General features: G+C 40.5%; 1 protein-coding gene across 6 annotated transcripts; it reads left to right on the top strand.

Annotated features, from left to right (window-relative positions):
- The first annotated feature begins 35,177 nt into the window (after positions 1-35,177).
- Positions 35,178-58,839, top strand: C1QTNF3 (C1q and TNF related 3). Of its 6 annotated transcripts, none has more exons than XM_063700813.1 (7): positions 35,320-35,668; positions 42,795-42,906; positions 45,094-45,248; positions 49,668-49,797; positions 54,532-54,631; positions 57,793-57,948; positions 58,091-58,839. In XM_063700813.1, the coding sequence occupies exons 1-7, from the start codon at positions 35,405-35,407 to the stop codon at positions 58,143-58,145; spliced, it is 972 nt and encodes a 323-aa protein (XP_063556883.1). In that variant the 5' UTR covers positions 35,320-35,404; the 3' UTR covers positions 58,146-58,839. The 6 variants fall into 6 exon arrangements, with proteins under 6 accessions (XP_004059030.5, XP_004059031.5, XP_063556885.1 ...); XM_019013254.4 differs by having other exon boundaries at positions 35,320-35,707; XM_004058982.5 differs by having other exon boundaries at positions 35,178-35,707; positions 57,793-58,839.
- The last annotated feature ends 326 nt before the right edge of the window (positions 58,840-59,165 follow it).

The following is a 59,165-nucleotide window of genomic DNA, read 5'->3' as shown; positions in this document are numbered from 1 at the left end:
AATTTTTGTATTTTTAGTAGAGATGGGGTTTCACCATGTTGGCCAGGCTGGTCTCTAAGTCCTGACCTCAAGTGATCTGCCCACCTTGGCCTCCCAAAGTGCTGGGATTACAGGTGTGACCCAGACAAGACTTTTTTAAAGCTGAGCCCAGCCATGGATGTGTGCCATTAAATAACTATGAGTTATGTGAGTTTCTTCTTCTCTTGCAGTTGCAAGATAAACCTGGCTTCTGGGCCTGTCAGAAAATGATATTCTTTACTTACCACAGGTCAGGAACCCTGTACAGGGATTGTGTACACGAAACATAAGGCCAGCTTTTCCAAGGGCTTTATTGGCTTCATAAGTCAAGTTTGATTCCTTAAAGGAAAGCACATCATTCCAGTCAAAGCCTTGGTAAAATAACTAGTTTCTCTGATTGTTTCCAGTTACAAATGAAAACAGATACTTTTTTTTTTTTTTTTTTTTTTTTTTTGACATGGAGTCTCGATCTGTCGCCCAGGCTGGAGTGCAGTGGCACGATTTCGGCTCACTGCAAGCTCCACACCCTGGGTTCACACCATTCTCCTTCCTCAACCTCCCAAGTAGCTGGGACTACAGGTGCCCACCACCATGCCCGGCTAATTTTGTTTTTGTATTTTTAGTAGAGACAGGGTTTCACCATGTTAGCCAGGATGGTTTCGATCTTCTGACCTCGGCCTCCTGCCTCGGCCTCCCAAAGTGCTGGGATTACAGGCATGAGCCACTGCGCCCCACCTAGATTCTTACTGAACTTATGCAAATAACTATATTGCCATAGTTAAGAATAATCACCAATAGTTTCCAAACTCTGGGGAAATCAGGTAGACAGAAACAAATATGCTCCAAATTTTGCTCATAGGATTACACTGAATTGTTAAAAGGTGTCAATAGCTCAAAACGAAAGTTTCAAGACTAAAAACAACCCACAAAGGATTAGCAACGATTAAAGCAAAAGTAAAAAAGATTGCTTTAGTTTTCTATCAGTTCAGTTTACTCCGTTAACTCTTGTTCTGCTTGATGTTCATGAGCATTTCAGCTCTTCATGAGAGTCCTGAAAGTTTTTTTCCCTCTATTATAATGTCACAGTCTCCAAAGTTATCAGAAACCTGCATTTAAGAACACCTGTTAGAGTTCCATAGCTGATTATAGAACCACCTTCTAAAGAGGACCAAAACAAGGCTTGTCTGTGGAAGACAAAAAGCTTTAGGGCAGTCATAGTCAAAGACACAATTGACAAGGAAATCTGTTATCTCTGTGGCACACAATAATTTAACATAACAATTATAATTATTACTGATAATGCACACTGTTATATCAGAATTGTAGGAGTTTCCCATAATTTTGGAACACATACCAATAACATATTTATACAAATACAGCCCAAAGAAAACCAAACACCATTTCATATTTGACAATACTTCCTGGATAGTTTTTTTGTAGCAAATAAGCCAAATTATGTCATTTTTGGACTTTAGAGAACCTAATATCTTAAAGAATTAATTAGGTCAGAAGAAAACATAATTTATAACTTGATTTTGGAAAGTTTGTCAAATATCAAAGGTTTAAAACACTTGATATCACAAAATAGGATCACAGGTCATTGCAAAATAAGTCATTCACTTAACTAAAGTGATAACGCAAGGATTTTTTTTAAAAAGGCAAAATCTTTATTCTTTGAGAGAGGAGACTTAATTTTCCAAGCAATAGCCCTAATAAAAACAACATGAAGCCAATTAAATTTGTTTTCCAAAATTTTATAAACAATCTAAAAATTGTAATCTTGACCATCAGCTATAGCTTCCATAAGCCTTTTATAACCCTTACAACATTTATTAAGGAGTTGGCTAATGCTTAAAGAAAACCTTGTTAATCTGACACGGGGGCCCATATGCTGATCTTGCATCAGTGCACCTTTGACATTAATGATTACTTTATAGAGAAACTGAACTTAATTTTATCTTTCAAAACTCACCCTTACAATCTCATGTGCCTGCATCTTGCATTTTAGTCCCTGGGCCTTGAGGAGTTGGCTAGCTTTAATTTCTGGCCCTGTGTCTCAGAAATGCAGTTTATTTTGATTGGCATCTTCTATGGGGCATAATAATGAGGCTTTAATTGCTGTGAGTGTTTAAGATTTAGCAAGACTTGGTGTCCTTTTAAGACCCAGGATTCAAAGCCCTAAATGTCACAAGACTTTAAAAACACATACAGAAAGATAACATGTTTGTAATAACCTTAATCCAAAAATTTTTTTAATCTCAGTTTTTATTCATAAGCAAACCAGAACTTAATAATAATATGGCAACCTGATCAAATGAAAGTTTTTTTTTCAGATAAATTCTCTTATTATTACTTAAACCAACTGTTCATGACATGCCTGGACTTTCTGGTTTGTCCTGAATATCCCTCTTTCTTTAACAACCAGTCATTTTATTTTAGGGCTAAATTTACCATACAAGATTCTTTCTCATATACAATTATTTCTCTTTCAGCTTTCTTACCACAAAAAAAAACCTCTTTATTTTTATAACTTTATTTACATCTGTCTTATTTCCCAGTGCCTTTTACCTTGTTTTATACATAACTTTTAAATAAGCTTTGAATAAGATAAAACTTATTCACCTTTTTTTAAAAAGAACACCTTCTTTTTTTTTTTCAGTAAGAATGTTTTCTGGCCAGGCGTGGTGGCTCACGCCTGTAATCTCAGCACTTTGGGAGGCCAAGGTGGGTGGATCGTGGGGTCAGGAGTTCAAGACCAGCCTGACCAACATGGTGAAACCCCGTCTCTACTAAAAATACAAAAATTAGCCAGGCATGGTGGCACGCACCTGTAATCCCAGCTACTCAGGAGGCTGAGGCAGGAGAATCACTTGAACCTGGGAGGCAGAGGTTGCAGTGAGCTGAGATCATGTCACTGCACTGCAGCCTGGGCAACTGAATGAGACTCCGTCTCAAAAAAAAATTTTCCTGCAATATATATTTATTAGAAAATACCCAAATAATGAAATATCTATTATTTAATTTAATATAACCTTGGAGTCTAAATTATGCTGAGTTTGTCTACAAGTATTTATCCCATTACATTTCCCTAATTATTTTAATTGTTTCCCTAGATTATTTATGAAAACTACAATAGTCATGATTTAAAGTTATGAAACTGCCATTGCAAAATTATGGCTGAGACAGTGAAAAAGACATAACCTAACTGACTCCATCTTGCTTCTAACCTCTAAGCTGTCCTTGTTAATTACTAGACTTTGGGAGGAACTTAGCTTATACTTTAGCTTTGAAACAAAGACGATAACAGTCCTGTCCCATAACAAACCTCCTTACTGCCCATGGACTAGGCTGTGTAAAGACAGAAGATTAGAAGTTATGGTAATTTTACTAAACAATTCAAGATGTAGCTATTTTCATGAAACCAGTATCAGTGTCTTATTCATTAAAAATTACACAAGCAAAGATCATTCTGTCTTGGGCTAGGTTTATAGTTTTGTAAACTCTGTGCCAAATTTTGACACCTTATAGTATTTGGCAGGGATAAGTATGAACTTGCTTGATTAATAAATGCAAACAATGTATGCTGGCAATTCTTAAGACATTTTTAATATTACTTTGCCAATAATTTTAAAGCTAGCTTATTTACTAAAGATTTTACTTAAGTTACATAAACTTGAAAAAGCGTTTGACTAGTCTTTTCCTTTTTCATATCTAATTTAAGCACTTTGATTTTACTTTTAAGCCAATTAATTAGAGATCTTTTATATATTTTTAGTAGTAAAATATTGTGTACACAACACATAAATACATAGATGCATTAGGCATGCTGATAGAAGTACATTTTATAGATTCACAAAAACCTTTTTTTCCCTATCTTAGACTTTGAGATTCTTGATAACCTGTTTTACAACCCTGAGCAGTTGTCAGCTAAATAGCCTTAAATTTGCATATTAAAGAAAGCAACTCAGGTAAAAGTCAAAGAGCAAAATTTACATTATAATGTGCAGAGAGAAAAATTATGGTGTGTTGGAGGGAAATTAAAATGGTTTTAATTGCCAATTAAACATAAAATTATAGAAATTATAAAGGCCTTTTAAATATGTACACACACACACACAAAGATCCTAAAGTTTTGCTTCAGAACTTTTAACCATGAGATAAACATGAAATCATTGGCTTGCAAAAAGGACTTGTTGGATCTAAACAGTGGTTTTTGTCTTAATAGAAAAATAACAGCATATTTAGAGCAGGCAGAAAAGAAAAAAATAGAGAAAAAGAGGACTTAGGAACTCTATAGATTGCAGGTTGACCTTCGGGCTCCTTTTCCTTAAGGTAATTGTTTACAAAGACCATATTATTTTCATTTTACATAAACTTTGGCAAGTAGATGTGCCATGAAACCCATGGAGTCCTTGAAAGGGGGTCATTTTCCTTGTTTTCTCATTCTTAGATTATTTGTTTCCCGCTTTTTTTTTTTTTTTTTCTTAAAAGGAAGAACCGAGCTCTTGCCTAAGGTTTTTATGTGGTGGATTTATCAATCCACCTGCTTTTGGTCAGGACTCTACAATGTGTCACCACTGAGTACATCCACCCTCTTACATTTCTGTCTCTAGAGTTTCTTTCAGTTTCTTTCTCCAGAGGTCTATGACCTCAGAGAGGGCTAAAAATGCTGGGTGATCAGCCCTTATATGTATTTCCTCGATGAGCCATTTTAAAAATTAATTTTTGTTGGGGGTTTCCCAGAAGGACCACTACATGTCATGGCATGGGGGATCAATGCCCTAGACACTGTGATGGGGCCCCCAGTCACCCAGGGACAACTTTTGGCTGGGAGGAACAAATGCCCTTCCTCTTTGGAGCTGAGAAATCTCAGTCTCTCATTAACATGTGAAAACAACATTTCAGCTCCTCATGAAAATGCACTGACAAACCAAATTAAGATTAAATTTGGGAGAAAAGGCAATGGAGAAGACTATTTAGAATGTATCTTCAAAGTAGAATTAGGATCCTTAAACAACAACCTCAGACCAGAACAAATAACAAAGAAACTCCAACAGTAAGATCACTGAGTGCTCTAATGGTAAGAAGAAATTAAGACCAGCTGCCTGTTAATCTAACTTTAGCCAAGACAAATCCCAATTCAATTACTTACCTAGGGATGGGTCTCAGGCTGAAGACTGCTCTCTACCATCCTAGAAGCAGGAAAAGAAACCCCTCATCTTCCCTGTTGGAAGTGAACTCAAACTCCATAAAGGAGTTACCTACCTTCCATCATCATGGAAGCAGGAAAAACTTGCCTTCCTTGTGTTGGAATGTTGGACTCAAGTAAAACTAAAAAAAAAAAAAAAAAGGAGTTTTTACAGCAAAATAATCTTTAGATCTTGACTAAATTTTGGGAAATTAGACCTCAGCAAATTGTCCTATTGGTTTTTGCCATGAAGTTAGCGCCTGTTGGCATCAAGCACCAACACAAAATTTGTCAAAGGTCAGGGGCATCTCCACTCAGAACCCCTTAGTGGTTACCAAAATGTGAAGCCCCAAAATTTGAGACAGGTCTCAGGTAATTTAGAAAGTTTTTTTGCCAAGGTTGAGGACGTGCTCATGACGCAGCCTCAGTAAGTCCTGATGACATGTGCCCAAGTGGTCAGGGCACCGCTTGGTTTTATACATTTTAGGGAGATATGAGACATCAGTTAATATGTGTAAGAAGTATATTGGTTCCATCCAGACAACTTGAAGCAGGGAGGGGGGCTTCCAGGTCACAGATAGGTGAGAGACAAATGGTTACATTCTTATGAGTTTCTGGTAAGTCTTTCCAAAGAAGGCAATCAGAATGTACATCTGTCTCAGTGAGAAGAGGGATGACTTTGAATAGAATGGAAGGCAGATTTGCCCTGAGCAGTTCCCAGCTTGAATTTTCCCTTTAGCTTAGTGATGTTGGGCCTCAAGATATTTTCCTTTTACAAGCATTTATTTCATTATATTTACCTAATTAATTAATTTAAAAAATAGTTTACCTAAATTACCTACGAAATAACCAAATGAGTGTTTTTGTTCAATAACTCAGGATTTAGCTATTTTCATTAAACCAACAATATTAAATGTCTTATTTGTTAAAAAATTACACAAACATAATTCTCTTTTGGTCTGCAAGCTTTATAACTCTCATGCCAAATTTTGAAGCTTATGGTATCTAGCAGAGATAAATATCAAACTGCTTGACCAATAAATCTAAATGATAATGCATGTTAACAATTCTGAAAACATTTCTAGTTTTATTTTACATATATATACATATATTTTTTTCTTTTTTTTCTTTTTGATGTGGAGTTTCACCCTTGTTGCCCAGGCTGGAGTGCAATGGCATGATCTCGGCTCACTGCAACCTCTGCCTCCCAGGTTCAAGCAATTCTCCTGTATCAGCCTCCCAAGTAGCTGGGATTACAGGCATGTGCCACCATGCCGAGCTAATTTTGTATTTTTAGTAGAGACAGATTTTCACCATGTTGGTCAGGCTGGTCTCAAATTCCTCACCTCAGGTGATCCACCCACGTCGGTCTCCCAAAGTGCTGGGATTACAGGTGTGAGCCACCACACCCAGCCTTTACCAATAATTTTTAAACCAACTTATTTATTAAGGATTTTCTTAAGTCATATGAACTTGAGAAAGCATTTGGGTTTAAACTTTCTATTTTTCTGGTACAGTATTTCATTTAAGTGCTTTTTTTCTTTAAGCCAGTTAATCAGAGCTCTTTTATATATTTTTGGTAGTGAAACATTACATGCATGACACGTAAATACATAGATATATTAGACATGTAGATATGGTGTAGATCTTATAGATTCATAAGGCCACTTTTTTTTTTTACCTCCTATTATAGGCTTCCAATTTCTTGATAATCTTTTTCATTACCCTATGCAATTGTCAGCTAGATAGCACTAAATTTGCCTACTAAAAGAACAACTCTGAGGTGAAAATCAGATTGTGAAATTTACTTCTCAAAGTACAAAGAGAGAGTCTGGTGTGCTAGACAGAGATTAAAAATAGATGCCAAGTCAAACGTAAAATTATAGAAATCTACCATATTCTACCAAATATGGTAATCTACCAAATAACTTTAAATGATTACTATTACAGTTTTCTTTTCTTTTTTTACAGTTTTCATAATATGTATAAGGAGACCAATTGTATTTAGACAGGCAGTTTTAAATTTAAGACTGTTCTCTACCATGTTAGAAGCAAACAAAAACTCAAACTTGCCTTCCCTATTGGAAGTGTGAAAGGAAAATAAATCTAGGGACCCCAGAATCACCAAGCCAAAGGGAAAAGCCAAGCTGAGAATGGCATCAGGCAAACCTGCCTCCCATTTCATTTCTAAAAAAGATAGCTACAAAGATTTTTTTAAAAAAGTTACAATCCCCATAATTTGCCCCCTAGGAAATGCCTTGTGGGCCCCAAGATTTTTACCCTAAAACAACTCTTGAATTTCACCCTGACAATGTAAATTGAAAGCTTATCACAAGTATGGGACAAAGGACAGGACTCAAAGTCCTCCCTCTGCTAATCTGAGATAAATGCATATCTGATTGCTTCCTCTGCCTTATGTTTATTTTATCTTATATAAAAATGCAGATTCACTGAGCTAGATGAATGCATAAGTGATGATTCTTCTAACCCTGTCAAATGTGAAAGGCTGATCAAAGACTCAAAAGAATGCAACTGCTTGCCTCTTATCTACCCACATCTTTTCAAAATTTCTTTTTCTGTCCCCAGTATCTGCCTTCCCCCTTTAAATACTGAAGCCCTCAAAATCATCTTTGGAGAAAGGCACAGATCTGTCTTCCAGGTGTGTGTCCATAATCTTGGCAAAAGAACCTTCTAAATCAATTGAGACCTATCCTCAAATACTTTGCGGTTTACAGAAGTGAACTGAAACTGCAGGAAAGAATTGCCTACTCTCCATCATAAAGGAAGCAGGAAATCTGGCCTTCCTTGTTGGAAGTAAAACTCCAGGAAAGGAATTGTACAGCAAGGTAAACCTTAGATCTCAACCACATTTTGGGAGATGAGAGATTTTTCTGGAGGGGGAGTCCCTGGACCTTGGCAAATTATCCTGTTGGTTTGAGCAATGAAAAGAGCTCAAGCTGGTACCAAGCACCAATAGGAGGTTTGTCAAAGGTCAGGACCACCTCCACTCAGAATCCGTTCCATTGGTTGCCTATTTGTAAACCAAGATGTATCTGAGACAGGTCTCAATCAATTTAGAAATTTATTTTGCCAAGATTAAGGAAGTGCACTTGGGAGACATGTCTGTGCCTTTCTCCAAATATGATTTTGAGCGCTTCAATATTTAAAGGGGAAAAGCAGGCTGGAAGGGAAGGTGTGGTCACATTACTGAATCCACATGTTGCAAGAGAAAAGGAGCAGGTAGGGGAATAGTCAATTACATATTTGTCTGGAGCTCAGTAAACTGGCAATTTACATGAGATAAGGTGAATATACAGTACCTACCTGTGGAGATAGTTAACCTTTTATCTGTAACTGTCTGCTTAGGAACAAAAGGAAAGGTAGCTTCTTGCATGACTCAGCTTTCAGCTTAATTTTTTTCTTTTGGCAGAGTGAATTAGGGTCCCAAGTTTTTATTTTCCTTTCATACTTGGTATTAACTACCTATTACAGAGTTGTGCAATGCTTTCAGCCCAGAACTTCTTCATAATCCATCTCTCTCCCACCTTCTCATGTTTAGAAGTTTTGAACAGACGACAACTGCTCAGCATGCTTGCCCTTACATTCTCCCATCTGCCAAGATGACACTTGCCCCAGACAGCCCTGTCTCCATCCTGGGCCTCTTAGGCTGCAGGAGATCCAGCTGCAGAATGACTTTATTTACATTGCTATTCAGAAGCAAATGGCTCAGCTCAATGGAAAGTCTTTTATTTCTAACAAGCAAGTCAGTATGTGGCATTTTTCTTTTCCTTACTCTGCAGGACAAAATGAATCTTGCAGATGTTCCTGTAATACCAGGGGAATAAGATTCACTGATGAGCTGCTGAGAGTGGCTTGGCTGCACTACGGGGCTAGCCAGTTGCCATGTGGCCTGTGGTCAAGTCAGAGGGAGCAGCTGTGAATCCTATTTGGGAACTGACTTTATGGCTGTAATTAGGGTGCCAGAAGGCCCATTTGTATAGAGCCTTCCTTCACAAACTGCAATGACTGCCTCCCCTCATTACAAGGCTTGGGACAAAGGGGGCTTAGATAAGAGCATCTCTTTGACATAAAGTTGTGGGGAGCTCAGGTTTTTGGTTTTCTCTGATCGTCATGGGTGGTGGTGAACAATGGGCCAATAATCTGTTTAGTCACTGAGCTAGGTAGTGAGAGATGAAGAAGGCAGACCTCTACCCATGAAACTCCAGGAAAAGGAACAAGACAAATAAAAAAACTATTATTCAAATATTAGTCCTGACCACTGGATGTGCTTAGGGAAAATAAAAAAAAATATTGGTTCATAGTGACTTGGGGAATGTTCATTACCTTAATAAGTAGAAACAGACAGATACTGAGTTTGTGCAATTCATGACAGACCCATTTTGCCAAAACACTGTCAGAGAAGTTCAAGCCAACCAATCAGCTACCACTTTTTTCACAGTGGTGTGGTCAGACCAACCCCAGGCTTCCAGTCTGTAAACCAAAAAAAATTCTAAGGCTCCTGCAACCATCTGAATGGGCCCTCCTCTCAGCCAAGGGCATTCCAAAGTTAACCTGAAAAACTTGTTCGGGCCATCATGGGAATAGGGGGTTGGAATGCCGCATTCCAAGAGGGTTGGAATGGCCTCTTCCTTTTCAGAAATCAGGAAAAGCTGACCAGCTTTAACCTGAACACAAATCTTAAGTCTGATAAGAAACATTTACAATCTATTCTTTCTGAAGCTTGGTGCTTGGAGGCTTTATCTGCATGACAAAACCTTCATCTCCACAACTCTTTTTGTAATCCAGACATTCCTTTCTATTGATAATAACTCTTTCAACTAATTGCCAATCAGAAATATTTTAATCTACCTGGAATGACTTGGAAGCCTCTCATTCCACTTAAGTTGTCCCACCCTTCCAGATCAAGCCAATATAAATCTTATATGTATTTGATTGATGTCTCATGTCTCCCTAAGATGTATAAAACTAGGCTGTGCCTAACCACTTTGGGCTCATGTTCTTAAGATTTCCTGAGGACTGTGTCACAGGCCATTGGTCACTCATGTTTGGCTCGGAATAAATCTTTTCAAATATTTTTTCAGAGTTTGACTCTTTTCTTCAACAAGCCTCTTGTAAGACAAAGGTTCAACCAACACCAAGACTACATTTTAGGGTGATGATTCTGACATTCAAATGTCGAAAGGAGTCTCTTTAAGACAGGCACTTTGCAAATAATCATTAGATCTCTGCATAGCAAAACTCCCTCGTCTCACAGATGATGTGGGTGCAGATGGACACTCCCTTTCATAGATGTAGCCTACCCTTTGCCCTTCCTTATTGGATGCTGATTTTCACCTTTATTGAGCTATCATGGGACTCAGCCTTTTACCAGAACCTTACAGGTGGGCATCACAAGAAAGCCAATACCTGGACTCTGCATTAGATGCATTTTAAATAATTTCCACAGCTACAGGAACATTTGTTGTCATTGTTTCCAAGCCTCTTAGTTACGTTACAGGAATCCACTATATTAAACAATTCAATATGAGAACGTATAGAAAGTGACTAATACACTGCCTCAATTATCTTAAAAATGTATATGCATATGTATATGCATGTATGTACATATATAAATATATTTGTAATTATACATTTGCTAATAATGAATATCTGTCTCCCCATTAAAGTGTAAACTTCTTGAGTGTAGGGATAAAGTCAGCTGGAGCCTGGAAAATGGGAATGACTGACCAAATGAACCAATGAAGAATTTCCAGCAACCAAGTGTACTCTATTTCCATCTAGTTACCATGCCTTAGCTATAAATGGCTTTCCCAAAAAATCCTGACCTCTCAATCTGGATGATGCAATGCTTTGAAAATATTTTGGATCTTGTTATTTATCTCATAAGTGACCAACAGCCCCTGCTGCTGTGCTTAGAAATTCATCATTGGGTTCCTGCAGAGAGTACCCTGTCCACAGGCTGCTCCTCAACTATGCCTGAGTGTGGAAGGGACACCAGGCAGGCCCATTTCTGAGATGAGTGACTTTGATGAGAGGACTCCCCATCAGCCTTGCCAAACATCCCTAGAACTGTACTGCTGTCTCAAACTTCCACATTCAACCTTGTTTCCCTTGCTCCTTCTGAAAGCAGAGAAAACATCTGTTTCACTCCTAGGGTGAAGCAAAGGAAGCAGCAAATTAAAAGAGAAGCACCTGCAGCAGAAAATAAACATGGCTTCCAGGTGTGCAGGCAGCTAAGGCCCAACAGAGTCCCTGAGCCCCTCCTAAGCCCAGAGAGGCATAGAAGGACACCTGAGTTTTCTACACCCCGTCTAAGGGCATACCTTAGCTATAACCTTCAGGTATAAATGTTCTCCCAAGAACTTAGTTGTCACACTGGGAAAAAGAATGGGAAAAGGTAGCCTCCTGAAATTGAAAAATTTCATTTTTGAAATGATTGAATTATTACTCAATTGCCAAAAATGTCATCTATTGGCACTATTGTTCCCAGTTCCAAGGGTAATAACAGCTCAAAATACAAATTTAGTTTAGGACTGGAATGAATTAACAAAGTGAGATTTTGCAGATTAGTTTTGTGACCTTCAAAAATTATACACTGTAGATATACATGCATGCTTGTCTGTGCAGTGGAGGATACAGACAGACACATAGGATTTGCCTGGTGATAGAAACACGTAGATGCAGCCATTTCTGTGGATGTGGTGAGTGCAGCAGTACTGATAGATGTAAGTGCTCTGAGAAAAGGAGTGTGTGACTTTGTCAACTTTGTTGTCTCCAGTGCCTAGCCTAGAGAGTGCCTGGTACCTTGGAGGAGCTCAGCAAGTATTTGTTCATTACACTGATTGAATAAATGAATGCTATAAAAAGGAAAGTTGCTGGTGGGTCAGCCTTACTGGAGTGGAAGATGAGGTGGAAGCACTTCATGCTGAGGCTGAAATGCAAGCAATCAACAGGTCATGGAACATGTGCTTAGACGGGGGAAGCTTCTGGAGGCATGTAAGCAGGTGTGATGGTCAATTTTGTGTGTCAGCTTGGCTAGGCTATGGTGCCCAGATGTTTAGACAAACACTAGTCTGATGTTGCTGTGAAGGTATTTTTTAGATGTGATTAACATTTATTTAATTATTATTTTTTAAAAATTTCAACTTCTATTTCAGATACAGGAGGTATATATGCAAGTTTGTTATATGAGTATATTGCACCCAGGTAGTGAGCATAGTACCCAACAGGTAGTTTTTCAAGCCATGGGCCCCTCCCTCCCCATCTAGTAGTCTGTAGTGTTTATTGTTCCTATGTTTATGTCCATGTGTGCTCAATGTTTAGCTCTTACTTTTGAATGAGAACATGTAGTATTTGGTATTCTGTTCTTGCATTAATTTGCTTAGAATTATGGCCTCCAGTTCCATTCACACTGCTGCAAAGGATATGATTTCATTCTTTTTTTATGGCTGCATAGTATTCCATGGTGTATATGTATCACATTTTCTTTATTCAGTCCATCACTGATGGGCACCTAGGTTGATTCCATGTCTTTGCCATTGTGAACAGCACAACAATGAACATATGAGTCCATGTGTCTTTTTGGTATAATGATCTGTTTTCCATACTCAGTAATGGGATTCCTAGGTCAAGTGGTAGCTCTGTTTTAAGTTATCTGAGAAATCTCCAAACTGCTTTCCACAGTGTTTGAACTATTCGCATTCCCACCGACAGTGTATAAGTGTTCCTTATTCTCTGCAACCTCTCCAGCATCTGTTGTTTTTTCACTTTTTTTTTTTTTGAGATGGAGTTTCCCTCTTGTTGCCCAGGCTGGGGTGCAATGGTTTGATTTCGGGTAACTGCAACCTCTGCCTCCTGGTTTCAAGTGATTCTCCTGCCTCAGTCTCCCTAGTAGCTGGGATTACAGGCAGATGCCATGATGCCCAGCTAATTTTTGTATTTTTAGTGGAGATGGGGTTTCACCTTGTTGGTCAAAGCTGGTTTCAAACTCTTGACCTCAGGTCATCTGCCTGCCTCAGCCTACAAAAGTGCTGGGATTACAGATGTGAGCCACCATGCATGGCCTGTTTTTTGACTTTTTAATAGCCATTCTGACTGGTGTGGGATGGTGTGTTATTGTGGTTTTGATTTGCATTTTTCTTACGATTTGTAATGAGCATTTTTTCATGTTTGTTGGCTGCTTGTATGTCTTCTTTTGAGATCTGTCTGTTCATGTCCTTTGTCCATTTTTAAATGGGGTTATCTGTTTTTTGCTGCTTGATTTGCTTAAATTCCTTACAGATTCTAGATATTAGTCCTTCGCTGGGTGCAGTCTGTGAATATTTTTTCCCAGTCCATATGTTGTCTGTTTACTCTGTTGATAGTTTCTTTTGCTGTGCAGAAGTTCTTTAGTTTAATTAGGTCCTACTTGTCAGTTTTTATTTTTGTTGCAATTGCTTTTGGAGACTTAGCCAAAAATTCTTTGCCAAGACCAATTCAAGAAGGGTATATCCTAAGTTTTTCACAATTTGGAGTCTTACATTTAAATCCTCAATGTGATTAACATTTAAATCAGTAGACTTGGAATAAATGATTTTACACACTGCAATGTAGATGGCCTCACCTAATCAGTTGAAGGCCTTAAGAGAAAAGACTAGGCAACTTCCTTTGGGTCCCCTCCAGTTGTATGGGAGCTCTGTTTTTATTCTACTAAATCTTGCAACTGCACACTCTTCTGGTCTGTGTTTGTTACAGTTTGAGCTGAGTTTTGCTTGCCATCCACCACTGCTGTTTGCTGCCGTCCCAGACCTGCCATTGACTTCCACCCCTCCAGATCCGGCAGTGTGTCCACTGCATTCCTGATCCAGCAAGGTGCCCGTTGCTGCTCCTGATCAGGCTAAAGGCTCGCCATTGTTCCTGAACAGCTAAGTGTCCGGGGTCATCCTAATTGAGCTGAACACTGGTCGCTGGGTTCCATGGTTCTCTTCCATGACCTATGGCTTCTAATAGAGCTATAACACTCACTGCATGGCCCAAGGTTCCATTCCTTGGAATCTGTGAGGCCAAGAACCCCAGGTCAGAGAACAAAATGCTTGCTGCCATCTTGGGAGCAGCCCACCCCTATCTTGGGAGTGGCCCGCCACATCTTGGGAGCTCTAAGAACAAAGACCATCCTATAACATCTGGTGGCCCGTACGGGGATTCTTCAAAGTGGTGAGTAATATTGGACCTCTTTCATTTGCTATTCTGTCCTATCCTTCCTTAGAATTGGAGGAAAATACTGGGCACCTGTTGGCTGGTTAAAAAGATTAGTGTGGCTGCCGGACTTAAGACTCAGGTGTAAGGCTGTCTGGGGAAGGGCTTTCTAACAACCCCCAACCCTTCTGGGTTGGGAGCATTGGTCTGCCCAGAACCAGCTTCCACTTTCAATTTTCCTGGGGAAGCTGAGGGCCAACTAGAGGCAGAAAGCTGTCATCCTGAACTCCTGGCATTTGCTGGTTGAGATCATGGCACAGCCAGAAGTCTCTACTTAACAGTCGCCCATGCATGCTCTCCTACCTTTCCTTCTGACCCATACCTCCTGGGTCCTGACCATGACTTTCTTGAAAGTGTAGCCCCAAAAATTCTCCTTACCTCTGAATCTACTTCCTCCAATCCCTGTCTCCTAGGTACTAATGGTTCAGATTTTCATTTCCTCTAGCAAGTTGTATCTCCAAAGGGATCTAAGGAAGCTTTATGCTGCATCCTTAGGCATCTAGACTATGAACCCAGGGGGTCTTGTCCCTGGTATCCCTCCCAATTTAGGTATACAGCTCTCAACATGGGCAGTTATGTGTGGCCTGTTCCCCACCACCCTTGCCAGGGCCTCAAGTTTGTAAATGGCTAGGAAGATTGCTCTCCCATTGTGTAAGATGCTCTCCTCCCCCAGTTTCTACCCAGCTTCCCCCCAGCACCCCCCAGTACAATCTCCAAGCCTTGGCTCCTCGGCCAGGGCCTTAGACTGATGACCCAGTACTTTAACAACTAGAACTGGGTCTACAACAACATAATAGATCAGGATGAAAGCAAATTGAGTAAGTCAAGGAGAGAGAAAGAGACATAGAGGAAAGAGACAGACACAGAGGACAGAGAAAGAGAGACAGAGAGAGAGAAAAGGGAGAGAGAGAGAAGTGAGAGAGAGAGAGGAGAGAGAGGGAAGAGAGAGAGAAAGGCAGAAAGTCAAAGAAAGAGACAGAAAGTCAAAGAGAGAAAGAGAGAGAGATACAAGTAGTTAAGAAAAAAACAGTGTACCCCATTCCTTTAAAATCCAGGATCAATTTAAAACCTTTAATTGGTAATTGGAGGTCTTCTCCATGACCCTATAACACTCCAATACTACCTGGTTGTCAGTGTAAACAAGGGCATAGCCTGAAAACACCGAGACCACCGACAACCCGTAGCCTTCCTATCAAAAATCCTTAACCCAGTAACCCATGGATGGCCCAGATGCATTCAATCTGTAGCAGCAACTGCTTTGCTGACAGAAGAAAGTAGAAAAATAACTTTAGAGGAAAACTTATTGGGAGCACATCTCACCAGTTCAGAACTATTCTAAGTCAAAAAAGCAGAAAGGTAGCTTACTAACTCAAAAATCTTAAAGTATGGGGCCATTCTGTTAGAAAAAGGTGATTTAACATTAGCCACTGAAAATTCCCTTAACCCAGCAGATTTCCTAACAGGGGATTTAAATCTTAATTACCTTACAAAGATCTGACCTGATCTGGGAGGAACTCCCTTCAGGACAGGACAATAAATGGCTCCTCCTGGGTGATTGAGAAGAAAACCACAATGGGTATTCAGTAATGATAGGTAGAATCTTGTGGAAGCAGAGTTAGGAGAATTGCCTAAAAATTGGTTTGCTCAAACGTGTGAGCTGTTTGCACTCAGCCAAGCCTTAAAGTACTTAGAAAACCAGCAAGCCCATCTTTTACTGCTTGCTCTCCTTCTCATAGGAAAAAGGCACATAGGATAAACAGGATCCATCTCTCATATTTTGTACCCAAAAGGACTTAATCTGGGGCAACAAAAAGTTTAAGATCAATAATTAGGGCATATTCCTACAAAGGAAAAGAAGGACAAAGACTCTAGTAGGCAAAAACTCCATCTCACTCCTGATTCAAAAGGTTACCTACACCCTCTCTGAAACAATTTTGCATAAGAACTGTTGTTTATGGGACTGCACCTTGATGGGGCAACTGGGTTGTTATGAAATACTCAGGAACCCAGCCCAGCTCTAGGATTCACCCCTGAACTGGAGCAAAGGTGAATATTGTTATGTATTAGCAAAGAGACTGGTGGCATTTTTGCCCTGCCCTAGAGTCCTGTGGAACTTTGAACTTGAGAGAGATGATTTAGGGTATCTGGTAGAAGAAATTTCTAAACAGCAAAGCATTCAATAGGTGACTTGGGGGCTGCTAAAGGCATTCAGTTTTATGAGGGAAGCAGAGCATAAAAGTTTGGAAAATTTACAGCCTGACAATGCAATAGAAAAGAAAATCCCATTTTCTGAGGAGAAATCCAAGCCAGCTGCAAAATTTTCATAAGTAGTGAGGAGCCAAATGTTAATCCCCAAGACCATGGGGAAAATGTCTCCAGGGCATGTTGGAGGTCTTCACAGAAGTCCCTCCCATCACAGGCTCAGAGGCCTAGGAGGAAAAAGTGGTTTCATGGGCTGGGCCCAGGGTCCGTGTGCTATGTGCAGCCTAGGGACTTAGTGCTCTGTGTCTCAGCTGCTCCAGCCATGGCTGAAAGGTGCCAACATAGAGCTGGGGCCATGGCTTCAGAGGGTGCAAGCCTCAAAACTTGCAGCTTCCATATGGTGTTGAGCCTGAGAATGCACTGAAGTCAAGAATTGGGGTTTGGGAACATCCACCTAGATTTCAGAAGATATATGGAAATATCTGGATGTCCAGGCAGAAGTTTGCTGCAGGAGTGGGGCCCTCATGGAAAACCTCTACTTGGACAGTGTGGAAGGGAAATGTGGGGTCAGAGTACTCACACAGAGTCCCTACTGGGGCACTGCTTAGTGAAGCTGCAAGATGAAGGCCACTGTTCTCCAGACCTCAGAATGGTAGATTCACTGACAGCTTGCACCATGCACCTGGAAAAGCCACAGATACTCAGTGCCAGCCCATGAAAGCAGCTGTGAAGGAGGCTGTACCCTGCAAAGCCACAGGGGCCAAGCTGCCCAGTACCATGGGAACCCATCTCTTGCATCAGCATGACCTGGATGTGAGACATGGAGTCAAAAGAGAGCATTTTGGAGCTTTAAGATTTGATTGCCCTGCTAGATTTTGGACTTGCATGGGGCCTGTAACCTTGTTGTTTTGGCCTATTTCTCCCATTTGGAATGGCTATATTTACCCAATATCTGTACTCCCATTGTATCTAGGAAGTAACTAACTTGCCTTTGATTTCACAGGCTCACAGGCAGAAGGGACTTGCCTTGTCTTGGATGAGACTTTGGACTGTGGATTTTTGAGTTAATGCTGAAATGAGTTAAGACTTTGGGGGACTGTTGGCAAGGCATGATTGGTTTTGAAATGTGAGGACATAAGATTTGGGAGGGGCTGGGATGGAATGATATAGCTTGGCTGTGTTCCCATCCAAATCTCATCTTGGATTCCCACATGTTGTGGAAGGGACCCAGTGGGAGGTAATTGAATTATGGAGGTAGGTTTTCCCCATGCCATTCTTATGATAGTAAATGAGTCTCAAGTGATCTGACAGTTTTAAAAATGGAAGTTTCTCTGCCTAAGCCCTCTGTTTGCTACCATCCATGTAAGATGTGTTTTGCTTCTCCTTGCCTTCCACCATGATTATGAGGCCTCCCCAGCCAGGTGGAACTGTGTGTCCAATTAAACCTCTTTCTTTTATAAATTGCCCCCAGTCTTGGGTATGTTTTTATTAACAGCATGAAAACAGACTAATACACAGGCATACCATTTTTAATTTTTTATAGCAAATTTTTACTCTGCCTTTTCTGCATTTATATATGTTTAGATACATAAATACCATTGTGTTACAATTGCCTATGATCTTCACTACAGTAACCTGCTACAGGTTTGCAGCCTAGAAGCAATAGGCTATAGTATACAGCCTAGGTGTGTAGTAGGCTATACCATCTAGGTTTGTGTGAGCACACTCTAAGGTGTTTGCACAACAACAAAATCGCCTCATGAAGCATTTCTCAGAACATATTCCCATCATTAAGCAACACATGACTGTACTTTGTTTGGTCTATTATTTTACTCAAGGCCAGTCTTACAGAGTCAGTCAGTGATGTCATTCACATTAGGAAGTATTTGCATGAAAAGTCTCTTTGAGAAAGCTGGTATAACACTAGTAACATTCTATGCACTGATTGTGTCTTTAGAAGGCTATAATTTAATGGCATGAGTAAATCTGCAATCAGGTCCTGAGGAAGGTGGCCACTTCCCATCATTTAACAATGCCCCTCAGAGGCCTGCTTATTATTCTCAGGGAGACAGCAGGACCTGAGCCCAGAGCAGTGGTGGTTGTGGCAGACTCAGCACATAGTAGGGCCAGGGATGCTAAGGCCTGAGGTGCATCCAGGATCTTTACAGGTCATAGCTATTGTTATGGGCTGAACTGTGTCCCAACCTTCCACCCCAATTTATATGTTGAAGCCCTAACCCCCAGCACCTCAGCATATGACTATATTTGGAGATAAGGTCTTTATGGACTGAGTGGTTGTATTTCCCCCAAATTCATAAGTTGAGCTCTAAACCCCCAAGCTGATGGTGTTAGCAAGAGGTCCTTTGGGAGGTGATTAGGTCATGAGGGCTTTGCCCTCATAAATGGGATTAGTGCCCCTATAAAGGAGACCTCAGAGAATTCCCCAGCCCCTATTGCCATGTGAAGGCACAGAGAAGACAGCTGTCTCTACACCAGGAAGCAGGCCTTCATCAGATACTGAATCTGATGGTGCCTTGATCTTGGACTGTCCAGCCTCCAAAACTGTGAGAAATAAATACTTGTTGTTTAAGCCATCTAGTATTTGGCAGTTTGTTATAGCAGCCTGAAGGAACTAAGAGGTAAGTTAATTAAGTGAAAATGAGGCTGTTAGGGTGGGCCATAATCCAATTCAACTGGTAGCCTTATAAGAAGAAGACATTTAGAGACACAGAGAGACACCAGATATGTGCACACATGGACGACCATGTAGAGACTCAGCAAGATGACGGCCATTTGCAAACCAAGGAGACACACACCCTGTACACCTTGATCCTGGGCTCCCCGCCTCCAAAACTGTGAGAAAATAAATGTCTGCTGTCTAAGCTTCCCAGTCTGTCATACTTTATTACAGCAGCCCTAGTAAATGAATACAATTGTTAAGAGGGGAGGAAACATGTTTGGCATCTTCAGCTTTGCATCTGCTCTCCTGCACGCAGTTCAAACCTTCACCATAACTTTTTATGTGGCTGTAATTCTCTGTTTCTCGTCTTGACCTCTTCCTCTTGACCTTGAGTCCCTTGAGTAGGGGGACTCTGTTTTGGTCAACTTCTATTTTCAACCTCAAAGAGAGTTGGAGAGGACTCCTGCATATGCTGTAAAGGGTGTCCTCTCAGATTTACTGATCGAAATAGACAGGGGCAGTTGGCTGTGCATCATGCAGAATGACAAACAGCATGTCAGGGCATTTGTGATGCCAATAGTGGCCTTTGAAAGCCTACTTTGTGCAACCTAACACACTGACTAGGCCTGTGACCTGACCCACTCCTAGAGAAAGGGGAAAAACTCAGAGCTTGCCTGCCAGGTAACATTTCTGCCTCCTCCTTGCTCCAGTCTGCTCTGAGAGCCATCGAAGTCTCTCTCACCAGCTTATCATTTGTCTGACTCAGGCTTTTGTCTGGGCTGAAGGCTATTACATTTTGAGGAGAATGACATTTCTCTGGGACCCCTGGGGGTCTGTATACTGAGTGACTGCCCAGTGAGCCGGGAAAGCAAAGTGTGGTTAATACTTTGGCCGGAAATATGACAGAAAAGTGATGAAACAAGTCTCCATCTTGCTCCTTGCTCCTCTTCCCTTTCTCTTCTCCCACACCTTTGCTCTGCTCTTCCACTCTTCACCCTAAATCAGCAACTTTCAAGTGATGATGACAAAACCATAATTCAGGAGCACGTGGTCTTCAGAGAACTTCAAAGAAAATGAGCAAAGGTAAAGGGGTGTGGTGGGGAATTGGATCTGAAAAAAAAAGAAGCCTCAAATGACATCCACAGAGAGGAAATAAATAGGATGGAAAAATAAATCTTATTGAAGCATCCCAAAAGACTCATTTGCTGCTGTTCTTCGTGCTGTAACAACAGAGTGTCTGCAAGTGTGGTAGATACATGCTTGTGCAGATGGAGGCCTCTTACAGAACAGGACAAACTTTTTCTTTTCTGTCAAGGAAGGTCCAGGAGTGGAGTGAAGGAAGCCCAGGAGCCAAGGCAGGGAGGCAGGTCTTTTGCCCAGAAAAACAACCAAAGTCCCTTTTACTGGTTAATGGCATGGCACAAACACTGGCATGTTTACAATGGTAAGAAATATGTTTACCTGGCTCTGCTGGAGAAACTGTGGGCTCTAAAAACTTGCAGCACCTCCTGGCCTACTTCACAGACCAGGATGCCTCATTACCCCTTAATAAAGTTGTCCAACTTGGACCATAAGCTCCTGGCTTCCAGCCTTCCTCAATGCCGTAAAACCAGATTTCCTTGATTCAGAGAAACTTACCCTAGTCACCAAAAAGAGCCCTTTAGTAAAGGGTTTTTGCTAAGAAATTAGAAAACACATTAAATATTCTAGAACTGTTGAAAGGTCCATATTTTTGGAGAACTGGTTATAGGAATGAGAATTGTAGAGAACAAACTGGAAAAATAATTTCTTTGGGAAGAAATGTCTTAGAGATAGCCAGACACTTGGTCCTCATGGCATGTGGGATGATGAATGTCCCAATACATTGTCTATCCTCAATCTATTTCTTGAATAACAAAACCAGTGACATTTAAAACTCTTTTTATTACTATTTCATAGTCACCCTTCTCCTCTGCTTGACTTGGTTTCACACATTCATAGTAAGTGACTCTGAGTCACACAGCCCACAATTTTCAACATTGTTCTAGATTATTCTTACAGTTCCTTTCAACTAAAATGCCAGTTATTCTAGGGTTCCAAACATCCCCACACCATCTGTTCTACTTATCTCTTGATATTTGACATGAAGGCTGAGTCCTTTTCAAAGTGTGGTCTTTGGATCGCTGTTTGTCGCATGTCAATCAAGTGGTTAGCAGGTGGTTTAATCTCATTTCAGAGGAAAATACGTTGATGGATGTACAGTTGGAAATTTTTGAAATGAAAGATTAACTATTATCTCACAGGTTCCTGAACATTATTAATAAGTGTTCTACTTTTAAAGGGAACCCAAAGTTTGCATTGGTCAGGTGACCTCTGCTCACATTCCAGTAAGGATGTGGTTCTGCTGATGGCATTAGTAGGTTACTATTTGTGCTTGTTAAAATTGCGGTTTTTTTCTTGTTATTTTTCCTGTCTGCACTGTATTTCCAATTCATGAAAATGTCTCAACTACCTGGACTGGTTCATTAGAATGTAAAAGTCATGGCTGGGTGCGAGACTCACACCTATAATCCCAGCACTTTGGGAGGCCCAGGTGGGAGGATCGCTTGAGCCCAGGAGTTTGAGACTAGCCTGGGCAACATAGTGAGACTTCATCTTTACCAAAAGAAAAAATTAGCCAGGCATGGTAGCACATGCCTGTAGTCTCAGGTGCTCGGAAAGCCGAGGTCGGAGGATCACTTGAGCCCGGGAGGTCAAGGCTGCAGGGAACCGTGATTATACCACTGTGTTCCAGCCTAGGCAACAGGCTGACACCCTCTCTCTCTCTCTCTCTCTCTCTCTCTCTCTCTCTCTATATATATATATATATATATATATATATATATATATACACACACATATATATGTGTATATATATATACATATACATATATATATATCATGGTAAAAGTTAATAAGTACAATTCTTAGAGACAAAATGATGTCAAAAATAAAAGGTGAACTAAAATATGCACAAGCATGAGTAAGAGAAAAGACAAAAGTGCTGTACCATGATGAACATCCAGGATTGCACACATTGACTCTGTTCCCTCACTCCCCCTTCTTTCCCTTCCCTGATATGTTTTCTACCGTGAAACCATAAAATAATGACTTGGAACTCATCAAAACCTTGCATAATTTTCAATCAAAGCAGAGGACCTTTTCTGCGAAAGTAATGAGATTTTTCTGGAGCAAGTGTAGAATCATGCATTTCAGGATAAAACTGATGGATGCCATTTCTAAATTGGAGAAGGGAGGTTTCTGAAATTCCAGTGACAATGACTAGGGTAGGTGATGCATCTTAAAGTAGGTTGATACCAGGAACTGCAGCCATTTAAAGAGAGGGTCCAGATTTTGACGGGGTGAGTGTTACAGGACAATTGACCCTATTTCCCCGAGGCTGAGCAGCTGTCCCCAGCTGCTGTGTGTTTCAGAGCTGAAGACAGATGTATGCAGATTTCCCACTGCATATTGGAAAATATTAGATTTTCATGGGCATAACTGCCAGGACGTTGAGTCTGCCCCTGGAGTTTTGATTTATTATTAAATTCCCCATGGACTTAGAAAACAGATGTGGGTCACCCAGCACCTATCAGGGTATAAATCCATGTCAGTGATTAATCTGTAGCCTTAAACTTCCTGTTATGAATTGAAAATCCTTCTACAGCCAGGGAATGTAAATTTGATTAGGTTGACAATTTATATCTCCCTCCCATGCCTGAACCCATAGGCAGAACACAGTAATAATACTGTGGTCAATTTAGAACCAACCCCTTGTATGTCAGTCCTCAGATGTTAATTGGATGTTTCACACAGAGGTCAACTTTGGCTTTGAATGCCTCATCTGTGCTGATTGGCTGTTGTCATTCTGTTTGTTGTGCAGTATCTATATACTTTTCATACGGTGAGAATCCCTCCTTTTGTGTGACAGTAGTGGGATTCAATGTCCTGCTGTCCAGTGTAGTACTTAAGTTTGGAGTTTTCCCCTTTTTTCTACCATGTGGTAGCTATGGCATGGGCATATAGTTTAGAATTAGCCAATCAGATAATTGGATAACTCCTACCCAGGAATTTGGAATAAATGACAAAGAACAAATGGTCAGTTAAGAATTAGTTATGGTGGTTTACAGGTGTCCAGGAGGATGTAAGGTCTGACTCCACCAACAGTGACATTACAGCCAAACTGTTCCTGCTGAAAAATAAATTGATTAGTTTCCTGTGTGGAACCATCTATACAGTTTTTCCTGCATTTTTCGAAGCCTGGTCCTTTAGCTGCCAGTCAATTCTGTGAGCACCTTGTAACTTTTTGATACAAAACTTTTCTGCCTAAGACAACATGTGATGATTTCTATTGCTGACATTCAAATCCTTAATTGATATACATGCTTTTTGGTCTACATATGGCAGAGAGTAGTGATGATGATAATCAAAAAGGAAAAGGAGGGAGAAAACGGGGAGATAGAGGAGATGATAAAAAATATGGACAGATATAGAAGATACAGACAAAACCAAAAAGGAGACAGATAGGAAAGTAAAAAAACTACAGATTCCTACAGTTGGTTTAGAAGCACCACTTATTGCCCTTTCAAAAATTCTATTTTTCCATGTGCTGATAGTTTTTCTTGAGTTATGGAACCACAGTGACTTCCCCTACAATCTCTTTCATAATTCAGTCAAGAAGATCCTGGAGTGATCAGGCTTAGAATAGACCAGTGGTCTGCAAATTATGGCCTGTGGGCTGCCATTTGTTTTTATAAATAAAGTTTTGTTGGAACACAGCCCTGCTCATTCATTTCTGAATTGTTCATGGCAGCTTGCAAGCTACAGTGGCAGACCTGAGTAGATGAGAAAAAGATTCTATGGTCCATAGAGCCTAAAATATTTATTACACAGTGCTTTACAGAAAAGTCTACTGGCCCCTGGATAGAGCATCTGAATCTCTGGGAACTGAGATACAGAACTGTGTTTATCTCATCTTTCACGCCTCTCCTAGATGCCCTCCTTTTCCAGCTAAAGTTTCCCAGTGTGGAGGATTAATACAAGAGGTCTGCTCTTTTTCAGTGGGCTAAGATCCATTTTCCCAGAGGATAGGAGCAAACAAGGAAGAAGAGATGAAAACAGCTCAACTCTCTTTAATCCTATTGAACTCCCCGTCTGGGGGCCTGGTTCTGGGGGACTTTGAAAGCCATGCTTCTGGGCAGTGTGCAGAAGCAAAAGGCTCAAGGTCACACCGCTAATTATAACAGCTGAGACCCAACGCCAGGTCTTTCCATACTTGGCCTGTTTCTCTACTTGTCACTCTGCCTCATCAGGGAAGTCTTAATAGGAGTAGTGGCATTTGAGTTTAGCTTAGCAACCAGATGGATAATCTAGCCAGCAAAAACTTAATTCATCTCTTTTCAGTACATAATTACTGAAGAGCAACATCTCATTGTACTAGATACACAATATGTCACCCATAATGAAGCATGAAGATCACTGGACTAAGAGTCAGCAGACTTACGCTTTGGTTCTGGAGCTGCCACTAATTAGCTGCATTGCCTTGGGCATGTTACTTCTGTTTTCTGGGCTATTATTCAGTCAAATATAATAGGGTGGGGAAATGGGTTAAATGGGCTGCAGCTGGCTCTACTTTTCTTAAAATCCTGTCATACTGTTATTGCTCATCACACAGGTGTCCTTTCCAGAGATACACATGCCGGTTAGGTGCATAAAAACTGGATTATTATGTGCCAAAGTCTGTCTTAAATGGGGCCATCCAAGGATGCAGTTATGGAGCAGCATGAGCATTTGACTGGATTTGTAGGAAGGCATGCAGACAGACAGGCAAATGGCTCTGAAAGATGAGAGCCCCATGTCACACCAGCAGACAGGAACCAATGGGACACGGTTCGGTGGAATCCTGGTTTAGAATCCAAGAATGCTTTTTCTTTACTGCCTAGTTTAAGGCTCAGAATAAAGAAATGTATTTGGGATGCCAACCCCAGATCTGCTCCCTTTGTGGTTCGGGTGGAGTGTCTGAAATCAGCATTACTCATGTGGAAACATTTTGCTCCTTAATAGTTTCAGAGTCCTGGAACAGCCTGTGGCAAACCATGAAAGCAGGCAAGACAGAGCAGCTCCATTATTTGCTGAATCCAGTGATTAATTTTCAAGGCAGATTCAAGGTTTTATAAGGAATATTCATAAATTTATACAGCTTTATTCCTTTAAGACATTTATCTCTGTTTCTATATAGAAATCTGGCCTTATTTTTTCAAATTCACCTTTGGAAAAATCGAAGAAACTAAGAAAATATCTTCAAAATTACAGAAGCCTCCCAAACTTAACACCAACACCCTGTAGTATCTGGAGCTGAATTCAATGGAGGCATAATTTGTCCCAGCCAATTATTAAAAAAGTGAAATTGTTTTTAGTGATCTGTAACCTCTTAATAGGTTTAATGACTCAAATCCTATTTTAATTGCTTAATCACGAGCAGGAAATACAAAACAATTTATGCAGACTTGATGTTTTCTGTCTAGTAATTTTCTTTAACTCTGCCACTTTCTCCAATCCCTGAGCTGTAATAATGGCCAACATTTGACAGTGAGTGGGTGCCAGGCACTGTGCTAGGAAGAAAGTGTTTTGCTGCAGCAATGTCTCTTTTAATCTTCACAACAACCATGTAAGATAGATATCATGAGCCTCATCTTACTAATGAGGAAACTGAGACTTAGAAAGGACAAAGTAACAACTAGAAAGTCAAGGAAATGGAACTCAGACTCAGGTGGTCTGCAGCTAAAGTCAATATGCATCCATCTATTCATCCATCTATCTGTCCATTCATTAGCAGATATTTATTGCCATCTATCATATGGCTGGCACTATGTTAGGCATTAAAAGTACAGTAGTAACAAAATAAAGATCTCATTATGGTATAGATGGTCTAGTGAGAAGAGAACAGCATTAATAAAAGAATACAATAGATAAATATAAGTTTTAATTTGGAAGGTACTGCAAAGATGACATTTTAGTGCTCTGAGATCACAGGGGAAAGAACATATCTAGTTAAGGATGTCTGTCGAGTGGGACAGTCCATAGACTATCTGTAGTAATAAATTAATTCTGAAAGCACAGTGGCTTAACACAATAAAGTTTATTAATAACTTGGAGTACATTTTTTTTTTTTGAGACGCAGTCTTGCTCTGTCACACAGGCTGGAGTGCTGTGGCGCGAACTTGGCTCACTGCAACATTCACCTCTGGGGTTCAAGCGACTCTCCTGCCTCAGCTTCCCGAGTAGCTGGGATTACAGGTGCCTGCCACCATGAGTACATGTTTTATAAGGGTCAACAGAGAGTTCTCCTCCACCCAGTCACTCAAGGACCCAGGCTGACAGAGACTCTGCCATCATAGCTCCACTACGTGGAACACATGGCCACCAAAGTAAGTGAAGGAGGAGAGGAAGAGTAGGATGATCTCACTGAATGTTTTCAAAGGCTAAGCTGAGGAATAGCTTGCCTCACCCACACCCATTGGCCAGAACCCAGTCAGCTGGCCCCAATTTAACTGGAAAAATGTCTAGGACGTGGCATTGTTTCTGTTGTGAGAAATCAGGAAAGGCCTCCCAGAAGAAGGACCGGACATGTAGAGGAAGTACCCTGCCTTCTCAGGAAGTATCTTGGGACAACCAAATAAATGGAGGATTTCCAGCTCTCTAAATCCTTCAGCTCCCTTACAATTGCCTTATTTGAGCTCAGGCAGTGTTTAACTAACCAGTACAGCACATACTTAATCCATTAATTTGGTTTATATTTTCCGTTTACTTATTCTACCAAGGACAGGCATTTATGGAGTATTTACTATGTATGAGTTGCAGAACAGGCTGTATACAAAGATAATCATGGTATTGTTATTTCCCTCAAGGATGTTTAATCTGGTTGAAAAAATAAGACAGATATGTAGAGTATTAAGTAATAACACAATAAAGACAATGTTGAACCACCTCAAAGGTGTAAACAATAGAAAATTTATTATTTCACGTAGAAAACAGTTGAATGGTTTGAAGACTGGACAATTAGGTAATTTGGTGGCTCACAAATGCCATCTAGGACCAGGTTATTTCCATCTTTCTGCTCTGCTATCTTAGGGTTTGCTGTAGTGTCCCATTTTGTATGTAAACATGACTATATTCAGTGGAAGAAGAGAGAGAAGAAGTACACTTCCTTTCTGCATGTCCCTTTTCAGGAGTAAGGAGTCCTTCCCAAAATTCCCCAGCAGATTCTCTTCTTTATCATATAATGTCAAGTCCATGCCTAAAATAATCCCTGGCCAAAAGATGAATCTAGTCATATTTTATTTCCTGTGACTAGAACTCACTTTATCTGAAAGACAGAAGAACAAAATCAAGACTCTGTTACAAGGTGTTCCATGCTGGGCAGGTCTATGCAAACCTACCCCCAAAGTCCGAGGAAGCTGAGACGTCGAAGACAGAAGCTAACATATGCAGTTTCTCTGAAAGAAACATTTAATAGGAACTTAGGAAGAGAAGCCATGTCTGCATCTCAAGTGGTGGTGAGAGGAGATGATGGATCCCTGTGCCATTACTCCTCAAAGCCAGAACTTATATGTCATAGGGAAGGGGTATATGTGATTCAGATGGGATGTTTAGGACAAGTGAGGTATGATAACATCAAGGTTGTTTTAACCGAAGGGTAGGATTTACGGTAAGTATGTGCTCTTACCTAAGGAATAATAAATATACTGGAAATTTTAGAGGCCTTCCCAGGACAAGTGTTAATCAGAAGTCAACATGGAAGATTAGCATTCAAAATGGAGTTGCTTTGGCCTCCACAAAAAGAAAAAAGAAAATAATAACAAACAGTGTCTGCTATAGAGGTAATGCCAAGCGCTGAGTAGCTTGGACATGTACCATAACAGCAAGAGAACACTTTGTGGTATTATCTGAATAAGCCTAGTAAACTTCATGAAGAGAGAGTAAAATAGGAGGACTTTTAAGGCAAGGAGACAATGACTAGGAGAGAGGCGCACATGAGAAGGATTGATGAGCAATGGAAGTAACTGGCTAACTGGGGTGGAGAGGTCTATGGAACCCTAAAGAAGGCTGAGCTTGGAGGAACTGGGGATATGGACAATGAGGTGATCTCTGCAGCTTCATTCAAAAAGGCTTATCCTATCTTCTCTGGAATATTTCAGAATGAGAAAGTTATCTTCCATTGTCTCAAGAATCACTGGATTATTCTTCATGATTATCAAATGTTCTCAACTCTCCTGAGATGTTTATTTACTTTTTACAGTGTGAATTTTTTGTGTCAACTTGGCTAGCTTGTGGTTCCCTGTTGTTTGGTCTAACACCAGTCTAGATGTTGCTGTAAATGTATTCCTTTAGATGTGATTAATATTTAAATCAGTAGACTTTGAATGAATTATATTACCTGCCATAATGTAGACAGGCTTCATCCAATCAGCTGAAGGCCTTGAAAAAACAGACTGAGGGACCCTGAAGAGGAAACAATTCTGCCTCCAGACTGCCTTTAAACTCAAGACTGCAATATCGACTCTTGGAATTTCCAGCCTACTGGCCTGCCCTGTGAGTTTCAGACTTGCCAGCTCTCACAGTCACATTAGGCAATCCTGAAAATCAGTCTCCCATTTTGAGGAATTTACTTGGATCTTTCAAGATCCTGCTGTAGCTAAGCAAGATCTTCAAGAAAACCCTTGCCTTGCCTTCATTGTGTAAATGCAATTTGCCTTGTCAAATGACTAGGAGGCCAGTATAGCAAGGTCCCTTTGGGAAACTGGGTTCCGGAGGTCACTGTGTCCTAAGGCTAGGGGAACCAAGGGAAGAGGTTGGTGTTATCTGGATTTAGAAGCTGGAAGAAGGGACCCTACAGGGCTGAGACTCAGGCTTCTGAGGAGGGGGCACTGCCCAACTAAAACTGATACCTTTGCCAGCATACAATGAGGCCAATTCTGGGAATATAGAAAGAAGCTGACCTGGAACCAGCTACAGCCACCAGTGTCCAATACACAGTTAGCAGGTCATCTTAGTGAGAAAGACTCAAAAGATTGTCTGTGAATACCCTAAATCCAATCCAGGTATACTGGATGCAAACACTAGGAGAAAAAAGAAAGCTTTTATATAAGGAATTATATTGTCCTCTGTCTGAAGAAAGAAATGATTAGGAAAGATGGAAGTGATCTGAATAAAATTTACAAAAGGAGAATTCAGACAGACCAACCTGGGTGATGTGTTTCAAGCTCTGCCCCAGGAGCTTGAATGTCTGTTCCTCGTGGCAGGAGCATTCCTAGAGATTGGTACATCAGGTTTTATGTTGTTGTCTCTCAGCTCCAGCTCACCCTTCAAAACTCTGCCCTGGGATGTTGGAACTCAGATTCTGCAAATAACTTTTCTCCTTTGTCAACCCATAGGGGGTGACAGAAGAGGGTCCTGGATGGCTGTAGAAGACACTTGCTCTTTTTTTTTTTTGGCTTGCTGTTTTTCTGTCATCTGAGCAATGGCCCTTAACCCTGGTAGCTATAGTTGGTTCCAGGTCAACTTCTTTCTATATTCCCAGAATTCTTCTCATTGTACCCTGGCAAAGGTATCAGTTTTAGTTGGGCAGTGCCGCCTACACAGAAACCTGCAGGGTCCCTTCTTCCAGCTTCTAAATTCAGATGACACCAGCCTCTCCCCTTGGTTCCCTCAACCTTATAAGATGGTTACTTCCCTGTGTTGCGTAATTTCTTATAGTAAATTCTCTGTGTTAAAATATCTAGTGTGGTTTCTGTTTCTCTGTTTGGAGCCTGGTGGACACAAATGCTCAATGACACCAGCCATTAACATTATCCAACAAGTTCTCTCTCTCTCTCTCTCTCATGCACACACACACACACACACACACACACACCATGCTTAACACACACATCTCTGATTAGTATTTGGCTTCTCAAATAGATTTGTCTACCAAGAGAATTTGTTTTTCAGCAAACATCTATAATACATGTAGCCAGTTTGAGAGTTATATTTTTCATTATAAATGAATACATTAAGATGATAGTTTTTGTACATGAGTCTCTGAAAGCCTTATTCTTGTGATGGAGACAGATCCATTCCTGGGACACTGGCAGTGAGTTTCCTGCACTTGAATAACGACCCTAAACATGTAATTCCACCAAAATTGTAACATCCTGACCAGCTGACCAACTTCCTTTCATATTCCTTTGTTCCTCATTTTGCCCTGTACTGGTGGCAAGGTGAACCCATTTTTCTTCAAATGGCAATATCTAATGTCTATAGGCAATGTCCCCTTTCTGAACACACTCTGATTCTTTTTAAAACTTCTTCTTCAACTAGAATTTCTCGGTAGAGCATCTGAAAAAGCCCTTAACATGAAGTCATAAACAACCAATACAGCTAAACTACCTCATCTCAAGGTGTATATTAATTTTATTTGTATATTAATAAATCTCTAATTGGTTTAAATCAAAGAGACTAAGCCTTGATTTTAGAATCTCAGAATTCACTGTGCTTAGTACGGGGAGTATTTTTCACTGGGAAGAGGCAAGAGAGAGGTGGGTCACATTTCCACTGCTCTCGAAAATCATGCAAACAGTTGCCTCCTTTAGCTGCTCTTTAAGTTGGCACTGATACAAAGACACGTTCAGTCCAACACAGTTCTTGACTGTCCCTTGGCCAGACGATAACTGATCTCCTTTTGGCTTAGGCCACAGTGAAGCACCATGGGGGAGGCCACGGAGTACCTACACATCTTATAACGGCCTCCTTTGTAAAGCTAAACAAATATTTGCCTCTGCCTTGCAAAGCTGAGTCACAGATCTGGCTTTTACATGTATATTCATATGCATCCGCACCTCTGCTGCTCACATTAGTGGCCGTGCCAACATCCTAACTGGGCCCTTGGGGCCAAGGCAGGCAGGATGCAGTGACAGTCCCAGTGTATCCAGGAGCCTGATGTTCTCAGGTGTCCTTTGTGAACTTTCACAGCCAGAGACAACTGTGCAGAACTGGGACTTCATCACCTCCAGGGAGGTTGCCTGGGGCAGATTCTAGATGTTTTTAATATTCAACCCATAGGTAAAAAATTATGCCCAATTGTTATTCACATCTTTGAAAACTAGACATAAGGAACATTCTGGAGCATATATGAAATGATAACCAAGTAAGATTTAATAATAAACCAATGTTTAAAATGCATTTAATGAGAAATTACTGGAGGGAAGTAAAAGATACCTATATTGAAAGATGAGGGACTCTTCTCTCTGGCCCAGTTTTCTACTTACTGCCCATGAACTTAAGTAATTTACTAAATCTTTTCAGACTGTCATCTCTGCGTATACAAGATAGTACATGTATAGACTCCAGACCTCTACTGGGTCTGGAGTGTTTTTGTTGTTGTTTTAAAAAGTTTTCATACATGTTCTCCGTATTTGTTTGCTAAGACTGACATAGCAAAATGCTACAAATGAGATGACTTAAACAGGGAAATTTATTGTGTCACAGTTTTGGAGTCTCAACGTCTGAGATCAAGGTGTTAGCAGGGTTGGTTCCTCCTAAGGGTTGTGAGAGAATGATCTGTTCCATGCCTCTCACCTACCTTCTGGTGGTCTGCTGGCAATCTTTGGTATTCCTTGTACTTCTAAATGCATTACCCTCATCCCTGCTTTCATTTTCACATAGTGTTCTCCTGTGTGCATGTCTGTTTCTGTGTCTAAGTTCTCCCTTTTTATAAAGACACAGTCATATTGGGTCAGGACCCACTCTAATGACCTCATCTTAAGTTGATCACCTTTAAAGACCTATTCAAAAGTAAACTGAGGCACAATACAGTTTTAAAGAGTTTGAGCAAACAGCAATTCATGACTCAGGCATGAGTCTAAACCAGAAGATGTTCAGGAGCTCTACCAAGGGAACACAAGGGGTGGGGAGGCTTTTACAGGACAAACACAGATATAAAGCAAATAAAATAGTTGATTGGTTACAGTTGTACAATTGCCTTATTCGGTCTCTCCCACTGGAAAGCTTCTGAGTCATTTAACTTACATTGTGTTTTTCTTTAATATAGGCATTTACAAAAAGTTGCTGAAGTTAAGTTTTGCCTATGTTTGCAAACCAAGCAAGGTTAAGGCCACTTATGAAACCTAATTGGCTTTGTCTGCTAAGGGATTCTTCAGGCCTGGTGTCTATTTTCATTTACTTTACCAATCCCTATTTTTAAATAGGTCGTACTTGCAGGTACTAGGGATTAGGACTTAAATTTATTTTGGGGGTACATAATCCAACCCATAATACTTTCTGACCCCAATTCTTGAAGGCAGGCTCCCTGGCAGCTCTCAGACTGACCTCCTTCTCTCTGCCATTGACCCATTATTGATTTCTTGAGAGAGATCAATAATGGGCCAATGGCAGAGAGAAGGAGAGATCCTTCTTTGCAGAATCGTTCTCTGTAGATCCTTCTCTATAGGAAGGCAGGAGAACTCACTCTGGAAAGACAGATGGAGTCCAATTCTTTCCAGCTGCATAACACAAGACAAGTCACTTTACCTCTGCAAGCTTCTATCACCTCATCTATAAGATGGGATCATAGGTTTGCCAACAGAAGTCAGTGAGATAAAGCAAAGTAGTACTTGGCTAGCACATGGTAAGTGCTTAACAAATTATGGATATTATTATTTATTCCTTTTGAGTCAATGAAAGGATGGATCAGTGATTCCTAACCCTGGATGCACCTTAGAATCATCTGAGGGAAGCTTTTAAAAACTGCCCAGGCCCCAATACAGATTCTGACTCAATTGGTCTGGGAGAGAGAGTCCAGGCATTAATATTTTTAGAAGCTCCTTGGTTTAATATGCAGCCAGGGTTGAGAACCACTAGAATAGATGACAGGATTGAAAACATGAATGGAAAGTCTCAATGCGGTGGAAAGTCAGAGGCTGATTTGTAGTTACTTAGCAAGATGGCCCACTTCGTGGGGGATGCATGATGGTGACAGCCAGAGACAGCTCTTGGAAAACCTGTGAATTGGGTGACCTAGATTTCAGAGCCACTGCTTGCTTTGTGGTCTCCCTGTGACATTTTCTCTGGGCCTCCCTGAGGAGGGAACACCCCCACTGAGACACTGCTCTGGGCTTTCCTTCCCACAGCAAAAGCCCATCCACTTGCTCACCCTCCAAACACAGGCGCCATCCTTTCCCCAGCTCCAGCTCCAGGTCTGGGAGGAAAATCCTCAGTTACTAAGAATAACAGTTTGACACACTTCCCTTCCCAGGGACATCTACCTTTTAATGGTGGACATGACAGAACTCAAGGAATCCTCCAGTGAGGAAGGTTTAGATGCTCAAGGGTAGACCTGTAGCACGGAGATGGCTGAATTTTTATGCCCTACTAGGTGGGAACTGACTGCTTGGACTGAACGTGACTCCCAAGGCCCCTGAACTGTGGCCTGGAGAGCTTTTAGTTCACAGAGTAACTCTCTCCCTCCGTCCCCAGCACCAAACCCTTTCCATGTACAAGTGTGGACTCTGGAAGCGGCTGTTCTGGTAGCTGCAGGAGGGGCCAGGCTAGCTTTTGACAGTTCTGGCCACTTCCAGAGATGGCTCTTGGTTCTCAGGCCCTCGGCTGAGCGATGGGGGCAGCTGTCAACAGCTCTCTCTCCTCTCCCCTTTCCCCAGCTGCTCTGACTCTTCATCAGCAGGCTGAGCTTCTCCAAGCCTCAGTTTCCCTTCTCCTCGCCCCCTTCTCATCAGACGCTTGCCACCCATGCTCTTTACGGTCCTGGGTCTCTCCAGTTTTCATGAGAGAAAGGCCAGTAACATTTTCTTAAGCCAGTGAATGAGTAATATAAATAAAATCGTATGTAAATAGAAGCAATTTTTGATGACAAAACTGTTTAAATTCTCTTAATTTATTATCCTGAAGCAATTAGGAATGTCCATTTTCTTTTTGGCTGAATTAATAAAAGTATAGCAACTAAAGCAAAGACATGAGAATCCTCTTAATCTGGATACGCTGTGTTTGAAATAACGTGTTTGGTGCTTTCCACTTCTTCAGTTTTATTATTTATTTATTTTTTAAGTAGAGACAGGGTCTCACTAAGTTGCCCAGGCTGGCCTCGAATTTCTGGGCTCAAGGGATCTACCTGTCTTGGGCTCTCAAGGTGCTGGGATTATAGGCATGCGCCACTGTGCCTGGCCCCGTTTCTATTTTAATCAAGAATGTCAAAAGAAAGAGGAGCCAGAGACAGCCTTCTCTTAACACAAAGCAGGGTGTTGTATCTTCATCTGACAATAAGTGACTTGGTTAACTTTGACTTAATTTTGGCTTTTGGGAAGTCATGGGGAAAAGAAGTAAAGCTGAGGATGGCGAAATACCTTTGCTAAACCCAGAGACACTGCACCTGAATCCTGCTCAGTGTTTTGTAGGCAACCAACTGCCTTCTGCCACTGGTATCCGGAAGGGGAAATGAGTTACCTTAAGTGGGCCAAAGTGGGGAAATACTAACAGTACAACTAGAAAGCAAGAGCTGTCGTGAAAGCCCTGAATGGGTTCCCACTGCCATTTCAGACAAAACTGATGCAGTTAAGCCTGAATTTCCTGGCAAGCGCAAGGGTAGATTTTTCCAAAAGCCTTTTTAGACTGCAAATACACAGCCTTTCCATGTCTAATCACAAAAGCAAACTGCTGGACACATGCTCTCTGTTCCCAGCTGGTTGTGTATGTTTTCTTCACACTTCAACAGAAACGTGCCAAGGTGTGACATTTATAAATTTCGCCAACTGGGAACTGTGCACACAAATCGTTCTTGCTTGTGGTGTGGGAAAATGATGAATGGGGGCTGTTCTGCCTGGGGAGGAGGGCTGCTGTCACTCTGGCATGCCTACAGCCTTATTTATTACACACCAAAGTATAAAACCACTCCGCCGCTGCAGCTCTCAGCTCCAGTCCTGGCATCTGCCCGAAGAGACCACGCTCCTGGAGCCCTGCTGTCTTTTCGGGGAGACTCTGAGGCTCTGTTGAGAATCATGCTTTGGAGGCAGCTCGTCTATTGGCAACTGCTGGCTTTGTTTTTCCTCCCTTTTTGCCTGTGTCAAGATGAATACATGGAGGTGAGCGGAAGAACTAATAAAGTGGTGGCAAGAATAGTGCAAAGCCACCAGCAGACTGGCCGTAGCGGCTCCAGGAGGGAGAAAGTGAGAGAGCGGAGCCATCCTAAAACTGGGACTGTGGATAATAACACTTCTACAGACCTAAAATCCCTGAGACCAGATGAGCTACCGCACCCCGAGGTAGATGACCTAGCCCAGATCACCACATTCTGGGGCCAGGTACTCAGAATTCTCTTCTAAGGATTTTTGTGAAAGCTTAATGAGTTTTGTTGTTGCTGTTGTTGTTGTTGTTGTTGTTGTTGTTCTTTTTTTGGCTAAGATTCTTAGAATCAATGAATGCTTTCGAGAAGTTCGCTAAGCTGCTTGTGAATCTCTTTCTGGATTGCTGTCGGGTACAAGAGAGACTGTCGATCTCTGTTAGAAAATCAGCAGAGGCAGCAATGATGTGATGGGATGGTGGCCGTAGTATCACCCCATCAGAAAGGGGAAACTGGCCAGCCAGCTTCCTGCTATGCTGGGACTTGATTTCCTTCTTGCTCTGTTGGTCCGGAAAGGAGTGCTGACCCATGCAGACAGATCGGTCACTGTAGACAATCATTTGTTGTTCTTAAGAGAATTGGACTTTCTTAATCCCTTCCGGCAGGGAAAAGCTGCCCTTTGAGTTTGTCAAAAGCAATCAAAGTTTTTTTACTTTGATTTGTGAGTATACTGTGACATTTCATGGCAGTCTTGTTTATTTGATTTATAGCATTCTAGATTGTTAAGCCTCTCTGTTCAGCCTGTTTTAAAAAGAATTAAAGAGTTAAATAAAAAATAAACTGTTTGAAATGCATACCTTATAGCATGATTTGATGCCTGATAATCACAGAGGACTTGATCTATTTCTCAGGTTATAAATTCAGCTCTAAGGAAATATCTTTAACTCTTGGTAGTATGAGAGTGAGTTAAGATTTCAGTATAGTGAATTGCAAATTGGTGAAACTCAATGTAATTTAAAATATTAAGTACAGGAAGAGACATATTTTGAATTACCCGCTAGACATCTGGTATGCTGAAAACTGTCAGAGGGGGCAAGAAAAGTTACTTTGAGTTATATGATATTTGAACATACAGGTTTTTACTACAAGATTTGATTACTTTAATGCATTAAATAGGACCTGAAGAATTTCATGTAATTGAGATCTAAATCCTTCCTACTATGGATTCAGAAGTTTGGGTTGGTTGTTTGGTTATATGGTCAGACCAAGATCACACACAAAATCAATTGCAGATTTGAAACTAACCCAGAACTTCTAACTTGACCACACAAGGCAGTTGCCCAAACCATTCTGTGGGGGATGTATCCAGAGAAAATTGCTTCTTTAAGGAGCCACGGAAGAAATGATAATCTCTAAATATGATCCTATCTTTTGAAAGCCACTTTTAGAGATTGTCTATTCATCTGACAATCTTTTGGCTAAAGGGTAATGATTAACACTAATTTGTGTGTGGGTTTTTGTTTGTTTTTGTTCTGTGGTGAAGATATTTTCACTTGTGTCCAAGACTTGATCTGGACTTTCCATTTCACACATGGTATCTTTCTTGGCCAACAGATGGTATCTTTCCTGGCCATGACAGTGTGATTCCCCCAGAGGAAGCAGAAGGAAGTTAAAGGTTGTCTTTGGTCATTGTGTCCTGACAACCAACACCCAGCAGGCCACTGAAATTCAAATCACATTTCTCCTTCACTCTACCTTCTAGGTTCCTGAAGTATTTTCAAACAAACCACCAACAGGAGATATTGAGGATATTTAGAGTTACTGACATTCTGGAAGTTTTCAATACAACTCCTCTACCAACGGCTATGGAAACCACAGTTTGAATTTAGGATTGTGCTATGTTCTTCCTTCTTTCCCTACTTCCCCTGTCCCTCTTCTTTGATCGTAATTCAATTTTCCTCTTATTCATTCAGTTCCCATGTATTTCTTGTGCTTCTACTTTGTACCAAACTTTAAAAGGGGCCCAGGGATATATAAAGATAAATATGCCTGAGCTCCCATGTCCAAACCATCCTGAAGGGCTGTAGTAGAGATAAATTTTTGTTAATTAAATTAAGTTTAATTAAATGCCATGTGTTAAATAAAGTCAGTACATGAAAGGCAATTGGGCAAAAGTGTCAAAGTACTGATAGTTTTTGAGCTGGATCTTAAAAGATGAGATTAAAAGAATGACTATCCACAGCAAATTAAAAAAAAAAGTGCTGCAACAGAGACTGGAAAGCCTGTGAGGAGTTGGCTGTGGCTGAAGCTCCTGGGTTGGGGATGCAGAGGTGGGGGTTGGGGGAACGACGGGACATTACACGATTTTAGTGCCAAGAAGGATTCTGCTAGCTGGTTTAGGAGCTTAGATTTTGCTTTGCTAGCTAGGTTTTGTTTGTTCATAGCAGGACAGTGAGGTAATCAGATATATGGTCTGGAAAGATGCTCCAGCTGTGGGTTCATGGTGGAGTACAATGGCCAGAGATCTGGGGTGGGCAGACCTGGGCTCTTTTTTCCTGGTATTTTCTTCTCTGTAGGCTCTTTTTCATTCACCTTTGTCAATCTCCCCTCCTTCTCCCGGATACCCATTTCTCCCTCATCCCACTTCCCTTCTTCTTCTTTCTTTTCCCTTTTTTTGGGGCAGGAGGTTTAAAAAAAGGAGCTATGACTCTCCTTCCTAGAAGTCACTTACTAGTAGTAGAGCTCAGTTCTGCATCACTACCCCTAGGCCTCCATCTGCAAAATTGGTGGAGCATTTCTTAGAGACAAACTCTTTCTCGCATGCTGCAAATTTACCTGCCTTTTGCATACAAATTTGTCCTGCTTTTGGGAAAGGGGATGATAAACAAGGAGATCATAAATAGCAACTACCTACATGTAGTTTTCCCTTACCTAGGAGAAAACTTCTGAATTAACACATCCCTTCCAACTTGTTCTAAGAGTTCCAGCAAAAGACTTAACAATGCAAAAGCATTGCTCCATTCAACTGAACTTTGAAAGACAAGGCCAGAGGAAGGAACATGTAATGCAATGCTGCTGAGGGGTTCTCACGAGGTGCTCGACTAGTAGCAACCAGAAGTCTCTCACTGTTCTGGTGGCAGCTCTGTGCCCTCAAAGTGCCCTCAAGTAGCTTGGTATTGCACTTCCAATCCTAGTTGGCTCTAGCATTGAGCAACTTCATCTCCTGGAGCTGAATTCTTGTGCCTAGATACTAGACTTTAAAAACAAAATGTTTCTAAATTATTATTTGAGGCTTTGGAAAATACTTTAGTATCTTTGCATTGTAGAGCTGGAAACAAATGCAAGACGATTGTAGGGAAAGAGTGGGAAATCTTCTCTTGTTTCATCCTCTGAAGATTCTCTGAAAATTAACCGTCCAAAGGCAGATCAATAGGAGAAACACACATACCGCATGGGGATGATTTCCCAATAGCCCAATGTGGTATGCATGCTTACACACCCTTCCACGTAGGGTAGCAGGGAGTTGGGGAATGTAGAAGTAAATTACAAAGTTCCTCTGAGCCCTGGGGGAGGTGTTGTTACCAAAAGTGAATCCATACGGGTCTGCAACAACCTCAATTCTTGGCTCCTCAATTCCACTGAGGGTCATAAGGCAGAAGGAAAGACCAACGCAAGTTTTAGAGCAGGAATGAAAGTTTATTAAAAAGTTTTAGAGCAGGAACAAAAGGAAGGCAGGTATACTTGGAAAGGGCCAAATGGGAAACTTGAAAGACAAGTGCACGGTTTGACCTTTTGACTTGGGGTTTTTTTACGTTGCCATACTTCTGGGGTCTTGCGTTACTTCTCCCTTGATTCTTCCCTTGGGGTGGGTTGTCCACATGTGTAGTGGCCTGCCAGCACTTACTTGGGAGGTGAGCATGCATAGTATGTTTACTGGAGTTGTAACCATGCTCACTTGAGGTATTCTTCCCTTACCAGCCAAATGCCCCTAGGAGGTCATTTGCCAATTAAACTCTGCCATTTTGCCTCTTAATACACATGCTTGAGCCCACTTGCCCAACTCCTGAGATCTTATTGGGAAGCTGCCGATAACCAGTTTCAGGTTTTTGCTATCTTTAGGAAGACTGCCTTTACCCGGCACTGGCTGCAACCAATTATTATTTTAGAGAAACAGTTAAAAGCCACTTGATCATCACCTGATGATCACCTGACATTCCTGGTCATGTGGAGCCCTCCCCTACCCTGCTCATGTCTGAGTAGCTACCTAGTGTAACAGTGTCAAGAAGGGAAGGGAGAGAAATTTACTGTGAACAGAGGTTGTCTTAAAGCTTCCCAGATTATGGCTCCTAGCTGCCCTCAGGAAATAGAAAAAAAGCCTGTCTGAGCCTTGTGATGACTCCCAGTCTCTTCACTTCTCCAGTGGTTGATCTTTCCTGGTTATTTGATGAGATTCCTAAGGAGGGGGTCTTAAGACAATTGCATTTCTTTTGGAAAGACGCTTTCTTAGTCAAATAAAGAAATTCCAGACAGAATCCCTCCCGGCACTTCTGGAAAAAAGATCAGAGAGACTGGGAGGCAGGGAAAGGTCAGAGAGAGACCTTGGATCTGAGGCTTCTCTCTCTTTTTTTAATAAGAGATTTGCCACAAGCCAGTTTTCCCTGTGATAGCTCTTCCAATACGTCTTTCTTAAAACACCTAAGTTCAGAAGTTCAGAAGGATCATGAGGCCCCTCTCTCATGATCTGCATTCATACTGAAAATCAAGATCAAGCAAGCTTTTGTCCTGCTCCGCAGAGCCTTCCATCCTCCCTGTGCTCACCTTATCTTCGTGGCTTATTTCTGAAGCCTTCCATTTCCAAAGCACTCAACACGCTGAAGCACGTATTTTGAAGAGTCATTTTCTGTGCACCAACACCACCTCATCCAATCCTCTGATTTAATAGCCAAAAACAAAACAAACAAAAAAAGATGTCTGGAGAACAGCGACTTCTCTAAGGTCACGCAGCACCATGATGGAAATTCTGGTTTCAGTCCAGTGGGTGTTTCAACATTCCTAAGCATCTCAGTATTTCCATTCCATTCCTACATCGATGGTTCCACTTGAGGATTTTCCCTCCTTCTCCTCCCTTCTCCATCCTTAAAATTCATCATTGGCAGAGCCCTGGATTTTCTGAGGTTTAAAAGGCTGAATTTCACATTGGCAAAACCATAACAGGAAATATGGAATCCTGCCTTCTCAGATTACAGTTTTGGATTAGAAGGTGGGGTGTGCCGTGGTGTCTTTGACTTTCCAAGTGTCCTGAAATCCCTCAGCTAAAATCCCTGAGATGAAATCCCTCATCTCAAACCAATGGCTTTAGTTGACTTCTCTTCCCCTACCAATTTGGCAGAAGGTTTTCATAGACTCTAGTTCTTGTCCAGGTTTGAGCCTGGTAGACTGAAGACAAGACTAGGAGTTAGCTCTAAGTTATAGCTCCTGATCAGGCAAGACTTGGGTTCTGAGAGGTTGCAGGAGAATGCTTGTGCTACAGATACTGTTCAGTGTTTTCCCTGAATAGCTTGGTGGAAAATTTTAGGACAAAGCGGTGAGAGAGTGAGAACAAAATTCAAGCCCATTTTTTATTAAAGAAAAGAAAGTAAGGTCTAAATGTTTAACTGTGTGAAGTTTTGATCCAGTTCTCTGCTTAAATTTTTAGTGACAAATACAACCTGAATTTTAAATTCTTTTTTCCTCCCTCTGTGTCTCCTTTTTCTTTCTCTTCTTCCCTGGCCTCCTTTTTCTCTCCTTTGCTTCATTTTTTTCATGAATCTCTTAGCAACAACATGCTGTTTTCAAAAGACCGTTGAATTATAATTGATGTCTAGGAACATTTCCACAAGTATTTTGTATGACATAATTAAAAGGCAAGTTGCCAATTTAGATGGGAGTTCAAATTTCATAAGCAACTTTAACTCTTCTGTCAATCAACTTCCACTAGGTCTTTAGCTCTTTGACGGTAAACATATATTTTAGAAATTTATCTTTGGATAAATAAGCATTTCACTCAGTGTCATACTTGAGCGTGTTTAGTACCCATTAAGTGCTTATTAAATATTGGTTCAAACAGTGAGATAATCATTTCACAATTTTTTTTTTTTTGAGACTGTGTCTTGCTCTTGTCGCCCAGGCTGGAGTACAATGGTGCTATCTCAGCTCACTGCAACCTCCGCCTCCTGGGTTCAAGTGATTCTCCTGCCTCAGCCTCCCAAGTAGCTGGGATTACAGGCATGCACCAGCGTGCCTGGCTGATTTTTGTATTTTTAGTAGAGATGGGATTTCACCATGCTGGCCAGGCTGGTCTCCAACTCCTGACCTCAGGTGATCCACCTGCCTCGGCCTCCAAAAGTGCTGGGATTACAGGCGTCAGCCACCATTCTCAGCCCAATCATTTCACATTTTAAAGTGGAATGTGTGAAATAGAAATCATGTTAAATAGTTGATTTACTTATAAAGTTAAAGTTGTTTCAAGATGTAGATAATAAAAATGTATTGGACTTATAGTTAATAGCAATGTATTATATTCTTGAAAATTGTTAAGAGTACATTTTAAGTGCTCTCTCTACAAAAACACTATATGAGACAACGCATATGTTAATTAGCTCAATTTAGTATTTTACACTGTGTACTTATTTTATAACAACATGTTATATGTGATAAATATATATATAATTTCTAGTTGTCAGTTAAATAAGTAAATAAATGTATTGGACTAAAAAATACTTTATTTCCTTCGTTTTCTAAGACAATTTAAGTGTGCTATGGCTGTTTGAAAAACTAGTGTTACTATTCAGAATTTCTAAGAGATCTTAATCTAGCTCTTAACTCAGTATCATGGATATAGTAAGCATTTAAAAACAGTGCTTAAAGTGGATAATTCTTGTAATTTGAGGACCATCTACTCAATTTAGCTACATCTGGGGCTATGGCAGTTGGAAAAGAGAAAAGGCTTCCAAGTCCACTTCTGAAGGAGTTTCTTCCTTTGCTGTTACAGTAGCAGCAGGAAGGCACTTTCCAGAAATAGGACCCAACTTCCCACCCCCACCCACACGCTTTTCAAAGAGCATCTTCCTCTATTGACTTTCTTGTTGCCTTTTCCTTTGATCATCAACTGACCTTAGCTACTCCCTGACCCTTTGCCATTGATATCTCCACCCCATCCCATCTTTTGTGATCTTGCTGTGATTCGATTGGAATTAAGCTTACCTAAGGGCCAAGGCCAGTGGAAATTTAAAAATCCTAATTGCTCACAAGTACCTTTTTTTCTGAAGCTTCTCTTTCTGTCTTTTTAGTCTCCACAAACCGGAGGACTACCCCCAGACTGCAGTAAGTGTTGTCATGGAGACTACAGCTTTCGAGGCTACCAAGGCCCCCCTGGGCCACCGGGCCCTCCTGGCATTCCAGGTAAGGATGAGCAAGACATACTGTCAATCTAATTGCAGCCTGAGCTAAAGTAGGAGCAAAGGGCAAAGCTAAATAATTTGGGATCACTTCTGTGTGATCCAAAGGATCCGCTAGACTCTTGGCACCCTGGAATACCAGGTTCATAGGCTGGGAGGCTCCTCAACAGCATTGAGTCCGAAACGACCAGGTCATAGTCTTCGTTCCAGTATATCTGCCACAGCGTGCTTTATGAAGGGCAGAGTAGAGCCAAAAGCTTACTGCTCTGGGCTTCAGCCATCTCAATGCCAGTCACTGAGCTGTGCATCCTTCTGTGTGACTCTAGGTCCAGCTAAGTGCTTCTTCCTCCAGTCTCAGGATCTCTCCATGTTCAGCCGTCTCTCAGTTGACTCTCATGCCACTCTTGGCCTCATGGAAACATTTTTAGGCTCCAGTACCATGTAGTGGTATGGGGAATGCTCTGGAGCTACATCAGACCCCACTAGACCAGCAGTTCAGTCATCTGTACTGTGCCAATGCCACCAGGCACAGGAGAGTGCCGCGGGCCTGCTGGTACCCTGGGTCAGTCCAGGAAAGGGTAGCCCAGGTCTCCTCAATATGGGGCTCCCAAGCCTATCTTGGGTTTTATTGTCTTCATCCTCAGGTTAATCCCTAGGGTAGGACCTCATCTCAGGGTCTGGCCAAAGTCCACTGGCTCTTCTGTGACTTACTCTCATTGATGTTAATATTTATCAAATGTGGTTCAATTTTTTTTCTACTTTTGAGTAGCTTCTTGCACAAAACCAAATTTACAGCAAGAAAATCTTATGTTAAACTTTAAACTACACTTACTGGCTTGGAATCTATGTCATTGGCCATCAAGGACAGCAGCCAGCAGGAGCAATGATGTAGGGTAGGGCCTACTTCGACCCTTGTAAAATCTTCTCAGGTCTTAACTCTTCTGAGGTTACACAAAAGGTTGGCCTTGGTTAAATGTTTTCTAACCAGGAAATGGCTTTGTCACTGAACACATTAATTTGTAAACACAGTCAAAGTTCATCCATTTGGTAGGGTTGTAGGCCTGGTATGATAACCAACCAAGGGTAGCATGCAAAATAAACAGCAAAAAGCCTGAAATTTAGCAAATATTAAAAATAAAGAAGAGGTGTAGAAATTGTCTCTTGGTGGCAAAGGGAAAAGTTAAAATTGTTTTCCAACTCTTGCTTTCAAAATCATTGCTGTAATTTGTTTAATGAATGAGTTTACCTTTTCCCCAGTTATAAAAGTGATGTGTTTTTTGTAGAAAACTTCAAAGAGACAGAAAAATATACAGAATGACATGAAAATTACTCATGTTCCACATTTAGAAAAGAACCTCTATGAATATTTTTCTGTAACTTATTCTTGTCTTTTTTTCCCTATGGATATAATACATAAATACATATTTTTCCAAACAAAGATAGTATCATGTTATTTCTATTTACTCATAACTTTCTTTTGCCTGAAACAAAGTCTGGCTCTTTTGTCCAGGCTGGAGTGAAGTGGCATGATCCAGGCTCCCTGTAGCCTTGGCCTCTTAGGCTCAAGAGGTCATCCTGCCTCAGTCTCCCAAATAGCTGGGACTACAGGTGTGCACCACCACTCCTGGCTAATTTTTTAATTTCTATTTTTGTAAAGACGGGATCTCGCCATATTGCTCAAGCTTGTCTCAAACTCTAGGGCTCAAGTGATCCTCCCACCGTGGCTTCGCAAAGTGTTGAGATTACAGTTGTGAGCCACTGTACCTGGCCACTTATGACTTTAAAATCTAAAAATATCATGAATATCACTATATCATTAAATGTTTTTCTTCAGCCTTCTTTTTTATGACTATATAACATAGTTTCTAGAATATGTCATGCCCTCCTAGTATTGGTGATTATATAGGTGGTTTCCAATCTTTGCTATTTTAAATGATAATGTGATAATCAGAATTCTACACAATTTTTCCTCCAAGCCTTGCTTCAAAGGATAAACAGGCTTTGGAGCTTTAGGGTATCTAAGGCTTCTTTCAGAGCCTGTTGCCCTATTTAGATGATGATACCCCTTGGTTATATTTGGGATTGTTTTGAATGGTCCCCTTTCATAATTGAGTTTGGATAGTATGTCTAGAAATGGATGGTAAATATGAGTGACTGGGTTTTCTCATGTGATGATGTCTGGTTGTTTAAGGAAACCATGGAAACAATGGCAACAATGGAGCCACTGGTCATGAAGGAGCCAAAGGTGAGAAGGGCGACAAAGGTGACCTGGGGCCTCGAGGGGAGCGGGGGCAGCATGGCCCCAAAGGAGAGAAGGGCTACCCGGGGATTCCACCAGAACTTCAGGTAAACCATCCTCGGTACATCTTCTGGTGGCTTTCCAACCTGCCTGACCACAAGGGGTCAGGAATCAGGATGTTCGAGCGCTTCCTCAAGTCTTCCCTAGTCCTGAGTAAATCTGAGTCTCAGTTTGTTCATCTACATCACAGGATGTTTGCATAAGGCCCATACTGTCCAAAAGGAGGACTTAGATATTATTCTTAGGGAGGAGAGACATTTATGAAGGGTGAAATCTAAGTCCCTCATAGAACCAAATCCAAGGCAACCCTAAATATAAACTTATCTCCTATTTTCCCAAATAAGATGTTTTAAGAATGTAATAAGATGTAATAAGGGTTTGGGCCAACTTGAATGTATAAACATTTAAATATATAAATGGAATGATGAAATGTCTAGTTATAATATTGTATTTATTAACATTGTTGTATTTACATATACTAATCCATACATAAATATTGATATATATTGTTTTCTCTCAACTCAGATTTTGTGGTATAATTTTTGTTTATTTTTTGAAACAGAGTCTTGCTCTGTTGTCCAGGCTGGAGTGCAGTGGCACGATCTTGGCTCACTGCAACCTCTTCCTCGTGGGTTTGAGCAATTCTCCTGCCTCAGCCTCCCTATAGCTGGAATTACAGGCATGCATCACCACACCTGGCTAATTTTTGTATTTCTAATACAGATGGGTTTTTGCCATGGTGGCCAGGCTGGTCTCAAATTCCTGGCCTGAAGTGATCTGCCTGCCTCAGCCTCCCAAAAAAGTGCTGGGATTACAGGCTTGAGCCACCACACTTGACCTTGTGGTATAATTTTTACTTGAGCTTTTCTTGTCAGAATCTTCTTTATCAATGGAGAATTTCAGTTTTGAGCCATTCACTCAGTGTTCCAGACCAGATTACATTCATTTCAGCATAAAGTTTAAAAAATCAATTTATGAGGTTAAAGCTGTACATTTTTTTCCAGGCTCAAGTACCCATTTACCTATTCTTTATCTCTCTTTTAAATGATCATTAAAGTTCTTATTGCCAACAAGATCTTAAACTTGTAAATGTGAGGTTAGGTCACAAGAAAAATTACTAACTTTGGGTTATTTCTGGAAGGTGGAGGAGGGCTAATATTTTGAAATGGATCCCCTCTGGCGGACTTCTATCAGCATTGAAAACTAGCATTTTTTAAAAATTAAGTTGCTTTCTGACTAGTGTCTTCCCAAAAAAAGTAACTTGTGGGTAAAAATAAAGTAACTGAGATAAAGTACTGCAACATGAGAGATTTTTGAAGAACTAGACTATAAAGCGATTCTTGCCTGAAAGATCAATTAGGGGGAAACTGTCTTTCATTTGTGTGTGTATGGTGGTAGTTTGACCCTGTATAAGTTCCATCATTTTTCTGGGCCTTGGTTTTTCAAGTTTAAAATAGCTTGAATAGTTAGGGTGTTACTCTTATTTGTGGGTTTTGCAACTTTTAAATGAAAGCCGTTTTGTTTTGTTTTGTGTGTGTGTGCACAGGCTGGAGTGCAGTGGTGTGATCTGGGCTCACTGCAGCCTCCACCAAGGTTCAAGCGATTCTCTTGCCTCAGCCTCTGGAGTAGCTGGGATTACAGGTGCGTGACACCATGCCCGGCTAATTTTTTTGTATTTTTAGTAGAGACGGCATTTCTCTATGTTGGCCAGGCTGATCTCAAACTCCTGGCCTCCAGTGATCGGCCTGCCTCGGCCTCCCAAAGTGCTGGGATTACAGGTGTGAGCCACTGTGCCTAGCCAAATGCTGTTTAATAATTTCAGCAACCTGGGATCCATGTGCCAGTATAAATTTACAAACAAAAAGGCTAGAGATGCCACTCAGCCAGGTTAAGGTATTTAATAAGACAGAAGATAAACATCTCAAAGCTAGACACTCTAACCCATAACCTATGAATGGTAAACCACGGAGAAGGGGCCCTAGAGTAGCCAGTTTGATAGAGAACATTCTGGGCAATTATTAAATTTGTCCCATCAGCTATTTTACCCTAAAATCGCAATACAATCATTTGGGTCTTATGCAGATTGTGAAGGAGGGAACTTCACATTCTTTCAAGGTCCCAGCAAATTAAAGAATTTATTAATCTAACTTACACTCAGTTTCAATGACTCATTTGGATGAAGGATTAACTTTGACTTTCACAGCTCATTCTTCAATGGTGGTTTTAAGCAAAAGCTTTTCTTTTTTTTTTTTTTTTTAACTTTTATTATAAGTTCAGGGGTACATGTGCAGGTTTTTTACATAGTTAAACTTGTGTCGTGGGGATTTGTTGTACAGATTATTTTATCACCAGATATTAAGCCTAGTACCCATTGGTTATTTTTCCTGATTCTCTCCCTCCTCCCACCTTCCATCCTCCCATAGGCCCTAGTGTGTGTTGTTCCCCTCTATATGTCCACGTGTTCTTATCATTTAGCTCCCACATATACATGAGAACATGCGGTGTTTGGTTTTCTGTTCCTGCATTAGTTTGCTAAGGATAGTGGCCTCCCGTTCCATCCATGTTCCTGCAAGGGACATGATCTCATTCTTTTTTATGGCTGCACAGTATTCCATGGTGTATATGTAGCACATTTTCTTTATCCAGTCTATCATCAATGGGAATTTAGATTGATTCCATGTCTTTGCTATTGTGAATAGTGACAAAAGCTTTTCTTGACAGGTGGAATTGTCTCAAGGCTTTTTAAATTATTGTTAACATTTTGTATTTTGAACTTCAACCCTGTCTTTGGATATTAGTAGTATAGAGGTGGTAACAATAGTAGTAGTGGTGGCAAGAGGAGGAAGAGTACTACCCCAATCTCCACTTAGGGGATATAGGAATTTGAGGCCCAATTACTAATTACTCAATTGCCAAGTGACAGAATTAAGAGAGGTGGACCTTAATCTCATATCTTTGGACCCAAATAGACAGCCTTATTCCCAAACTCATAGAGCCTCTTGGTTGCCACTGTGAGCAGGTTTCTCAAGTTAATTCTCTTTGCTGATCTTTTACTGATTAAGCAGAGGCTTTCAAAGTCCCTTAAAAGATTACACATAAAGTATTTGTAACCATTCCCAGAAATGGGTGTTGACCATTAAATGACTTCTTGGATTCTCCCATCTCTAAACTTTACAGTTCCAAGATGACATTTTTTCGTCCAAAATCATGCTGAGAAATTTTTGCTGTTCTCATATTCAAAAAGATTGCTAATTTTAGTAAACCATTTTTCTATATTTTAGATAACTGCAAACACTCCTTTTTACCTTTTCAAGGTTATTCACGTAATATCTTTTCACTGTTAAAAAAAATTAGAAAAGTTCTGGGCCAAAAATAATAAAACATGCCGAGAGATGATTACTGTTAACATACAGTTATGTAACTTTTCAGATTTATGCATACTTATATACATGTTACTTTTAAATATGATGGGAACATATATACATATTATTACTTTATTTCATGAGTGACAATCTATCCTAAATGTCTGTTCATATAAATAAATACAATCCTATAGCTTTAAAATTAGTATCTTTTTTCTGAATATAAAATTAATACATGCTAACTTGAAAATTATAAGTGTAATGAAGGAAGGAAAACTTTCCCACGAAACTTCTACCAAGAAAGACCTGCTATTAATAATTTCAAGAATATTCTTGCAGATATTTTTCTGAATTGCCCACACAATAACTCCATCCACACAGACACAGTTAATAAAGGCTGGTATCAGATAATAATGATCTTGTGTTGTCTACTTTTTGGGTAAACAGCATATTGAAGATATTTTCTCCTTTTATACAGATGCACATTTAGATCAGCATCAAGAATTCTCAAAGTGTATTCAAAGAATTAATTTCATTAGAAATTAATAGGCTGGGCACCATGGCTCACGCCTATAATCCCAGCACTTTGGGAGGCCGAGGAAGGTGGATCTCTTGAGTCTAGGAGTTTGACACCAGCCTAGGCAACATAGTGAGACCTCGTCCCTATAGAGAAAACAAAAAAAAGAAATTAATAGGTATCTTTTGGGGAAAAAATAATGCAGGGTTACCAAAATTAAAATGTTTGGCTATAGGGTTTCTCAGGTCCTTGAATTTGCTAATGTGCATTTCACAGCTTTAGGTGGAAAATTTCACCTAAATTTTTCTGGTATTATTTGATTACAGAATTTTAATATTTCAAAAATCATTTGAAAGACAAATAATCTTTGAAACCTATGTTCAGAACTGTTGATAGACATTGTCAATCTAATGGCTGCATAGCATTCAAATGTTGGAATTACCATAATTTATTTGTTTCTTTCTCCATAGATTGATGTTTATTCCCAATCTTGCTGTTATGTATAATGTTTAACAAACTAATCTGCATAAAAACTTGACTTCTTTAAGATAAATTGCCTATTTATTGACCAATAATTCTTTCCTTAGATTGCATTCATGGCTTCTCTGGCAACCCACTTCAGCAATCAGAACAGTGGGATTATCTTCAGCAGTGTTGAGACCAACATTGGAAACTTCTTTGATGTCATGACTGGTAGATTTGGGGCCCCAGTATCAGGTGAGATGGAAACATAGGATGAAGATTGAGTTAATCAATGTAATAATAAAGACAATTAAGGAAGGAAGGAAAGAAGAGAGGGAGGGACGGAGAAAGGGAGGGAGGGAAAGAAGGAGGAAGGGAGCAGGAAATAAAGAAAGACATTAAGGTAGTTATTTTTTTCTGATTCAAGTTAAACCAAACAGCTCACATAGATTTCTGTTGGATTTCAAAGTAAACGAATTAGAATCTGAAAAGACAAAAATAGTTTTAAAAATATGGCCATAGTCATTAATATTATTAACTCTGATTTAGACTGAGCTAAATAATTCTTAAGAGGACATAGTTACCTCTGACTTTAAAAGTCCTTAAAACATAATTCTCAGTTTAAATGTGTCATAACTGTTTCCTCCCCTTGCCACCACCTCAAGGAGTGCCTGATCCTATTTTTTTAATTAAAAGAAATTGAGCAGGTAATACATTTACTTATTTAAAAAGTTAAGGCCCGGCGCGGTGGCTCATGCCTGTAATCCCAGCACTCTGGGAGGCCGAAGCAGGCGGATCACGAGGTCAGTAGACAGAGACTATCCTGGCTAACATGGTGAAACCCCGTCTTTACTAAAAATACAAAAAATTAGCCGGGCGTGGTGGTGGGCGCCTGTAGTCCCAGCTACTCAGGAGGCTGAGGCAGGAGAATGGCTTGAACCCGGGAGGCGGAGCTTGCAGTGAGCGGAGATCGCGCGACTGCACTCCAGCCTCGGCGACAGAGCGAGACTCCATCTCAAAAAAAAAAAAGAGTTTGTTTATGCAAATGAATACAAATATATCTTCTCATATTTCTATATAAAAGCTAGGACACTCTACATTCTGATTGTGTCTTGCTTTAAAAAAAAACTAACAATATATTTTAGAAATCTTTTCACGTCATTACTTCATCTTCTTTCTTGTGGCTGAATGTACCAAAGTATATTTAATGAATTCCCTTATTGCTGGACATTTGGGTTGTTTCCAGTTTGCTTTTTTTTTTTTTTTTTTGGTGGTGGTGGATTTTTTTTGTTTGTTTGTTTCTAGACGGGGTCTCTGTTGCCCAGCCTGGAGTGCAGTGGCACCATCTCGGCCCACTGCAACTTCTGCTACCTCTACCAGCCAAGCTCAAGCGATCCTCCCCACTCAGCCTCCTGAGTAGCTGGGACTACAGACCCAGGCCACCACACCTGGCTAATTTTTGTAGTTTTAGTAGAGACAGGTTTTACCATGTTGGCCAGGCTGGTCTGAAATTCCTGGCCTGAAGTGACCCACCTGCCTCAGCCTCCCAAAGTGCTGGAATTACAGGTGTAAGCCACCATGCCAGCAAGAATATACGACTTTGTAATTGATCACTTACAGGTATATCTGTAGGCTAAAGTTTTAGGAATATTATCAGTATAAACATATCCATGATTTTTATCAATTTTGCCAAATTGCTCCCTGTAAGGGTTGTACCAATATACTTATATTGTCAAGATATGAAAGCGCTTATTTCCTGATAGCCTTATCAACAAAATGTGCTTTCAAGTTTCTGGATAGTTGATAAATAGAAAATCCCACTTTACAAATTTTTTACTTTGAATTAATTTTAGACTTATAGAAGAGTTATGAAAATATTATACAAAGTTCTCATATTTTGTTTAACCATCTTCCACTACTATTAACATTTTAAATAACCAAAGTGCAATTATAAAAATAAATAATGAACCTAGGTACAATACTGTGACTAAATTATGGACTTCATTCAGATCTCACCAGGTTTTTCTGATGCCCTCAGCTTTTCATTCCATTTATTGTCTGGCCATTTCTACCATGGGTTCACACCTTTTGTTCTATAATGTTCTTTTATAGAGGTGTTTGCTTTATTAGTATAAATTCATGACTACATTTTTCATCTACTACATGACAACATTTTTTCTTGGAGAGTATTGTTAATCCATTAGGGTCATTTTTGCTTTTCTTTTCTACTTTAAAAAATTAACTGAGGGTTGAATGAGTTTAATTTTCCTAGACCAGCTGTATGCTCTAGTTTCTCGGTGAAGAAAGGACCAGGGCAGTTTCTAGACTGGATAACTCAAAGGCTCCATCCCCTGCTGCCAGGGGACTAACAGATTTTTTTAAGTATGGCCCTGATGTGCGTTTTTCTTGGTCACACTTCCACTACCTCTCCAGACTGCACTGGGTCCATGAAAGCTTCTGAAGCCAGCCTTATACTTCCTGGTTCCCTTGCCTTCAGGAGCCTTTTTTTTTTCTTTCTTTTCTTTTCTTTTTTTTCTTTTGCTGGCAGATTTTGAGATTGGCCACTGCAGGTCCTCTTTCCACATCCTACACTGTATCTAGCAACCATCACCCCAAACACAGCCTTGCTTCCGCTCAGCCCTGTTCACAGGGGCTTGTTTTCAGCATTGCTCTTCCACGTGGCCCTCACTATCAGGGAGTGCATTTCTCCTGGCACTGTGTGACACCTGCTGCCACCTGGCCTCCTCAGAGCCTGGCCCAACCTCATGTTATCTCCACATGACTCTGTCCACCCTCAGGGGCATTTGGCAGCACTTACAGGTATTTTTGAAGTTCATTGATTTTCTTCCAGTCTCCTAGCATTGCAGAACGTGGATACTTATCTGGTTTTTGTTTTTCAATTCTACTCATTTCTCTATATGGTATCCAGAATTAAAAGGAAGAAACTTCTGATGGAGGCAGTGGCCCTGTCGGATTTTCACAAATGCTTTTAAGTGCACCTTGATTCATTTTTTCTACTCAGTTTAAGTCAGAAATGAACTGAGATATGAAATGATAGAAGCAATCTTTCATCACACTTTAATGTCATGAAAATCATCTTTAAATGTTCTTATGTGATTTTCTGCTCTGAAGGTTTATGTCATAATTTTCTTACAACTATTCTGTTAAATGCTATCTATGCCACAGATTATATTAATGCCTAGAAATACCTAGTCCACATTTCCATGGAATTAAATGGCTTTATAATTGAAGCCTAAGTAAGGATTTAATCTTTTAGAGCTCTCTTGGGCCAGACGTTCAGCTTCTAGTGATACCAACTGTCATTTGACTCTCACAGTTTTCTGTTTCAGTCTCCATTTTTGCAATAGATTGCAAAAAGACCATTTTGTCCTTTTCAACTTTGGGAGTGAAGAGACGGAGAAGGCTGGTTTTTGAAATTACAGCAACACAAAGACCTCCAAACCGTAGTGCAAATGTGTCTCCTCTGGTTTCAGTACCTTCCCTTGCAGGAAAGCCACATGTGGGTATGATACATACTCACTTCGGTATTTCCAACTCCAGGCATTTCATTTATTCACCATCTGGTGTTTTAGTCTCCTCTTTCTAACATGTTTTTGCAACCTATTTTTAATAGTAGTCATCATTTTGTCAGAAAAACTAATATATTTTCCTGTCATTTTGATTTCAGCTTTATCTTCTTGAGGCATTGAAAATTATGTGTGTGTATGTGTCTAATATGAAATTTTGTAAAATGTGAAAAACTAAACACATATAAACTATTTTCCTTGAGGCTTTTAATTTGTATCTGCCTTTACTTTTCCTCTGTGGGCCAATCTCTAGGCATATGAATAGGCATGATAAACTTTTAGGCCATTTCCTTTGTTCCCAGAACATTGAATATGCATTCCTGGCACTAGACAAAGCATCATCATACTTCTTCGTTTAATTTGACTTAGAATCAGGTGAATTGACATGGCACCCTTACAACTTTCATCTTACTTGATTGCACCTTTGAGAAAGAAACAGAACTATCTTCTATTAAAGCTATTTCTGGGTTATTGACTTGAAAGGCCGTTAGTTTAAAATGTAACATGGAAATCAGTAAGAGCTTGATGACTTATGTTCATTCACCTTTCCAAAATGCAAACCAAAATCCCAGATCATTTAGAGTTTGAAAAACTTTCCTTTTGTCTTGTCTGTGTGCTATTGGATTCTTCTTAATCATTCAGTGAAAGTGTCTTGTGTGCTGGCATTTAGAGTATATTAGGTCATATTATATTGCTTTCAATTAGGAGCCCTAGGCTCCTATTAAAAAACTCAAATCTTTTAAAATATATGTTGGTCTTTTTCAAATGAAGAGGATACAGACTTTTAGTGACAAGGTCCTGTTGCTGAGTCTAAGTTGGGTCTTTCTGTTTATTGTACATAATTTCACCAACATACAAGGAATAGCATGAGAAATTACCAGAACCATTTCTTTAGAACTCATAAACATTTGTTCTGTGCTCCAGGATTTCCTCATCTTTGGCTAATCCCTTTGGTGAGTTTAATCATCTGTTATATTGTTATAGTTGCTCATTTTCTTAAGTCATGGAGCATCGTTGTTCAACCACAAACATCTCTGCACCTTGGTAACACGAGTTCTGTGGTACATGAGGATGATAGCTAACCTATGCCCAGGAACAACGCCTACTTTGCCCTAAGCACTTTGTCAGGGCACAAGGCAGTGAGATACAGCTAAAATGAGGTAGGCTCCTTCCCTTAAAGACTTTTAAGTCTTATTCGGGATACACAGTGTACACATTGAAAGCACTTGGAAGGGGACTAGATAAAGGGACATTCCTGCAAATTAAGGCCAAGGAGAGACACCATACTACAAAGAATATCAATAAAAGACATATGAAGGCATTTGGCAAATCTCCAGGTATCTCCAGGTCCTCAATGTATAACATGTTAATATCAACATGGATATATACCTGCTTTTTTCAGGTGTGTATTTCTTCACCTTCAGCATGATGAAGCATGAGGATGTTGAGGAAGTGTATGTGTACCTTATGCACAATGGCAACACAGTCTTCAGCATGTACAGGTGGGTGGTCTTTTCTGTCATGGGTCTCATCCATGCTGCCATTGTTTGTTCAAGGAATGCCTAATGACAGGGAAGCGTATAGCAGTCAATAGAGCCTGACATGGCCCCTATCCTTACTAAGAGCCCTCATGCACCAGTATGGCCATATTATCATCATTATTGTTTGGGAAAAAATAAATCTGATGAACTTGAGCATCAGCAGGTTGATAAGAGGCCTTGCATTAATTACTAGCAGCACTCCCAATAACCAGTCATTTGGATTATTTTTATAACTCATTATTTTGCTCCTCTCTCTCTGCCCCTTTTTCTGCTTTCCCATTCTCCCATGCCCTCTGATGTTAGCTTGGAATGTGGCAAAGAGGCAGAGAGCCGACACCTTTCTTACAATTAAAAGGGCCATGAGTTATCTATGAAAAACTTTGTGGCTGTTATCATTTCCCTGTTATTTTTGATGATGTGTGATAATTGCTGTGTTTACTTCTGGAGCCTTACCTGAGTGGGAAGATGTATTTGAAATGCCAAAAGACAGAAAGATGAGTTAGGGTAGGTGAAATTGTTGCAACTAAGAGATCCAGTTACTCTAACATGCTAGAGGTTGATTTTTCTTCACCAGTCCAGGGCAAGAGTTCCAGGTTGAGAAAGAATGAGGGGTTGTAGGAGGGGTGCAGGTTGGGAGTGGGTTTATTCTTCCTGTTTTTTGAGGAAGCCAGGCTGATGAAAGCAGCTCTGCTGTCTATAAAACTGACTTTGAGCCAGGCGCGGTGGCTCACGCCTGTAATCCCAGCACTTTGGGAGACCGAGGTGGGCAGATCACGCGGTCAGGAGATCGAGACCATCCTGGCTAACACGGTGAAACCCCGTCTCTACTAAAAATACAAAAAATTACCCGGGCATGGTGGCAGGTGCCTGTAATCCCAGCTACTCGGGAGGCTGAGGCAGGAGAATGGCATGAACCCGGGAGGCGGAACTTGCAGTAAGCTGAGATTGCGCCACTGCACTCCAGCCTGGGCGACAGAGCGAGACTCCATCTCAAAAACAAAACAAAACAAAAAACAAACAAACAAACAAAAAAACTGACTTTGAAATTCTCTCTGGTCATTGTCATTGCCAGAGTCAGAAGGAGAAAAGCTTGCTGTTGCAAGCTTGTGGAAATATTTATGGATCAGGAATTCTGTTCAGAGAACTTAGTCACATTGTTTTCCACCCAACAAATGCAAGGGTGACATGGAATTGCAGTGCCAATGGAACAGAAGAAAGGGGATTCTGGTGAACAGCTAACCTTCTCTGCCCTCTGGCTTCCAAATATCTGCTGAACTCTTCTTCTTACACTTACAATACGCGTCTCCCCATCTCTCTGTCCCTATGGGAGACAGCCTGTGAAGCACAAATAATGCATCCAGCTCAAAGCCCTGAGTCAGTCAATGAGTAGTCCTTTTCATCAGATTGGTTTGTTGGCTGTTTTTCTCTTTGGCTCCCGGTTCTGTCCTCTAGGAGGGTCTTCTTTATCTGCTTTTCTCTGCGGCACATCTGAAAGGTGAGCAGGGCCTCCTCAAGGCTCTCTCACAGCCCACTTCCTGCTGGTGCAAATTTGAAAGCTGAGTCAAACAGCCCAAGCCTCTTGAGTCCGGTTTTGGGTCTCTGGCAAACCCATTTCCTTAGAAACTTACTTAGCAGGCTTTTACTCTGTTTTTTACTCGATTTTACTCTATTTACTTAGCTGGCTTTTACTTCATTTGTTAAATAGATTAAGTGAAGTCAGTTACATGTGTTACTAAACCACACTCCATATACTTTTCTTGACAGTTTTCAGCCTGCTATTCCTTGTCTTCATGCCTTTCTCTCAAGTTAATGGAGTTACCCTGAGGCCTTCTAAAGCAATCGATTTGGGCAGAAAGGCAATATTTTTAATCCATCAAATTGTGCCACAGCTGTGTCTACTTGATTGAATGAGTAGTCTTTTTTTTTTATTATTTTACTTTAAGTTCCAGGATACATGTGCAGAATGTGCAGGTTTGTTACACAGGTATACATGTGCCATGGTGGTTTGCTGCACCTATCAACTCATCATCTAGGTTTCAAACCCTGCTTGCGTTAGTTTTGTGTCCTAATGCTCTCCCTCCCCTTTCCCCTCACCCTGCCACAGGTCCTGCTGTGTGATGTTCCCCTCCATGTGTCCATGTGTTCTCATTGTTCAACTCCCACTTATGAGTGAGAATAGGCGGTGTTTGGTTTTCTGTTCCTGTGTTTGTTAGTTTGCTGAGAATGATGACTTACAGCTTCATGCATGTCCCTGCAAAGGATATGAACATCTCATTCTTTTTTATGGCTGCTGAATGAGTAGTCTTAAGGAAAAAACATCAACTTTATCACTGCTCTTCCAGATATAAAGACACCTGGCTTTTTTAACCTTGTTAGGCCCCAACCATGTAGACACTATTTACTTCCTTTTCTTCAAACAAGTCAGTTTTTGCCTAACTCATTTTTTGTAGCAACATCTTTCTAAAAGCAGTAAAGAGTACTTTGGCTTTTTCCGATCACTTCCCTTTCTTACCCTACAGGCATTAGATCTATCGTCCAAGTTATCACGTTTTCCAAATGTTTTTGCACAGTGTAACATGGATCTTCTGCTTTCCCAGACCATGATATTTGTTTCCCCATTGCTCCTTGCCTGACCATGAGCCAGTGCAAGCCTATTTTTATTTGGATTGCGGAGCAGCCTCCTTTTGTACCAAATTCTAGCTTAGTTAGGGGAAGCTAAATTACTGTCACAAAAACCCAGTGGAATAGCTCAAACATGATATAACTTTCTTTCCTTCTCATCAAACAGCCCAAGGTTGTTCCAGGTTGGAGCAGAGAAGAGAGAGAGCTCTTTTCCACACGGTCTCCAAGAACCCAGTATTCAACATATGGCTTCTAAGATCATTCTGGTCATTGTCATGAACATTCCAGACAGTCATAAGAAGGAGCAGGGAGGGGTTTTGTGAGAGTGTTATTAGCCAGCTTTAGAAGTGGCACATAGGTCATTTCTGCTCACAGGCTGTTTAGAGAACTTAGCTGCAGGATTATACCTGTGGGAAGGAGAGAAGGGGAGCACAGACTTTGGTGAAGAGTTGGTTGTTCATGGCAAAGACTAAGTAGTTTGTTCCTCTTTTTCTTTCCAGCTATGAAATGAAGGGCAAATCAGATACATCCAGCAATCATGCTGTGCTGAAGCTAGCCAAAGGGGATGAGGTTTGGCTGCGAATGGGCAATGGCGCTCTCCATGGGGACCACCAACGCTTCTCCACCTTTGCAGGATTCCTGCTCTTTGAAACTAAGTAAATATATGAGTAGAATAGCTCCACTTTGGGGAAGACTTGTAGCTGAGCTGATTTGTTATGATCTGAGGAACATTAAAGTTGAGGGTTTTACATTGCTGTATTCAAAAAATTATTGGTTACAATGTTGTTCACGCTACAGGTACACCAATAATGTTGGACAACTCAGGGGCTCAGAAGAATCAACCACAGAATAGTCTTCTCAGATGACCTTGACTAATATACTCAGCATCTTTATCACTCTTTCTTTGGCACCTAAAAGATAATTCTCCTCTGACGCAGGTTGGAAATATTTTTTTCTATCACAGAAGTCATTTGCAAAGAATTTTGACTGCTCTGCTTTTAATTTAATACCAGTTTTCAGGAACCCCTGAAGTTTTAAGTTCATTATTCTTTATAACATTTGAGAGAATCGGATGTAGTGATATGACAGGGCTGGGGCAAGAACAGGGTCACTAGCTGCCTTATTAGCTAATTTAGTGCCCTCCGTGTTCAGCTTAGCCTTTGACCCTTTCCTTTTGATCCACAAAATACATTAAAACTCTGAATTCACATACAGTGCTATTTTAAAGTTAATAGATTTTAGCTATAAAGTGCTTGACCAGTAATGTGGTTGTAATTTTGTGTATGTTCCCCCACATCGCCCCCAACTTCGGATGTGGGGTCAGGAGGTTGAGGTTCACTATTAACAAATGTCATAAATATCTCATAGAGGTACAGAGCCAATAGATATTCAAATGTTGCATGTTGACCAGAGGGATTTTATATCTGAAAAACATACACTACTAATAAATACCTTAGAGAAAAATTTTGACCTGGCTTTAGATAAAACTGTGGCAAGAAAAATGTAATGAGCAATATATGGAAATAAACACACCTTTGTTAAAGATACTTTCTAAACTTGTTTTTAATAAACTTTAATAGTCATAGAATTGTAAATCACTATGGTTAACAGAAAGTGAAAATATTTTCATGCAGATGATGTGAACAGCCATGTGAATAGGTGACTTGGGCACACAGCAGGGTCATATGACTCCAGAAACTTTGCTTTTCAGTTATTCCATTGTTATAATGTCAACCCTTTAAGACATTGATGTTTAGAGGGCTCACAAATACAATCTGAATACCTGTAAGGAAAGAGGTTTTTTATCACATACCTGAAGTCTTTGTAATGTTCATGCTTAAATTCTAAGTTTTCACCTTAGTGACACACAAGG

Source organism: Gorilla gorilla, chromosome 19 (genome assembly GCF_029281585.2).
Source record: "Gorilla gorilla gorilla isolate KB3781 chromosome 19, NHGRI_mGorGor1-v2.1_pri, whole genome shotgun sequence".
NCBI lineage: Eukaryota > Metazoa > Chordata > Mammalia > Primates > Hominidae > Gorilla > Gorilla gorilla.
Note: the sequence above shows the minus strand (reverse complement) of the source record. Positions and strands in the feature narration are given on the sequence as shown.

Excerpts from the sequence above, each read along its gene's own strand:
- C1QTNF3 (XM_004058982.5), top strand. The coding sequence starts at position 35,204 with ATGATGAATGGGGGCTGTTCTGCCTGGGGAGGAGGGCTGCTGTCACTC. Across the intron at positions 42,907-45,093 it reads GGGCCCTCCTGGCATTCCAG|GAAACCATGGAAACAATGGC; the intron begins GTAAGGATGAGC and ends TGGTTGTTTAAG. Across the intron at positions 45,249-49,667 it reads GGATTCCACCAGAACTTCAG|ATTGCATTCATGGCTTCTCT; the intron begins GTAAACCATCCT and ends TTCTTTCCTTAG.